Consider the following 72,089-nt stretch of genomic DNA (forward strand, 5'->3'; position numbering starts at 1 on the left):
GAATTTCGAACGAAGAAAGTACAGAGAGAGATGGGCACAGCCGAAATCGTTCCCTCGAATCCTGTGCACTGTCGCCCCTAGATATTTTGGCATTAAATGTGCGCGCGCTGGAGTCTTTTCGGATCGGGGCGACCTGAAGAGTCTTTTCGAAACTCCCGCCGGGATGTGATCCCAAGCGTTGCGCTACAGAAATTTACGAACAGTCAATCCTCGATAGCGGCGAGTGGGACACGTGGCACGCACCAGTTGGCCTAGGGACACCCGCCGCCATAACTGTGCTAAGATCCGCTGGCTATTTAAACCCCCTACTCTTCCTTTGGGGCTCCATCCTACCGAAAGGACAGCATCTTTCTTTCGTCTGAGAGCCTAACTACTCAACCACTTCCTCCGCACCAGCCCTCGCTGTCTTCAGCCCCTCGATTCTTCTCTAAGGGGTTCCCACGTCATGCCCTCCACTCCGGAGGCCATCCTCGAAGGGATGTATAGGGCCTGGAGGAAGGCGAGGAGGAGAACAGCGGCCGGTGAGTTCGTCGGTCATCAAGTGGCCGCTGAGAATCTCCGTCGTTTCAAAGGGGGCTCAAGGAAGAATTCCTTCAACAACAGGGGTTTAACAACGGGGGCCGCCGATAAAGGTATTCTGTCCGAGAATTTCGGAGTAGCAAGGCGGGATGATATCGGTCAAGAGGGCAGAGCTGTCGTCACAAGCTGTGGCGGGATCCTTGATGTCGTCGTGGCCGTGGGACCAGAAGCGGTCGACGTCGACGGTGGGGCAGTAGAACCTGTTGCGGGGACGGTGGAAGTAGCGCATGCCAACCTTGCCGGAGCGTTTTGGACGGCGGCTACCACGGAGTATTCGGTGATGATGCATATTTCTGGCGCCACCGTTGTCCCCAGGGTGACTCCGGTTCTTCTTGAAACAGATCTTCGTCGCCGCTGCCGTTGCCCTTACCGTCCCCGGGAATCTATCCCATCCTTTTTCCCCTGAGGTTGGGACTTCGGAGGTGGAGCGAAACAAGACGGGGCGAAAGCCGATGAGCCCATCACACGTACTGGATGAGACTTGCAATGATGTATACATTTTTTTTTTTTTGGCCCACCGGGTCTTGTAACGTACATCCTGTCAGTTGAAAAATGAAAAGGAGATTTTGTTACCTCGTCTGCATCTTGTATCGAGTAGTCGTCTGTCGAACTTCTTTATTCTTCTTTTTTCTCTCTTCCTTCTTTTCTTCTTTTCTTTTTCACGTCGTCCCAAGGTCGTCGACGGTCTCTTTCATTCGTGTTAGATTGTTATTTGCCGAGCTCCTTTTCGACTTTTACGCCGTTCGAAGATACCTGGTTGTCATTTTCCCGTCAATGGCTGCGGGCTTGCTTGGGGCCAATCGGGCCTGGGGTCCCTCCTAGGGCTTGAGTTTGGGGATCCGAGCTTCTGTCACCCTAAGTAGGTTATCCTGTTTTGTGTCGAAAACTTCCTCAAAAGCTGGAACTCCCTGTGGGAGCCCCAGTCCTTGCGGTGACAGAGTTTTCTGTACCTCGATCGCTGTCCGTTTTCCAATCGTAGCTGTCATAGTCCGTTGCCTTCCTTTTTCCTTTTCGCTCGGAGTTTCTCTTCGCTGAAGTCGAGGCGAAGTTTGGCTCCCGTGGGAGTCCGGATGGAACCTTCCTGTGATTGGAGTCACGGGCGGAGCCCGACTCCCGTAGGAGTCCGGGCGGAGTTCCTTGCAATCAAAATCAGATGCGAAGTTCGGCTCCCGTAGGAGTCCGGACGAAGTCTGTCTGCAGCCGTTGGGGTCGAAGACGAAGCCCGACTCCCGTAGGAGTCCGGGCGGAGTCTTTCTGCAATTAAAGTTAAGGCGAAGTCCGGCTCCCGTAGGAGTCCGGACAAGGCTTACCGGCAGCTGATGTTGAGGACGGAGCCCGGCTCCCGTAGGAGTCCGGGCGGAGTCTACTTGTGGTTGAAATTGTTGGCGGAGTCCGGCTCCCATAGGAGTCCGGACGAAGTCTGTCTGCAGCCGTTGGAGTCAAGGACGAAGCCCGGCTCCCGTAGGAGTCCGGGCGGAGTCTTTCTGTAATTAAAGTTAAGGCGAAGTCCGGCTCCCGTAGGAGTCCGGACAAGGCTTACCGGCAGCTGATGTTGAGGACGGAGCCCGGCTCCCGTAGGAGTCCGGGCGGAGTCTACTTGCGGTTGAAATTGTTGGCGGAGTCCGACTCCTGTAGGAGTTCGGACGAAGTCTGTCTGCAGCCGTTGGCGTTGGCGACGAAGCCCGGCTCCCGTAGGAGTCCGGGCGGACCTCCTGGAGCTGATCCTGCTGAGGACTTCGGTTGTGGATATTTTATACCCAACACCAGTCTCCCTACTTTCGAGTTTGAATAGAACCGGACCTTCGACTTTGCTCAAGTTAGGGCGAGGTTCTCCTCCTGTCCCTAACAGGGCTATGGGGGCTCATATGGGCATTGTAAGGCCTCTCCCTCCATCCGGTCTAAATGGAACTAGGCCTTCGACTTTGCTCAAGTTAGGGCGAGGTTCTCCTCCTGTCCCTAACAGGGCTGTGGGGGCTCATATGGGCGTTGTAAGGCCTCTCCCCCCATCCGGTCTAAATGGAATCGGACCTTCGACTTTGTCGGGACGATGTTTCTCTTTCGCTTCTGACACGGTTTGTGCGAATTGTTTAAAGACGTGCAGGTATGCAACTTTCAATTAAAATGAAGTTATTGGTAGTACACCCATAAGTTTTTCGAGTTCCACGGTCGCGGGAGGTTGGCTCCTCCGAGTTTCTTAAGATAATAAGTTCCTGGCCGGACTACTTCTTTGACTTCATACGGTCCTTCCCAGTTTGGGGCGAGTTTCCCCCGGTCCTGAGGTTGCGAGACAGCAGCTCGTCGAAGTCCTAGATCTCCTGCTTTAAAGATTTTGTTCTTGACTCGGGCATTGTAATATTGAGCAACTTTCTGTCTATAGGCTGCCATTCGAACCTGAGCGATCTCCCGTCTTTCTTCCAGCAGGTCGAGGTTGGCTCTAAGACTTTGTGAATTTTGATGCTCGTCGAATGCCACGACTCGTGCCGATGGGAGTTTAAGCTCGATTGGGATGACGGCTTCCGTACCAAAGGCTAAAGCAAAGGAGATCTCTCCGGACCTCTCCGATCCTCTGGTTGGTGGGGAACTTCAACTTCAAATGGTAGGTCGAAACGACAGCTCGGAGGGCATTGAGGCCGGATCGGCCAAGGATTGCATTGTAGGCGGATGGCGCCTTCACCACCAAGAAATTCACTAGGGCCTTGGATTGCTTTGGATATTGACCCGCGGTCACAATCAAAGCTATCATTCCTTCCGTCGGAACGGCGTCACCGGTAAACCCCACCAGGGGGGAGCAAATCGGCCTCAGATGACCGCTAAGAGCAGACATTCTTGAAAAGGCGTCGTAGAACAAGATGTCGGCCGAACTTTCGTTGTCGATAAGAATGCGACGGACGTCGTAATTTGCTATATTCAAGGAAACTACGACCGCATCGTTATGAGGGAATTGGACTCCCTAGGTGTCTTATTCGGTAAAGGTTATGGGTTCTTCAATTTTTTGCCGCTTGAGGGATACAGATGGTATGTTGGTTGCCTCCCGCTGGGATCCCCCGGAAATGGTGTTGATGGAATCCGAAAGAGGCCGATCGTCCGGCCACTCCTTGTCGGTGACCATGGCCGGAGGTAGTTGTGCGAAGGCCTCGCGAGAAGACATCAGATGAGGAAAGGAGGAGTGGGTGCCGAATAAGATGACCGGAGGTGGATCCGCTGAGCGCTCCTTTAAGAACAAGGGTACTGCGAAGGCACGACCCTTCCTTTAGCGCCAATCCTGTTGGTGCAAAAATCCGCTTGCGCCGGAGAAGCTGGAGTCGGAGAAGTCGCGGTTGCCGTCGGGACCTGCAAAGGAAGTCTAAACCGGAGGTGGGGTTGCTCCGGCAAGACCCTCCGACGCTCAAGTCAGTTCTCTGCCTCAACAAGAATGGAATGCTCGAACGGAGAATTTAGCAGAGTTTTTAGATGAAAGATTAGAGCTTATAGAATAACGTATCTGGGGTCCCCTTTTATAGGCGGAGGGGGCAGTAGTCTGATAGCGACATCCGTAACCGTCTGGCAGTGAGCTGCCCAGGGTCAGACGGAGTTTGCTGCGAAGAGTAGTGGAGTGGACCCGTGGCTATCACCGGGGTGTGCCATGTGGAGTCAGTTACGGAGAGTGGAGCGACGTTCGCTGTCGTGACTCGTCATGGAGTGGTACGATCACACAGGATCTGCCGCGGGGAGTGGAGCAGAATTGCGGCCGTTAATACGGCCTGTCGGGAAGTAATGGAGTTGCGTAGGGTCCGCCGCAGGGAGTGGAGCAGTGTTGTCCGTTACTGTGGTCTGCCAGGGAGTAATGGAGCCGCGTAGGGCCCGCCGCAGGGAGTAGGGCAGAATAGTGGCCGTTACTGTGGCCTGCCAGGGGGTCCAGACTTGTCGGCCGAAGTTCGGTTGGAGTCGGTAGTGAGGTCCGGTATCCGTAGGAGTTTGGGCGAGGTCTACCTGCAGTTGAAGTTAAAGGCAAAGCCCGGCTCCCGTAGGGGGCCGGGCGGAGTCTTCCTGCAATTAAAGTTAAAGGCGAAGTCCGACTCCCGTAGGAGTCCGGACAAGGCTTACCGGCAGCTGATGTTGAGGATGGAGCCCGGCTCCCGTAGGAGTCCGGGCGGAGTCTACTTGTGATTGAAATTGTTGGCGGAGTCCGGCTCCCGTAGGAGTCCGGACGAAGTCTGTCTGCAGCCGTTGGAGTCGAGGACGAAGCCCGGCTCCCGTAGGAGTTCGGGCGGAGTCTTTCTACAATTAAAGTTAAGGCGAAGTCCGGCTCCTATAGGAGTCCGGACGGAGTCTACTTGCGGTTGAAATTGTTGGCAGAGTCCGGCTCCCATAGGAGTCCGGACGAAGTCTGTCTGCAGCCGTTGGAGTCGAGGACGAGGCCCGGCTCCCATAGGAGTCCGGGCGGAGTCTTTCTGCAATTAAAGTTAAGGCGAAGTCCGGCTCCCGTAGGAGTCCGGACAAGGCTTACCGACAGCTGATGTTGAGGACGGAGCCCGGCTCCCGTAGGAGTCCGGGCGGAGTCTACTTGCGGTTGAAATTGTTGGCGGAGTCCGGCTCCCGTAGGAGTCCGGGCGAAGTCTGTCTGTAGCCGTTGGAGTCGAGGACGAAGCCCGACTCCCGTAGGAGTCCGGGCGGAGTCTTTCTGCAATTAAAGTTAAGGCGAAGTCCGACTCCCGTAGGAGTCCGGACAAGGCTTACCGGCAGCTGATGTTGAGGACGGAGCCCGGCTCCTGTAGGAGTCCGGGTGGAGTCTACTTGCGGTTGAAATTGTTGGCGGAGTCTGGCTCCTGTAGGAGTCCGGACGAAGTCTGTCTGCAGCCGTTGGAGTCGAGGACGAAGCCCTGCTCCCGTAGGAGTCCAGGCGGAGTCTTTCTGCAATTAAAGTTAAGGCGAAGTCCGGCTCCCGTAGGAGTCCGGACAAGGCTTACCGGCAGCTGATGTTAAGGACGGAGCCCGGCTCCCGTAGGAGTCCGGACGGAGTCTACTTGCGATTGAAATTGTTGGCGGAGTCCGGCTCCCGTAGGAGTCCGGACGAAGTCTGTCTGCAGCCGTTGGCGTTGGCAACGAAGCCCGGCTCCCGTAGGAGTCCGGGCGGACCTCCTGGAGCTGATCCTGCTGAGGACTTCGGCTATGGATATTTTATATCCAACATGATTCATACTCATTCATGACTAAGTTATGTACGAAATATTCTGGATATGGTGGATTGTGTATAAAGGTTGTGAGTAGGTCAACATGAAATCGATCACTCCTAGTAAGAAGAGATCACATCGTACTTGCTCTTATCATATGATGATTCAAGGAGACTTTGATCAAAACAGAACAAAAATTAAATTTTTTTAAATATTTTATTAATTAAATCATCATTATTAGATTAAGAGAAATATAAATATAAAATTGAATTTGACATAATTCTATATCCATAGTCATATTCGAGATGCAGTATGATCGTTGGATTGAATTATACGGTAACTTATCTCTGAAGGATATTTTTGATATTTTTATCAAAATTTTATATCTTTCGGATAGACATAATATATTGCTAAACGTCAATTTTATCTTGTAGGTTTGATCAAATTAAAACAATTAATTCGATCACTAATTAGAAAATATTCTAATTATTGAATTCAGGTTAGCACGATTTGACCTAAATTGATTAGAAAGGATTCTAATCAATCAGATCAATTAGCATCTGGACTTACTGCTGACTAGATGTGAAATCCAATGAATCATACACATAGAAAATTAATCAAGGATCTAATTGGATTAGATCGACTTTACAGGATGAACATGCTAGTATGTGTTGCAAACTCTAGCTCCTATATTCGAATCGAATTCGATTTTTGTTCCAATTTGGACTAATTAAATCCAATTGGACTCAAGTTTCTTTTGGATTTGGATTGGGTTGACCCTTGGCTAGGTGTGCCAAGTGGTTTAACGCCAGCAAACTTCCTCTCCACTTGTTAGAGAATCTCTCTTGGCACGTGGGTTATCTCTCTTGCGTGCAAATTTAAATTAGCATCCTTTGGGATAAGGCACCCCTTCCTTTCATCTTTATTTATTTGTTTTCATGAAGAATTGTTTTGAGGCGTGGACTTTAGATGACTAAGAGGCATAGAAGAGTCCTTTTACCTCTTAATCACTTTTAGTCATCGGAATAAAAGGATAAAGATGAACCCTTGCCGCCCCCTCTTGAATGGTGCCTCTTGGATTTGGATAAGGATGGGTAACGCCTCCTTATTCAAATTTGAAACCCTTTTGGCATGGGTTTTTGCTGAGGGGTGTGAGTATTTCTGAGAAGGCATGAGAAACTTTGGATGGGTGTGAGATGGTTTGAATATGCATCTCTATGATGCCTATAAATAGGTGGCACTCCCGAGGTTTCAAGGCAATCAAATCTCAATCCTTTCTTTTTTACAACCTCTCCACTATTGTCCCAATAGTTCTCTTTCTTCCCTTGTTAAGACAAGATTCTCTTTAGGACAAAAAGTCTGCTGTAGGACAAGGGCTTAGGAAGAGAATGAGGCAAAATAAGGAGAAAACAAAGAAGGAGAGGGAAGCTTAGAGAGAAAGGAAGAAAGGCAATACACTTGAGAAGTAAAGGTGCTGCCAAGAAAGCCTAGAAATTCTTTTTGAAAGAATTCAGTAAGGAGGAACCATCTTAGGGAGCTTAAGTCTTGAACTCAGTTCCTGTGTGGATCAACGTTAGAGGGCTAACACTTGAATGCTTACTAAAAATTCTATCGAAATTTGGATTTAGCGTTATAGGTATTCTTTTATACCTGCTATAACAATGTGCAAATATTGTATATAATTGTTAATCATCAAAGTGATCCTGGATTAAAATTTGATGGTTAAGATTTCATAATGAAAAATTTTTGAAATCCGTACTTCTGCTGTGCCATCAGAACTAGGGCTAGCAAAATATGACCCGACCCGTCAATCCGACCCGTATTCGATTCGTCATAAACAGGTTTGGATTTAAGTTAAATAGATTTGGATCATAAATGGATCAACCCGTTTAATCTGTTTGATAAGTGGATCGGATTTGAATTTTAGATATCTGACACGTTTAACCTATTTAATATTCAGGTTGGGTTGAGTCAGATAACTTATTTAACCTATTTAACCTATTTTTGATCTATTTAATCCGATCTGTTTAATCTGTTTAACGCATTTAAGATCTGTTTAACCTGTTTAACCTGTTTCTGACCCATTTAATCCGACCTATTTAATCTGTTTAATTCGTTTAATCCAATTTGACTTATTTAATAAACGGATTAAATGGATCAGGTCGGATAACTTGTTTAATAAATAGGTCAGATTCAGATTTGAATTTTTAACCCATTTAATAAACAGGTCGGGTTTGAATTGACGATTTTCTGATCCGACCCGCTTATGATCCGATCCGATTGCCACCCCTAATCAAAATCCTACAAGATGCATGTTGGATAGATAAAAGGGATTGGATTGGATCAAGTTAGATAGAAAACTTATCATATAAATATTATAAATATTATGATTTTAAAAGGAGGATTTAGACTAAGATTATATAGGGTCGGATTTGGAGAAGGGCATATCATTATCTATATCCGATTCGAGCCTACTTTGGATATTTTTTTTTAGAATCCATGTTCATCTTAGATTCTAATTAAATCGGATAAAACTAGCTCCATTCAAATTGGATACCAGAGGTGTTGGCCAAAATTGCCATCTTCGAGGAGGGAATGATGCAAAAAATGACATCACATAATAGCTCCACCATGATAGCTCGATAAATTCCATGGTTGGAACATGAAATGAATGAATTTAAAAATTAGATGATTTGATTATATTAAATTAAAGTTTAGGAGATAATTAAAAATTTTTAAACAGTTAAGGATATTTTGTATAATTAATTTTTATTCATAAAATAAATATTCTCGGGAAAATCCGATGGCTCCCGCACCACTTGGCCCTTGGTTTGACTCCAACCCCACTTCCTTCCAAACCCTAACCCGAGCCCCCGGTTTATGTTTTATCCATGCACGAAGCCAATTCCCCCAATTCCCCTTCCCAACCCTCGTGACTGTCGTTCTCTCGCCGCCTCTCCTCCACCGTTCTCCGCCGCCCTCCGCTGCCGACGTCACCCGATCCATGGACCTCCGCCGTGCCCCGCGGACGGTCATCGACCCCAAGGTCCGGCAGGTGGGCTTCGTCACGCCGGGCGCCGCCCCGCCCCCCGCCCGCTCCCATTCCGTCGCCACCGACGCCTGCTCCACCTCCCCCCCGCCCCCGACCTCTCCCTTCCGGGGAGCTCCATTTCCCCCGTCATGATCCCCCCGCCCCGCCACGCTTCTGCCGACGGCCTCTCCTCTCTCACCCGCCCCGCTGCCGCCGTCCACGTCCCAGCTTCCCCTCTCCGCCACGACACCGTCCAGATCCCTATCGGGAGCTACAACCCCTCCGAGATCCTCCTCGGCTCGTCCCCGATGATCTCGCCCTCCAGCCGGCTCGACGCCGGTTCCGAGTTCTCCGACGAGGTGCCCACTTCCGCCTGGCTTAGCAGGAGAGGCTCGGGCAAGTTCGCTTCGTCCTTCCCGGCGAGCAGCGGGGAGATGATGGCTATGAAAACCACTGGCGGCGGCGGCGGTGGGAACACTCCCAAGAGCAGCTTGACGACTGCCTCAGTGGTGAAGACACTGCCCGGCGTGTCAGGTATGCCATATGCCCTGTTCTGTCCAAGTCTTTGTTTACTATGATTTCAGACTACAATGTGCTTGTCTAGGGTTATGTTTACGTAGCACAGATTAAAAATTTGAAATTATTGATGATCGCTACACTAGAATTGTTCACATCTTAGAGATCCGTAAAAAGTTCGAGCAGATCATTATATTTATTAATTTTATTATTTTGTTTTGTACAAGGAGGCGAGGAACTATTAATTCAATAGTAAAAGCATGTATTTTTTGTACTATTGCTATTTTGGATTCAAATTACTATGCAGCCCTTCCTATGTTTGATGGTTTGGTATTTGAAGGAGATCAGGAGTATCCCCTGATCGAAAAGGGTAAGCTTGTAGATTGAGTCATTCTGTTTGGGGATATCTATCAGGAAGGGGGGTGTATCTTTAGAAATCCATAAGGAAGTTTTTCACAATGTTAAAGTAGTTATTAAAGGTTGTATAGTAAAAGGAATGTGAGGAGGAAGAGTTGAGGGCAATGATATTTGGCATGAAAATGGAGTATGCTTAATGATTAGAGTGATTCCTTTGATTTGTTCACATGGTTTTGAATGCTTAACATTTGGAAAGGCTCCTTTGATATCGTTCACATGGTTTTGAATGCTTGATGTTTGGAAGGGTTCCTTTAATTTCTTTTATATGGTTTTGAGCAAGGATTGCCGACTCGAAATCTGATCTTGTGCCAGCCAGCTGATGGTGCGAATCGGTATGCCCTCATAGTGGATCGTATTGGGCTCGAACCAATACAGAAATGGAGGATGAAACGGGGAGGAAAAGAGAGAAAGAGAAGGGGAGGGAGGCCGATGGAGATGCCAGTGATAGACACTGGAGGGCTGCAGAGATTGCCAGAGTGCCACCGAGGCCTCCTAGACTATGCGGTCCTTTGCGAAAGAAAATGAAAAGAGAGAGAGATAGAGAGAAGGGAAGGAACGAGAGAGGAGGGAGGAGAAGGCAGTGGGGAGGCTGTCGGAGGACTGTCGTGGCTATTTGACGGCCCAAAACACCCCCATTGCCGGCTTCACTGTGTATCGAGTTTTTGAAAAAACTCGATACACAATGAAGCCAGCAATGTGGGTATTTTGGATTGTTTAATGGCCACCTGATGGTCCTCTGATGGCCTCCCCGCTACCTTCCCATCCCTTCCCCTCTCTCTATCAATCTCTCTCCTTTCTCGTATCTCGTGGATGACCATGCAGATCCTGAGGCTTGGCAGTCTTCTGACAGCCTCGGCAGGCCACTGCTTGTCTTTCCTTTTTCTTTTCTCTATTTTTCTCTCTCTTCCTCTCTTTCCTTCTTCCTCGCTCCTTCACCGGCGTTCCGAATTGGACATCCGAACCGCACTGGTGAGCCATTGGTATGGTTCAGCATGTCCCAAATCGTCTAGTTTGGTGTGGTTCGGCGAACCATGGTACTTTTGAGTATTTTAAGGATTGGGGTTTTGAATCTCTCCAATATACTGATGAAGTATATTTTTCAATGAAAGGTCCGATTTTCTGTTGTTACTTTTAGTTCATTGAATGTCATGCCTCTTATGTTACAACTTGCAGGAAATTTTTTCAAATAAATTTTATAAGATAATTACTAATATGTGACATAATGGCCAGAATCAAACATGGTTTTCTATCTCTTTCTAAAGTGTTGTAGAAAATAATAACCTATAATGAACATCAATCTATTGTTATAGGATTGTATATTGTATGTAGCGGGCAAGGTGAGGACCGATGCTTGTTCAACGAGTGTGGGTGGCATTGGTGATGGAATGTTGGTCAATTAGTAGTGGTGATAGATGATTGGTAAGTGTAGTGTTGATAATGAGAAATAAGTTTAGAAAAATTGTATGATATCTGCTTTGAAGGCTTTTTTTTTGACATATTTAGAAAATTCTCTTACTTCTCATCACTGGGACATTATCAAAATACCACCTTTGTTTTGGTAGGTGTTGGTGCCTAACCGACCTCTAGCCATGTGGCAGCATCAAAAGAGATCAATTTTTTATCAATCTGCACAGGAAACACTACATCACATCAGTTAACTCGGGGCTCGTCGCTACTATTTCAAACTAGATCGAGTTGTTATCGACCTTGTGTTAGGTCAACCAATTTGCTACTCAACACACATCAAGGGGACATCGGTTTTGTACCGACCTCTCTTTTTCAGGGCCACATATACTTCAAGCTAGCTACTCTGTTAGGTCAACCAATTTGCTACTTAACACACATCAAGGGGACATCGGTTTTGTACCGACCTCTCTTTTTCAGGGCCACATATACTTCAAGCTAGCTACTCTTCAGTTATGTTACAGCTATTTTTCATGTGAGACAACTAACGATCTCTCTATAACTGGCTATTTTGTTATAACAAACTCCTAACAAATTAGGTGGTTATCTGTAATTGTCTAACAAACAAGATACTCCGAATCAGATGGTTACTAATGGCCTAACAAACTTTATATAAAGAGATAAAGGGAACTCTTCAAAGATAAGCCATAACTGGACTTTAAGAGTTGAAACTCTACTGAACTTTCTTTGATTCTCCTATTGAAGAGAATCTGAAGTTCTCATTCTTTCTGCTCTCCTTGCTCTCTACTTTTTCTTTTTCATTATTTGTTCTCAGACTCCGACTGACTTAAGCATCGAAGGATCTTAAATCAGAGGGTCCCTTATTGATTTTAGGATTTCTTTTGCAAGATCGTCAGCAGACTTTGCCAACTTGATCCCTTATAGAACTCTAGTTTGGTTTTTGACAGACCTCGCCTTCTTTCCTCCGGAGCCTTATAGTAATAGATTGGCGCTAGAGGAAGGGTCTTGCCCAGAAAGTTGAAGAAAAAATGGTGAATCGGAGAGCACAGAACAATTCTCTTCCTTTGCCGTCTTCTTTAAGAGGCATGTTAGAAGCCATTCAACCTCCAATCATGGTTGATCCACAACAGTTCAATCTTTTAGTTCTGCAAGTTCAAGCTCTTACTACTGTTGTACAATAACTCCAATGCACTACAATGCATCAGCAAGAGGCAATTCCTCAAGAAGCTCTGTCCCAGCACAATCAGCAACCAATCCATTAAGATCTCCATCGTGATCATCATCTCGCTCAGACCAATCAATCCTTTGAAGGGGAGTCTATTCTTGATAGTGGGAAGTCATGCTGAAGGTCTTGAGCAAAAGATTCAAGATCTCAAAAAGAAATTGATGGAAGTACAACTTGGGAGTCATTTCCAAAGTAAGAGAGGTTTTGATTTACGATCTCCTTTTTCTTAAGAAATTTTGGATGAACCAGTTTCTTTTCAATTCAAGATGCCAACGGTGGAATTATTTGACGATTCCATTGACCCATTGGATCATCTTGAGGGATGTAGAGCCCTTATGAGGCTTCAAGGGGCATCTGATGTCCTGCTTTGCATTGCTTTTCCTATTACCCTCAAAAGATTTGCAAGAATATGGTTCTTTGGGCTTCAACCTAGATCTATCTCTTCCTTTGAACAATTGGCAAGGCTATTTGTCATCTATTTCGGTAATAACCGACTTCATTTAAAGAATACAAATAGTTTTTTCTCCATTAACCAGCAGGAGGATGAATCCCTGTGTGAGTACATGGCGTGCTTCAATGCAGCCACACTTGAAGTTAAAAATTTTAATGAGTCCATTCCTTGAAGTAAGGACTCTGGAGTAATTGCCTGATCTTCTCCCTTAACAAGAACTTTTCGAACATCTATGATCAAATGCTAACTCGGGTTCGGAAGTATGCTTAGGCTGAGGAAGAAAGTATAACTCGATAGGTGAAAAAAGAAAAGAATAGAAAAAATGGCCTTGAGAAGAGGATCGTGGAGATCGGTAAGAGAATAACTCCAGCCGACCTTAGAAGAATCCGAGGCCAAGAAGCCCATCTCGATGTTTTGACACTTACACTCCTTTGTCTGCCCCTCGTGCCCATGATCGAGGGACAGGGATATCTTTGTTGGCTAAATCCCATAAAAGCTTCACCAGCGAAGAGAGATAAAAGGAAATAAAGGCGACATCGGAAAAATTCTTGGATTTTCTTGTAATCCAAAGAGGAATAGAGACGAATCCTGAAAAGATCTAAGTATTATTGGACATGAAACATCCAAGTACAATAAAAGAGATACAATGACTCATTAGACGGATAGCATCACTCAGTTGATTCATTTTCAGATTGGTTGAGAAGTGTCTCCCCTTCTTCAAAATCTTGAGGTAGATCAAGAACTTTAGTTGGTAAGACGAATGCTGAACTGCCTTCGATAACCTCAAGAAATACCTCGGCTCACCTCCATTATTGTCAAAATCAGTTGAAGGTGAGGAGTTATATCTGTATATATCCGTTTCATCTAGTGTTGTTAGCTCGATCTAGTCTGATATGATGCAGGAATACAAAGGCCGATCTATTATATTAGCAAACTACTGCGAGATGCTGAAATCCAATACACTAAAGTAGAGAAAATGATTTATGCTCTTATAACATTGGTTCGATGACTTCGACTGTATTTTCAAGCTCAGTTGATTGCTGTCTTAACCGATCAACCTTTGAAATTAGTCCTGTAATGATTTGATACTTCATGTCGGATAGCGAAATGGGCTATTGAACTCAATGAATTCGATATCCATTATCGACCTCGATCTTCGTTAAAGGCTCAACTATTAGTTGTTTTTATCATGGAGTGTATCATCCCTGACGAAGAGCCAATCTCAGAAAATCCAAAGGAGATTGTTAAAGATTCTTATTAGGTGTTACATGTTGATGGAGCCTCAAATTTAAAAGGAAGTGGAGCTGATTTGATTCTAGCTAGTCTAGAAGGTGTTGTAACTGAATATGTCTTAAGATTCAACTTCAATACCTCAAATAATAGTGCTGAGTACGAAGCATCGATTGTTGGACTCAAGATGGCAAAAGAATTTGGAATCAAAAGGCTCAAAGTCTTCATAGATTCTCAACTTATCATCGGACAGATACGAAGTCAATTCGAAGCTAAAGATTTTATAATGACTAAATATTTGCAGAATATAAAAGATTTAGCCAAAAGTTTCGAAGACCTAGAAGTCATACAAATTCTGAGATCGAAGAATGTCCGAGCTGATGCACTATATCATCTTGCTACATTGGATTTTTTCGGACTCAGAGAAAAGATTCTTATTGATTATCTTGAAAAGCCTAGCATCGAACTCTACCAATTATGCAAATCAGCCATGAGTCTAGTTGGATTGATACGCTGGTTGACTACATTATCAGAAGAGTTTTGCCAACAGATCCTATTGAAGCAAGGAGAATTAAAGGGCAAGTTCCATGATATGTTCTTCAGAGAGATCAATTATATAAGAGGTTATATTCATTTCCTCTATTTCGATGCTTACGATCATCTGAAGCTGACTATGCTCTTCGAGAAGTCCAGGAAGAAATTTATGATAACCATTTGGGGGGCAGGTCGCTAGCATGCAAGGTCATTTGACAAGGTTATTATAGGCTAGCTATTCAAAAAGATATAGCTGATCTTGTTAATAAATGTGGTCAATGTCAAAGATATGCTAATATTCAACATTAGCCTACAGTCGAATTCATTTCGATCACAGCATCATGGCTCTTGGCTATATGTGGAATGGATATCCTTGGATCTTTCTTAATGGTGATAGGACAAAAAAATTCTTAATGATAGCCATTGATTACTTTATCAAATGGATAGAAGCAGAACCTTTGGCACAAATCACTGAGAGAAAGATGCAAGATTTCGTTTGGAAGTCAATTATTTGCCATTTTGGATTATGTCAGGTCATTATTGCTGATAATGGATGACAATTTGACAATTTAAAATTCAAAGAATTCTGTTCTAAGCTTCATATAGACCATGGGCTTACCTTGGTGGGACATCTACGATCAAATGGGAAAGTTGAAGTCACCAATCGGATTATTCTTTAAGATCTAAAAACAAAGCTAACCAAAGCAAAAGGACTCTGGGCATATGAACTCTATAGTGTTCTTTGGGCTTATAGAATTACATCTCGGAGGTCAACCACAGAAATATCTTTCAAACTCACTTTTGGAGCCAAAGCTGTAATTCCAGTAGAGATCGACTTCCAACGACTAGAGTGAAAGATTTTTATGAAGAAAGCAATTCAAATCGGCTTAGAATCGATCTGGATTTACTTGAGAAAATCAGAGAAAGAGTTCGGATCTGCATGGCAATTTATAAGCAAAAGATGGCCGGATACTATAATGCTGGGATAAAACCAAAGCTTTTTCACAAAGGAGACCTCGTCCTCCGTCAAATTGAAGTCTCAAAGCCTTCAGAATAGGGGAAGCTTGCTCCTAATTGGGAAGGATCCTATTGGCTCACTGAAGTAATCCAACCAGGAGCATATAGAATGAAAAATTTGGATGGCTCAACTATTCCACATGTTTGGAATGCTGAAAATTTCAGAGTGTATTATCAATGAGCCTTCAATAAAACTTTCCTCAATATCTCCATTTTTATCTGATGAGGTTGGATTTCTACAACCAAACCAAGGCATCATGAAGAATAATTTCTCATCCAAATGAGATCGATAAATCCCGATCAAACGAGGATGATATGAAAATTTCATCCCAACGAGATCAATAAATCCCGATCAAATGACGATGATATGAAAATTTTGTCCAAACGAGGTCAGGTCATTCGACCAAATAATGATGTTAAACAAATCAAACTCTCATCCAAATGAGGTTGGATCATCCGACCAAATGAGGACAGTACAAATAATTTTGTCCAAATGAGGTCATGTTATTCGACCAAACAAGGACAAGATGAAGATGAAGTGTGTCCAAACGAGATTGGGAAAAATCGAGCGTGGATTATAGAAATTCCAACCAAACTAGGATGACTCAATATAAGACATTCGATCTCCGGATTGGATCTTACAAATATTTAATGTGAGACATCCGATCTCCAGATTGGATTTCACGGACATCCGATGTGAGACACCTAATCTACAGATTGAACCTCACAAATATCAACTTGGGAAGGCTTAAGTTCTAACTTAAATTCTCAGATAGCATGCTCTTGAAAGGGAAGAAGATGGGACATTACAAGTTGGAACCCCATCTGATATATGGGAGACCTAATTTATCCATTTTGACACCAAGCAAAGGTACCTCTTAGATTTCTATTATAAATGTTTGATTCATTAAAATTGGTCTGCTTTCGACTAATCGATCTAATTCTCGAGATCAGATCATTTTAACATTTTGATGTTTACTTATTATGCTAAGCCACATCGGCTTTATGGTCGATCCAACCGAGGTCTGATGATGTTCATTATGAACATAATTTGAAAATTCTTCAAGACCCGTAGGGGATAGTGAAATCCAGATCGGGTTAGGTGAGGTCGGATAGACTAATTAAAAAAGAGAAAAAGAAAACATGCACACTTGAAAAATTTTATTCTTTCATTGATAAAAGGTATATTCACAAAAAGCCTACACAGGGCTAGTATAAAAATTTAAAAAGAGAAGAAGATACAAATAACTTCAAGCTTTAGCCTGAGGATTATCGGAGGATGGAGATGGATCTTTGGAGGCTTCGGCTGTAGGAGACTCAACCGATATGACTTCAACTGCTGGGGCCTCAGCAACTATTTGGGGAGCCACTTCGGTTTGCGGTTGAGAAGCCACCTTGGTGATAGATTGAGGAGCTACCTCAGCAACAGTAACTTCTTCGACTATGGGCTAAGTTGTCTCAATAGCAGGTTCAGGAGCCACCTCAGCGGCCGCATTGATGGCTGCTTCGCGAGTTAATTGGCTGATATCAAGGTCAGGAAAGAGCTTCTTGACTAGATTTTTATAGCTCTGAAATCCGAAGTCAAATGTCCCCTCAGAAGCCTTTCAAAGCCTTTAATTTTCAACCGCTTTAGCAACAACTCTCTTTTGATCTTGGTCGGCCCGTCGTTGAAGCATTTCTGTTGCCTTTTCATGGGCCTGAGCTGCTTTTTTAGCTTCTTGCAACTTAGTTTCCTGCTTGGGGATCCGCTCCACTTTAGCATGCAGATCTTCAAGTTTTTTTTCGTAATCATTGATCATGCATTGATCGTCTAGCAACTTTTGGTTTTTCTCTTTTATTGAGGTCATTTTTTTCTAAAGTTGCTTTTTCAGTCCTTTGGCAGTCTTGGCCTCCTTGGCTGCCTTCTCTTTGGCTACTTTCTTACATTTCTGCTCAGCCTTAAGTCCTTCCTTCAAGGACCTCTTATTTTCGTGAAACCAAATCAAGTGCTCGTGGAGCAACTTGTAGTTTAAGGCCACCAGAAGAGAGAAACAGTACGAGATCAGTAAAAATCGATATAAATGAAAGAATAAATAGAGAAGCTTACATCAATGAGGCTAGCATAGTTATGATTCAGTAACTGCTCAATTGAGCTGTCTCGCCTTCGAGCATCCAAATCTCTTTGAGGCATAACCGTTCACAGCAGATCTCGGTTGAGTCGCGGTGTCTCAAATAGGGATATTTGAGAGACGTCAACCCTCTCAGTTGATGAGGAAGGTGTAGTCTCTGGAAGTCTCGGTCGTTGTTCAGTTGATCAAGCTGGTCTTGCCGATGTCGGAGGCACAGGAGAAGAATTTGGTCTTGGACGTGTAGCCTTCTTTGTAGGTGGATGAGCCACCTCGATTCCTTGCCAATGTGAAGCTTTTGACACCGGCTCAGTAGTAGGGATGGGAGGTGAAGGAATTATTATTGAAGTGGGTGCTGAAAAAGTTCGAGGAGCTGAAGGAGCCGATCTCCAACTTGCTGCATTCTTGCTTTTCTTCATAGCAGGTTTATTACCTGACTCCTACTCTCTTCTTCACGTCAACCAATCTCTTTGGATCAAACCTCATTTTGCTGTAACAAGAAAAAATTTTGTTAAAAAAAGAAAAAGGGAAGGAAAGAAAAAGAGAAAAGAGGAATATGACATCGGACTTACCCCAAGGAGAGATTTGGCAGATACTTGCATCATACAAAGACTGGTCGTTCGCCAATTGACTAAGCTTGGATACCTTCATACCAAGCAGCTCCGCAAAAGCCTTCTTATCCTTGGTAAGGACTTCATTATTGGAATTCCATTTAAGCTCAGGCTTACGTCAGCTACAATTGAATCCGCAAGGTATACTGGAAAAAACAAAAAAAAATGATTTTTCTAGTTGTGGATAGATGAAGGAAGGCTTGGACCGAATTTATATTATGGTCGAGGTGAAAAGTGTACATCAGCTTTTTTCATATGGATGTTTCTTTGGGATGAACAACGTCGTGAAGAAAGAAATCCTAAGTTCTATACCGGCAAAGTTACAAACGATGATGAACATTATTGTCATCCTAATAGCATTTGGAGTTATTTTAGTTGGATGAAGCCTATAAAAATCTAAGACATTGCTAATGAAGGGATGAAGAGGAAATCGAAGTCCAGATCAGAGTGGTTTATCGTAAAATGCAACATTTTGTTTTGGAGGTTTGGTAATTTGACCATCCCGATCTAGTACTATCAGCTGAAAATCTTCAGAAGTTTGATATTTTTCTTTAAGTTCGTGAAGGTCAGATTTTGTTATAACAGATTGCTTCGTACTAGGATCGAAGTAATCCAAAAATTCTCGAATTGGAGATTTCGGATCGTCTTGACCTAAGATACCGATGACCTAAGGTACCGATCTCAGTTGTTGCTCGAGGTGAAGTTGTCACCTCTAGCTCATTTTGGGGCTGGGTTGACTGAGGTATTCGATCATCCTGACTCTTCTTCCCCCTCATCTTGCCACTACGAGAAGACATTTTTTATAAAAAAGAAGGGTAAAATGGAGAAATAAAAAAAAGAAAGGAAAAAACGAGCAAAAGCAGGAGAAAAAAACCTGGAAGACATGAAGGAAAGAAGGGAGAGACTGAAAACCTACTTAAGAAGTGGGGATGAGGACTTTTTTCTATGGTTTTGCTGGTACTGAAGGCTGTCTTCTCCGATTTCGACGACCCTAATAGAGTTCTCTTCTCTGGTTCCAGCGGCACTAGCAATTGCAAGGGCGAAAGAGCTCTCTGGAGACAAGCTGGCAGCACTTTCATGCAGTAAAGTAGTAAAGTAACCAGCAAGGCGATGAGCTTGTCTATTTATAAAAATAGCCAACGGCCCGGATTAACTTTAGCCACCGATAGATCAATGACATTTGGCAATAATCCAGCAACTTTGAGGAAAAACTATTCGGCACACCTCTCCCAGATTAAGCCATGCAGGTCTAATCCATGTGATAGATATGGCAGCAATAGCATGTTTATAAGTGGCGAGCAAGCATTTAATTATTCTGGGTGCTACCTCCTAGATAATAATGACCTCCCAATTTTTGGAGCTCTTATAATTGCCAACGGTTTCGATGAATCATTTCTGAAAAGCAGCGTGTCACTTTGTATCATTAAATAATTAATACTGCTGTAACTACTATATGGTGCATTTATTTCTAGCAGCAGAGGTCGGATACCGTCACTTGATCTACTTCCCACACCCGATGTGACAAATGCCATTTCAGATTTGGAAAGTGGGGGGTAATATGTTGGTGCATCTAATCGACTTCTAACCACATGGCAGCGTCAAAAGAGATCAATTTTTTATCGATCTATAGAGGAAATACTACATCACATCAGTCAACTTGAGGACTCATCACTACTATTCCAAACCAGATCGGGTTGTTACCAACTTGGTGTTAGGTTAACCAATTTGCTACTCAACACACATCAAGGAGACATTGGTTTTGTACCAACCTTTCTTTTCCAGGGCCACATATACTTCAAGCTAGTTACTCTTCAGCTATGTTATAGCTATTTTCCATGTGAGACAACTCATGCTCTCTCTACAGTTGGCTATTCTGTTATAACAAACTTCTAACAAATTAGGTGGTTATCTGTAACCGTCTAACAAATAAGATACTCTGAATTAGGTGGTTACTAACGGTCTAACAAACTCCTCTATATAAAGAGATAAAGGAAACTCTCCTAAGGTAAGCCATAATTGGACTTCAAGAGTTGAAACTTTGCTGAACTTTCTCTGATTCCCCCACTAAATGGAATTTGAAGTTCTCATTCTTTCTGCTCAAGTCCACTCTCTTTATTCTCTACTTTTTCTTTTTTCACTATCTATTCTGAGGCTCCGGCTGGCTTAAGTATCGAAGGGTCCTAAATAAGAGGGTCCCCCATTGGTTTTAAGACTTCTTTGTAGGATCGTCAGCAGACTTCACCAACTTGATCCCTCACAAAACTTCAGCTCAGTTCTTGACCGACCTTGCCTTTTTTCCTCCGGAGCCTCGCAGCAACAGTAGGCATTTTTCATTTTAGGCTCTTAAAAATAATTAGAACTTTATCAAATATCAGTTTAACAAATACTTAAATAGTAATAACTATTAGAAAAAAAATGCCCTTTCTACATGCAAAACTCTGGTTACCCATAGCCAATCTACTAATTTAATTTGAGGAATAACCTTTGTCAACCATGATGAGTGCCTTTATGTTGATCGTTAAGTGATTCGAATTTTGATCATCGGTCCTATATCAAATCATCAAACCACTGTGAATTGGAGCCATCGGCATGTGGTGGATATCCTTCTTAACTCAAGATTCAAGAGTTTGTAATCTTCTCGAGCAAGGTTTGAAGTAGCACATATGGGGGCATATTGGTCTTGAACTGGCATGATATATACCATTGGTATGCCTTTGTATCTATTAATAGTTTACAAATGCAATATAGTATGGTACATGATACATGCCAAAATACTCAGTTATAGTTGGTTTTTATAACTTTGCTCATATGTTTACATTTCCCATTGTTTTGTAAATTAAAAACTAGAATGCTGATGGATTTGTGAGTTTAGATTCAATTCAAAGCTTCTCAATGATTCCATTCAATCGTATATTTACCACTAAAGATTTAAAATGCTTATTTTTTATTCAACCATTTAATTACATACATATAAGTTGGCAATGACACGTGTGACAATATGAAAAATTTGTGATATTTAACGAGTTGGGCATTCATATTATGTGATATATTAATGACAAACAATGATATAAAAATAATTTAAAATAGTTTCTACTAAGGTCCGCAATCTCTTTACCGGATATCTTATTGATACCTTATGGGTTCGGTATGATATATTCAATATGGTATGGATATGCATCCTGTATTAAAATAGCTCTCTAATCATTTTTCTCAATTTTTATCTTGGTATGCCTTGCTATAGGTCGGTACGTCTCAGAATGGGTTGGTATACACTTTGGTACATCTCGATATGCCTTGGTAAGGGATGGTACGGAGTTTGTACTGACTCGAAAAGTTGAGTTTAATATCGGTTTTCTTCTAGTAAGGTATGTCCCATATGGGACGATATGACAGACCATAGTTTCTACTTTATGAGTTTCCTTGGCCTTTAGTATGTAATTATTTCAAAGTGATCCATGATGGATTAATTTGTGGTGTAATAGTACCTAAAACATCAAATAGCGAGGCTAGGAAAGGAAAATTGTGAAACAGATGCTTAAGGGTAGGTTGGTGTATAGAGGGGATAGGAGCAGTGCTAAAAGTTGGTGTTGGGTATAAAATACCTCCAGCCGAAGTTCGTAAAAGACCGACCCTCTCAGAGCTCTTCCGGCTTCCGATCTTGTGCGGCGTCTTTCTGAACTCTGACTGTCCGAGCTTCCATAATACCATCCGGACTTCTTCAATAATGAGCTCCTCCATTCATCTACCGGACTGCTCCAAACGCTCTCTGAGCTTCACTATCAGCCGATTTTCTACAGTGATCGATTATTCTTCGAATCTCTTCCAGACTTCTTCCAGTCATGATCGACCCTACTCCGAACTTCCATTGCAAGCGGATTTCATCCGAGCTCCTACAAGAGCTGGACTCCGTCCGAACTTCTACAGTGGATGGATCCCAGACGAACTTCTGACGGGCTCCACCAGTCGGATCTCTACTCCGAACTTCTTCCGGACTTCGTCAATGATCGAGCTTCTACAATAAGAAGTCTCCATCCGAGCTTCCACGACAATCGATCTTCGTCCGGGCTTCTACGATAAACGGATTTCATCCAGACTCCTACAAGAGTCGGACTCCGTCCGAACTTCTACAACAGAATTGAATCCCGGACTCTTCTAACGTTCGACCTTCCACAGTGTCCTCAAGACTCCTCCAGCGGACGAATCTCCACAACGCCATCCGAACTCCACTGTCGGTCAACTCTCTATCGTATTTCTTATGAAACCGGATCTCTCCGATGGACAGTCCTTAGACAAGCTTCTACATTAGGCAAATTTCAGACGGATTTCTCTAGCAATCGGACTCCTGTCGGACTTTTCCAACAAAAAGTCCCCGTCCGAGCTTCTACAGCAGATGACTTCCGCCTGCAGCGTCAGCGCCCAAGGCACCTGTTGGGTGGATATCTGGCCAGGACACCACCTCCCAAGATCCTTTCAGTACCACGCGATGCAGCAGGAAGAAAGAAGAAACAAAACAAAAGGAAAAACAATCAAAATACGTGGATCAGCCACAAAAGGGTTCGCCTCCACGGGGCATGCAAACTTCACTATGAAAAGAAAATTTTACAAGAGGAGACCTCACCCTCAACCCTTGTACACCCAATTCTCTCTCACATAAAGTTTCCCTCACAAAAGCTCTCTCTCTTGGAGACCCCCCTGAACCCCTGAAGAGCCTGGCGACCGCTGTCCAGGAGCCTCCTGCTCCTTTCTCACAGCGCCTCACGCCTCTCTCTCTCCTCTGGTTCGTACGGCGGCGAGAAAACCCGAATCCCCCCTCTTCTGTTCGTTCTCAGGGGTTTTAAAGGCATAAACTGACTTTAATCCTTGATTTATGACTTTAATCCTTGATTAGAGAGGGATTAGTAATCCTAAACATAGCCAAAAAACCCTCCTGGACCGTCGGATCAAGATCGGGAATCACCTGGGCCCTCCGATTGCGCTCCGGTCCACGGAATAGTGCCGTGGACCGCGAGAAACGCGTGGGAAACGCCCACGCGGTCCACAGACCGCGCCGTGGACCACCCGGTCCACGGTGGACCGGGGCAAGGGGCCAGCAGGCCGCTGGCCTGGGCCGGCCCGCGCCTGCGCGCGCCTGGGCCGCGAGCCCGCTTGGTCCCCGGGCCCCCACCGCGCGGGCCTGGGTCGCGCGTCCCGTGCGCCACCGCCTGCGGCCGCGCCACTGCCGCCCGCCGCCGGTCGCCGGCGGTCCTCCGTCGCCTCGATTATCGTGCCGACTTCAAAAGCTCGTATCTCCTCCATCCGAGCTCCGATTCAGGTGATCTTGGTCTCGTTGGACTCCGTTTTTCGTCGCGAACCTCGCTGTGGGCTCAATGTGGGCTGAATCTCGAGGCGTCAAATCCTAACAGCACCCGACAACAGTGGACTCGTCAGCAACCTCGGAGACATTTGAGCCTCTCTTAGATTGCTGAGACAGAGAGCCTGTCCGCTCCATCAGACGTCCCAACCGAGCTTCAGCCGTCCGGTCCGAACTCTCCTGCAAGTCGCGACAACGGACACCACTCCGTTCTCTGTAACAGATTCCACATGGCCCCACCACTCTCTGGCAAGTCGCGACAACGGACACCACTTCGTTCTCTGTAACAGATTCCACATGGTCCCACCACTCTCTGGCAAGTCGCGACAACAGACACCACTCCACTCTCTATAACAAACTCCACGTGGTCCTGAACGGTCCACTGACACCACTCCACTCTCCGTAACAAACTCCGCGTGGCCCCGAACGGTCCACTACCAGGCAGTTACAGACGTCGCTGTCAATTAGTTACACTCTCCGTCTATAAAAGGGACCCCCAGATACGTTCTTCTCTAAGCTAAAAACTCTATCTCGAAACTCTGCTAAAATCCCATTCGAGTACTCCATTTCTGTTGAGGCAGAGTACTGACTTGAGCGTCGCAGGGTCTTGCCGGAGCACCCCCAACTCCGGTTTAGACTTTCCTTGCGGGTTCCGGCGACGGCGGCGATCTCTTCGACTCCAGCTTCTCCAGCATCGGCGGAATTCTACACCAACAGAATTGGCGCTAGAGGAAAGGGTTGTGTTTTCGCAGGACCCTTATTTTTAAAGTACTCAACGGGATTGTCTTCGGTCATCTTCGACATTTTCTTCTTTTCCTACAAGATCCTCATCTGATGCCTCCCCGAAAGGCATCCACCAGGCAATCTACGGCCTCCGTGGCCAGATCTCAGCGATATCCGCAAGCTCTGACCTCGTCTCCAGTTTCTCAGGCTCCTCCGGCAACGGCAGTTGGCATGGAGCAGTTCGACCTGCTGGTTCAGCAGGTCAGGGGCCTCACCGAAGCAGTGCAGGTCATGCAGCAGCAGCAGCCGCAGGCATCTGTGCGGTTGGAAAGAGTATCGCTGGAGTTTCAGAATCCGGTGATCGGGCGGGCCACTTGGGCTAGTCGCCCTGTCTTCCCTGGAAAAGGGAAGCAGAAGGCGGAGAGCCCTCCGTCTGATCACGATTCCACCCCCTGAGGGTCCCTACCTCCGTTCTATCAGAAGACCCTCGAGACTCGCAGTCGAGAGGACCTCCTGGATCAAAGATTCCAGGAGATGAACCGGCGGATCGAAAAGCTCCGCCATGCACCCCCTGCTTACGGTGAGGATATCTGTACTGATCCTCCTTTCTCTCAAATGATTATGCAGGAACCGATCCCGCCGAACTTCAAGCTCCAATTCGAGAGCTACGACGGGACCTCGGATCCGGTTGATCACCTGGAGGCCTTTAGGACAATGATGTTGCTCCATGAAGCACCAGACGCCATCCTGTGCCGAGCTTTCCCGTCTATCTTGAAGGGAGCAGCAAAAAATTGGTACTCGGCACTGAAGCCGGATACTATCTTCTCCTTTGATCAAATGAGCCATTAGTTCGCTGCTCATTTCGTCAGCAGCCGACGTCCCTGGAGAGGTTCGAAGTCCCTCATCAACATCAAGCAGAAGGAGGGAGAATCTATCCGAACTTATGTCAACCGTTTTAACGCCGCCGCATTGGAGGTCCGGAACTTGGACCAATCAGTTGCAATGGCGGCCCTGAAGAGCGGTCTTTAAAAGAACGATCTTCTGTTTTCTCTGGAAAAGAAGTATCCAAGGGACTTTGCTGATTTGCTGGCTTGGGCCGAAGGATATGCCCGAGCAGAGGAAGCCTTCAAGCTGAAGAATGAGGAGGCCGCGAAGGAGCGGCAGGTGGGTGACTCCAGCAAGCCCGCAACTGAAAAAGGGCCGAGTGAAGCTCGGCTACGTTCTCGAACTCCCCCCGGACACAAGCGTGTCCGAACTCCCCTCCGAACTCGTAGGCAGAGGAGCCCGGACTGCAAGGTTCGACGGAGCTCTCCCCCAGAAAGATTCCACAGCTACGCCCCTCTCAATGCTCCAAAAGCTCAAGTGCTGATGGAGGTCAGGGAGCAGCTGCCAAGGTCGGAAAGGATGCACACACACCCCGAGAAGCGCAACCCTAACAAGTTTTGCCTCTATCATCGTGACCACAGCCACGACACGAAGGAGTGTATTCAGCTCCGAGACGAGATCGAAGAGCTCATCAGACGAGGTCGGTTCGACAGATTCATCCGACGCTGACCTGAAGGTAGGGAGGATCGGCCGAGGGCTCTACCACAGCCAGAGCCGCCAAGGAGGGAAGAATAGCCTGAAGATCGGTCTCCAATCGGAATCATCAACACCATCTCTGGAGGACCCCGGCGGGGAGCAGCCAGTGGATCGGTCGGACCGCCCAAGCGGCAGAGGACTGAAGAATTCAAACCTTTACTGAAGAAGATGCCAAGGAGATTCAATTTTCCCATAATGATGCGGTTGTAGTTTCTTTAAATATTGCTGACTATGATGTACGTCGCATTCTTGTTGATAGTGGAAGTTCTGTCGATATTTTGTTTTACGATGCATTTTTAAAAATGTCCATTCTGAATGGTCGATTAGGGCCGATAAGCTTCCGTTGGTGGGGTTCACTGGCGATGCTGTGCCGGTGGAAGGAGTAATAACTTTAACCGTAGTAGCAGGTCGGTACCCGAAGCAATCAAGAGCGCAAGTGGATTTTTTGGTAGTAAGGGCGCCGTTTGCTTACAATGCAATACTCGGCCGACCCGACCTTAACGCCCTCCGAGCTGTGGTATCGACCTACCATTTGAAGCTGAAATTTCCTACTAGCCAAGGGGTCGGAGAGGTCAGAGGAGATCAAGTCCTGGCAAGACACTGCTATAACATAGCCCTACAAAGAAATGGTCAGTCTGACCCCTGTCCGGTTGATGGATTGGACACCCGCGACGACCTTGCTAAAAAACGGGGTGAGCCAATTGAAGATCTTGTCTCAATTCTTTTGAACGATGGAAACAAGGAGCATGGGTGAAGATCGGCTCCAACTTGGGAGAAGAGGTACGGACACAGCTCGTCAATTTCCTACAAAAGAATGCGGATGTTTTTGCTTGGGTTCCGGCGGACATGCCAGAGATTGATGCGGAAGTCATGGAACACCGTCTAGCTGTTGATCCCAAACATCGGCCAATGAAGGAAAAAGTCAGAGGTCATGCACCGGAAATGCAGAAAGCAATAGCTGAGGAAGTTGATAAACTCCTGAAAGTCGGGTTCATCAGAGAAATCAACTATCCGAACTGGGTCTCCAATGTGGTTCTCGTCAAGAAGGCGAACGGCAAGTGGAGGATGTGTATAGATTTCAAAAAGCTGAACAAAGCCTGTCCGAAGGACAGTTATCCTCTGTCCAGAATTGACCAATTAGTGGATGCAACCTCGGGCCATAAGCTTCTCACTTTCATGGATGTATTTTCTGGCTACAATCAAATCAGGATGGCACCGGAGGATAAAGAAAAAACTGCTTTTATTACTAATCGTGGTCTTTATTGTTATAGGGTCATGCCTTTTGGCCTAAAAAATGCAGGGGCGATCTATCAACGACTGGTGAACAAGATCTTCAAGGAGTAGATCGGCCGCAACATGGAGATCTACGTGGACGACATGCTTGTGAAAAGCAAATCTTCGACGAGCCACATCGCCGATCTTGAAGAGACCTTCAGCGTCCTCCGAAAATACAAGATGAAGCTGAACCCAGCCAAGTGCGCTTTTGGAGTGACCTTAGGAAAATTCTTGGGCTTTATGGTATCGGGGCGCGGGATCGAAGCAAATCCGAAAAAGATTCGTGCTATCCGGGAAATGACCGTCCCGAAGTCAATAAAGGGAGTTCAGCGCCTTACTGGGAGAGAAGCGGCTCTGAATCGCTTCGTCTCAAGGTCGGTCGAACGATGTCTGCCTTTCTTTCAGACTCTCAAGCAGCCGAAGAACTTCTGTTGGACCATTGAATGTCAGTAAGCATTCGAAGAATTAAAGAGCTACCTCGGCTCACCTCCGTTATTGGTAAAGCCCGAACTCGGAGAGTTATTCCTGTACCTGGTGGTCTTCCCTGTGGCTCTCGCAGCAGTCTTGGTTAAGGAAGAAGCAAAAATTCAACGGTCGATCTACTACATAAGTCGAGTATTGAGAGATGCCGAAATCAGATATACTAAGTTAGAGAACTGACTTACGCTTTGTTGATTGTAGTTCGAAGGCTCCGATCTTACTTTCAAGGGCACACCATAACACTGCTCACCGACCAGCCGATTAAGGTAGTTCTGCATCGAGCGGATGCTTCCGGAAGGATAGCGAAATGGGCAGTCGAGCTCACGAAATTTGACATCAACTATCAACCTCGGTCGGTGATTAAAGCCCAGATATTAGCAGACTTCATAGTGGAGTGCACTATTCCGGAAAAAGCCGAACTTGAACGAGGTGAAGCTGACAACTCAGGGCTTCAGTCGAACTCCCCTGAAGAAAGAACAGATCTCCCTGATGGTTTTTGGGCCCTCTACGTGGACGGTTCCTCCAATATGTCAAGCGCAGATGCGGGCTTGATCTTGGTCAATCCAGAAGGAATTATTGCGGAGTACGCACTGCGCTTCGAATTTCCTGCAACAAATAACGCAGCAGAATATGAAGCTCTGGTTGCAGGACTGAGGATCGCCAAAGAGTTAGAAGTAGATCGGCTCCAAGTCTACAGTGACTCTCAATTGGTGGTGGGACAAGTCAGCAGAAACTATGAAGCTCGGGAGGACAGTATGACCAAGTATCTCGAAAAGGTAAAAGAGATCATCCCTGTCTTCGGCAGCTTTGACATCAAGCAGATTCCAAGAGCAGAAAATACCAAGGCCGACCTTCTCTCCAAGTTGGCTACACTGGCTCCGACTGAACTACCCAAGGAGGTCTTCTTCGAAGTTTTGAAGTGTCCAAGTACGGAAGAACCGTAGCTTATGATGGAGATCAACCATGAGCCTAGCTGGATTGACCCACTGGTTGCATACCTCAAGGATGGGGTTCTTCCTCCTGATGCAAAAGAAGCTCGGAAGCTTAGGAATCAGGCCTCCCGATATATTTTTTATGAAGGCAAGCTGTACAAGAGGTCGTACTCTTTGCCCCTCCTGAAATGTCTCCGGCCTTCTGAAGCCAACTTCGCCTTGTGGGAGGTACATAAGAGAGTCTGCGAAAGTCATCTGGGGGCAGATCTTTATCCCATAAACTGCTCCGACAAGGCTATTACTGGCCTACCATGTACCACGACTCCATTGAATATGTCAGAAGGTGTGATCGGTGTCAAAGATATGCAAATATCCAAAGGCAATCCGCCTCCGAACTTACATCCTTGAGTGCCCCATGGCCGTTTGCACAATGGGGGATGGATATCTTCGGACCTTTTCCCATGGCATCTGGGCAACGGAAGTTCCTCTTGGTGGCCATTGACTATTTTACCAAGTGGGTCGAAGCTGAACCTTTGACGAAAATCACAGAAGCTAAAGTGCAGGACTTCGTCTGGAAGTCAATTGTCTGTAGGTTCGGCTTATCCAGAACTCATTACTGACAATGGGCGACAATTTGCTGGAGTAAGGTTTGCTGAATTTTGTGAGGACTTAAACATCTCCCATAACTTCACGTCAGTAACCCATCCGCAAGCAAACGGCGAAGCCGAGGTTACTAACAGGACTTTGTTGCAAGGAATTAAGGCGAGACTTGAAAAAGCAAAGGAAACTTGGGTAGATGAGCTTTATCATGTGTTGTGGGCATACCGAATTACCTAAAGACTGTCCACAGGGGAGACCCCCTTTGTCTTAGCCTTCGAAACAGAAGCCGTGATCTCGATCGAACTCAAGCTTCCGTCGGCGCGAGTTGTGGCATTCGACGAGCAGCGTAACTCACAGGATCTCAAGGCCAACCTCGACTTGTTAGAAGAAAAGCGGGAGGCAGCTCAAGTTCGGATGGCCGTCTATAAGCAGAAAGTGGCCCGCTACTGCAACTCCCAGGTCAAGAGCAAGGCCTTCAGAGCAGGGGACTTAGTACTTCGGTGAGTCACTATTTCATAACCTCAGAATCAAAGAAAACTTGCCCCTAACTGGGAAGGTCCGTATGAAGTCAGGGAGGTGGTTCGGCTTGGAACATACTATCTGAAAGAGCTCGGAGGAGCAGACCTTCCGTGATCATGGAATTCGAAAAATCTACGAATGTATTACCGATAACTTTGCCTTAAATAAAAGTTTCATATTCGTATATCTTTTCTTTTGGTATGAGCTTATAACGACAGGGAGTAGCTCTTTCAGACAATCGAAATTAAGCGTGTCAGGAACAAGAAGAAAACCTCATCCTGACACAAACGAAGGCCCTGTTATTTAGAGACCGAATTGGGGGAGAGGCCCTTGCAACGGCCCTAATGCGTCTCCACAGCCATGTTAGGAACAGGAGGAGAACCTCATCCTAATATGAGTAAAGTCGAAGGTCCGATTATTTAAAGACCGGATGGGGGGAGAGGCTCTTGCAACGGTCCTTATGCGCCCCCACAGTCATGTTAGGAACAGGAGGAGAACCTCGTCCTAACATGAGCAAAGTCGAAGGTCCGATTATTTAGAGACCGGATGGGGGGAGAGGTCCTTGCAACGGCCCTAATGCATCCCCACAGTCATGTTAGGAACAGGAGGAGAACCTCGTCCTAACATGAGCAAGGTCGAAGGCTCGATTATTCAGAGACCGGATGGGAGGAGAGGCCTTTGCAATAGTCCTTATGTGCCCCCGCAGTCCTGTTAGGAACAGGAGGAAGACCTCGTCCTAACATGAGCTGAAATTGATTGTGTCGGGAATAGGAGGAGAATTTCGTCCTGATACAAACGAAGATCTGGCCGTTTGAGACCGGATGAGGGGAAAAGTCCCTCAGCAACTCCTCTACACCCCTACAATCCCGTTAGGAGCAGAAAGAAAATCCTCGCCCTAACATAAAGAAAAAAAAAAAAAAATGACGAGCTACGTCAGAGTTAAGGAAAAAAAATGAACTACATCCAAAACTCAAGGGATCTCGTCTCAACGAGGAAGAAAATCTTTGTCAAAAATTTTCAATCCCTAAGGGCGAATCAACACGGCGATGATCCGGAATCTTCAAACAACATCGACATCGAATAAGACAGAAGACAAAAGAAGCTCGGTAAACGACAACTTAATGCAAGAATGGATAAGGTAATGAAAAAATTCTTTTTCATTTCATTAGTAAAGTGTGCGTTACAAAGCCTTTGAAGGCCAAAAAAAAAAACAACAAGAAAAGAAAGGAATACATAGAATAAAAGGTAAAAAAGCTCTAAGAAAGCTCGGTTTCTTCAGACTTCGGACTCTCGGTTTCAGCCATTGTCAGGGATTGCTTCAAGTATTTGACTTCTTCTTCCAGTTTCTTCTTTCTTAAAAGCATCTCCCGGTACATCTGGTGGAACCGCCGGCTTTCACCCTCCGACTTCCGAAGCCTCCTCAGAACCTCGGACTCTGTCTCGGCATCCTTGATCGCCTGCTGCTCGTAGGCAAGCTGAATCTTCAGCCGCTGCAGTTCGGCCTTCTCCTGCCCAAGGGTCATGGACAGTTCTTTCATAGTCCCCCTCAAGGAGCGGAGCTCGTCGGAGCCTTGTACTGAAGCGGCATGGACTCTCTCAGACAACCGCCTCTGAAGGCGGGCAACCTCGTCGGTCGCCGTCTTGAGCCTCCTTCGGTAGTCGTTTACTTGCCTGCACCAGCCGACACGGTAGGTGTTGTAGTTTGCCTCGGCGTCCTGCAGCTGCTTCTGGAGGTCGGAGAATTTCTTCGACCAGTCCCGGTCGTGATTGGCCTGAGTCGTGAGCCAAGACGAGCTCCCTTCCAACTGACCGATCTTCTTCCGTGCAGTCGCCAGCTCGACCTCGAGGGAGCTGATTTTGGAAGCCTGAGTCCAAGATCGGTCTCTGGTGCATTTTCAGAGTTCTTCAAGCTCCTTCACGAATTCAGCCTTCCTTCGGGTGTAGTCCATGAAGTCTTTTTTGTGGAGGTTCCGAAAGCGAGTCGCCTCCGCAGTGACTTCCGAATTGGCTTTTCCTTAGCTGGTGAAGTTCGTCATTCAACTTTGATTTCTTCGTTAGATGACAGACTTCCCTTCTCAGATCCCGGATCATCGACTTCAGAGGAATCTCCTGTAGTAGGGGAAGAGCTTCGGCAGGACACTGTCGTTGGGAGACAAGAGCGTCACAACACAAATCAGTGTAAGAAAACAAAAGAGAAGAAAAAGAATGCAGAGTAAGAAAAAGGAGCTCTGTAAAGAAGAATCCGATTTCATTGATTAAATAATTCTTAAGTACAAGAGAATAAAGAAAAGTTGCAACAAAGAAAAAAAAGAAAAGAATACAAAATTAGAGGTTTCGGACCTCTGGGGCAGAAGTGGGGGAGCTCGGCGCCCCCGGAAGGTCGGTCGCGGTAGCCGCGGCAGTTGAGAAAGTTTCGGCTGGAGGAAGACCAGCAGCAGCTTCAGAAGGTCCGGCTTCATCGTCGGACGCCTCATCCAGGAAGCCGAGGTCCAGCTCGGGAGGTTTCGGACCTCTGGGGCAGAAGTGGGGGAGCTCGGCGCCCCCGGAAGGTCGGCCGCGGCAGCTGCGGCAGTTGAGAAAGTTCCGGCTGGAGGAAGACCAGCAGCAGCTTCAGAAGGTCCGGCTTCATCGTCGGACGCCTCATCCAGGAAGTCGAGGTCCAGCTCGGGAAACTTCCCGACCACCTTCTCCTGGCAGAGCTCGAAGCCATTGATGAAAGCGGCTTGGCCGAATTGGACCTTCAGATCCCTCATCTCGGAGGAGGTTTTGAACTCCACTGTCCGAACCATTGCCTCCGAGATCAGGGTCGGGATCTGCACCTTCAACTCGGAGACCTCGGCCTCGGCCTTCTTTCTTTCCTCTTCCAAGGTGGCCCTCAGGTCTGCCGAGGTTTGCCCCTCCTTCTGCAGCACCTCTTGGAGACTCGCGACTTAGGCGATCTTCTTCTTGAGGCGGGCGGCCTCGGCCAGACGATCTTCCTCCGTCTGGGCGGCCTCTTTCTTGGCGTTATTCATCGCCTCGATGTTGGCGATGAGTTGATGTCCAATCTGCAAGAGCGGCCAGGGAGTCAATACAACAGCTGAGGAATAAGCTAAGTGAAGAGGCGAGAAAAAGAAAGAAGTAAATTGACCTACCTCGAGAAAGGATTCCAGAGAGTCCCAGACCCGCTGCTCAGGATCGGCGTGGACGATCCTGTGGATGACCTCGGGCAGGACGCATCCGTCGACCAATCTCTTTATTAAATCCCTATTGTTGAAGGAATTCTCCCCTAGGTCCTCTTCGGAGCCGTTGGCCCCCTCGGTAGCAACCCTGCTACTGCGGCTCTTGCGGGCCAATGTCTTCTTTCTCCTCCGTTCGGCCTCCGATGCCTCCTCGGGCCTAGCCTCTGGAACGGGAACCTCGGCCGGGGGGCTTCTTGAAGAGGCCCGGGGGACTGCGAGCTCGACGTCGGAGGGGGCGTCGATGGCAATGGCCGCCTGGGTAGGCACGGCCGAGCTAGTCTCTTCTGCCCTTGCCCTCTTTGCCGCCCCTGAGGATGCGGCGTCTTTCCTTTTGTGGGTCTTGAGACCCTGGGCTAGTATTCGAGCTGCGTCAGCGTCTATATCTGCAATGAAAGAGGATCGACACAGCTTAGCAAAAGAACAAGAAGAAAGGGGAAGCAGCGAATGACAAAAAAAAAAAAAATAAAAATATCGGCAGGGTTGAGAGGGCTTAGGCCGACGTTAAACAAGAGTTGTTCCTTCAGGAGGTTGGAGAGAAGAGGAGCTGGATAAGCCTCGAGTTTATTGGAGGCTTCAAGGTCGTCCCGTCCCAGGCTAGAAGCCCAGCGGACGGAATCCCTCAGAGAGCCCTAGGGGGGCAACCCCAGCTCCAAGTCGGGCATCGAACGTAGAAGTACCTCTCCTTCCAGTTGTGGATAAAAGAGGAGGCGCCTTTCAGCAATCTCTTTCTACCGAACTGGGGGGAGAAGTACCACCAGTCCTTTGCCGAGGGATGACGCTTGAAGGTATAGAAATTCCTAAACAAAGAAAGGGTTGGCCGAACTTCCGCTAAACTACAGAGGGAAAGAAATCCTATCAGAAATCTAAAGGAGTTCGGCGCTACAGAAACTAAAGAAATATTTAAGAAGCGAAAAAGAACAATAACAAAAGGTGGAAGCGAAAGTCGAAGCCCGGCGTGGAAAGCTTCTTGGTATAAACAGAAGCAGCCGAGGGGAGGGGCACTAGTCTGGCCAGTCGGCTCGGGAAGCTCCAGCTTGTACTCCGGAGGAACCCCGTACTGAATCCTAATCAGTGAGAGTTCCTCCAGAGTCAGAGAGCTGGGGATGGTGTCTGGTACAAAGACCGGACGAGGTTCATCTACAGAACTAAGATTTTGGAGAGCTGGAACGGACGAACTCCTAGAACTGCTAGAGGAGGAAGTGTTGGAGGACATTTTGAATCAAGAAAAAACCCCAAAAATCTCGAAAAAATCAGGAAAAATAAGAAACAGGATGCTCGCGAAAAACCGAACGGGCGGAACACGAAGGATAAAAAACGGAAGAAGAACAAGAAAGAGGGGTACCAGAACTAACCTAAACTGGTCCGAAAGATGCAGGAAGGCAGCAAGAGTGATGGGGATCGACCCGAAGAGCGCTTAAAACTGAGAGGGACATGCTGGAGAAGAACGGAACTCTCGGGAAGGAGGGACCGAAGAAAACCTCAGGCAAAGTGAAATCTCTGAAGGAGGAGAGCGGGTTTAAGTAGGCGACGGGGTCCGACGCAATAATGATTGCAGATCTCCTCTGGTCGATCTACAACCGTCACGTGTCCCACTCATCATGGTAGGCGGCTGAAGGCGGCTGACAACTGACAGAATCATTATTGCGCCGTACCTAGAGCAACGCTCCAGCAGAAATTTTGAAAAAATCTTTTCGGATCGCTTCGATTTGAAAAGACTCTAGCACTAGCGCACCAAACGCCAAAATATCTGGAAATAATCGAGTACGAAAATCGAGGGAGGCAACTTTGACTGTGAAAATTTTTCTGTACTTCATTCGGAACCCAAACTCAGAAGTAGGGGGATTGGTGTTGGGTATAAAATACCCCCAGCCGAAGTTCGTAAAAGGCCGACCCTCCCGGGATTTTTCCGGCTTCCAACCTTGTGCGGCGTCTTTCTGAACTCCCCCGACTGTCCGAGCTTTCATAATACCATCCGGACTTCTCCAATAATAAGCTCCTCCATTTATCTATCGAACTGCTCCAAACGCTCTCTGAGCTTCACTATCAGCCGATTTTCTACAGTGATCGACTATTCTTCGAATCTCTTTCAGACTTCTTCCAGCCACGATCGACCCTACTCCGAACTTCCATTGCAAGCGGACTTCATCCGAGCTCCTACAAGAGCTGGACTCCGTCCGAACTTCTATAGTGGATGGATCCCAGACGAACTTCTACAACGGACGGGCTCCACCAACCGGATCTCTACTCCGAACTTCTTCCGGACTTCGTTAATATCTGAGCTTCTCCAACAGCGAGCTTCTACAATAAGAAGTCTCCATCCGAGCTTCCACGACAACCGATCTTCGTCCGAGCTTCTACGATAAGCGGACTCCATCCAGACTCCTACAAGAGCCGGACTCCATCCGAACTTCTACAACAGAATTGAATCCCGAACTCCTCCAACGTTCGACCTTCCACGGTGTCCTCAAGACTCCAGCGGACGAACCTCCACAACGCCATCCGAACTCCACTGTTGGTCAATCCTCTGTCGGATTCCTCATGAAATCGGATCTCTCCGACGGACAGTCCTCAGACGAACTTTTACATTAGGCAAATTTCAGACGGATTTCTCTAGCAATCGGACTCCTGCCGGACTTCTCCAACAGAAAGTTCCCGTCCGAGCTTCTACAGCAGATGACTTCCGTCTGCAGCGTCAGCGCCCAAGGCACCCGACAACAGTGGACTCGTCAGCAACCTCGGAGACATCCGAGCCTCTCTTAGATTGCTGAGATAGAGAGCCAGTTCGCTCCATCAGACGTCCCAGCCGAGCTTCAGCCGTCCGACCCGAACTCTCCGGCAAGTCATGACAACGGACACAACTCCATTCTCTGTAACAGATTCCACATGGTCCCACCACTTTGGCAAGTCACGACAACGGACACCACTCCGTTCTCTGTAACAGATTCCATATGGCCCCACCACTCTCTGACAAGTCGCGATAACGGACACCACTCCACTCTCCATAACAAACTCCACATGGTCCTGAATGGCCCACTGACGTCACTACTCTCCATAACAAACTCCGCGTGGCTCCGAACGGCCTACTACCAGACAGTTACAGACGTCGCTGTCAATCAGTTACGCTCTCCGTCTATAAAAGGGACCCCCAGATACGTTCTTCTCTAAGCTAAAAACTCTATCTCGAAACTCTGCTAAAATCCCATTCGAGTACTCCATTTCTGTTAAGGCAGAGTACTGACTTGAGCGTTGGAGGGTCTTGTCGGAGCACCCCCAACTCCGGTTTAGACTTCCCTTGCAGGTCCCGACGGCGGCCGCAATCCCTTCGACTCCAGCTTCTCCGGCGTCGACGGAATTCTACACCAACAGTTGGCTATAGTGAAGGGTAAGGTTTTAAACCGAGTTTCAGTTTCATTGCTGTAGATAAAGTTGTGGTTTTGTAGAATTTCAGTTTTAGTTGTTTAATACTGAATATCAGAATTGAGGTCAAAAAGTTAGCCAAAGTGATAAAAAAAGGAAATAAAAAGAAATCAAGGTGAGTTATTTCCTGTTATTTTATTGTGTTTTAAGTTATCCAAGATCATTAACTTATAAAGTTTGGACTTTTGGTAGTTTTAAATTATGCTTAAAGTGTGTCAATTCTTATTGCATTCAATGTAACGACATTGTGCAAACCTACTGAGTAAAATACTTATGCAGGACACACCTAGTGGGAACTCTACATGCTCACCTAGAATCTATATATATATATATATATATATATTAAAATGGAGGCATCAGCCTCCGTTTGCCATGTATGTATTTTTTCTAATCCACTATACGCCACGTGTCCAAGGTTTTTTTTTTTTTTGGCTTCGGCAAGCCAGAGAGCCATGGAGATGGACCGGAAGAATCCGTGCCGCCCCGCTGCTCGGAAATCTTATGAAGGCTTGCCGCGCCCGCCGTCGTCGCTGCGACCCCTCTGTCACCTACGAGGAGCTCCGGTAGCACCTCCACCATCGGATCAAGGAGCTTCGGTCAAATCGGAACACCCAGGGAGCGAGAGGAGTCGGAAGAGCAGAAAGGAAAGAAAAAGAAGGCAAAGCCCGAGGAGGGGAGGTGGTGGACGGCAGATGGCTTGTTTGCCCGTAGCATCCCTGTTCACTCGAACAGCGCTCCACTGACGATGCTCGAACAGGTCTTTAGAAACATTTATTCCGGCGACGCCTGAATAGTTTCCTTGTTTCCTGTTCGCATGAACAAGGCCTTTCTCCAGCTCGCTTGAACTGTCTGCCGACGATGGAGATGTGGGAAAGGAGAGAGATAAAGAGAGAGCACGCGCGTGAGATGCGGCCGAAGTCAAATCGGGAAACTGACGGAGGTATCGCGGTCGGTGGCCAGCAGAGATCAGAATACGGATGGTACTTCCCATCGTCGGAGGTGGCGGCTGTTGGTAGAGAAGGTGGCGATCGCGGCTGCCGTGGAGGCGGACGAAGGGTGATAAGGGGTTGGAGGGGACGGTCAGTGGAGGTGTTGGGGACGAGGACGATGGGGAAAGATGAGGGGGAAGGGTAGGTGTCGTTGAATGTTGGGTTGGTCGCGTCTACCGTTTGATCGGCAGGAGCGATCATGGCGGCCTCGATCGTCGTGCCTGTCGAGGAGAAGGACGGATGCGCTGGCTAGGGCCATCCGACTACGGGATGGGCCGCTACGACGCTCGCGACGATGGAGGAGAGCTTGTCCTCCTTGACGTCAGTAGCCGAGATCTAGACGCCGGCATTGTTGAGGGCGTGCTCCACGGCAGAGGCGGGTTGGATGTTGGCAATGATGTCACAGAGAAGGTGGATCTTTGAGTCTTCCAGCTCCGGCGAGGGTTGGCGGCGGCGGCCCCGGTGGTTGCAGGGGGAGAGCGGGCATTGGGCATTTGTTGGGATCGGAGAGAGGGTGGTCATCGTCGGCGGGTTGCATCCCATGCATCGCATGGGGGTTAGAAACTAGTGTATGAAATAAAATGTAATGCAATGTAATAAATATGAAAGAAAATGTGACTACTTAGGGAAAATATGATTTGAGTTCTATTAAGGCAATCAAAACACTAAACTACCTGCAAATTCTAGCAAGAAACAAAATTCAGACAGAGTTCAAGCTTGGCGATTTTCAACCTGGGAGGTTCCTTTAGATGCACGAAGATCCTCCCAACAACTCTTGTGAAGCCACACCCAGAGAGAGAGAGAGAGAGAGAGCTTCAGCATACAGCATCAGGTATTTGCAATCTGTCTGCTTAAATGGTGATCTAAAAAACTAAAAAGTGGCTGTTGTAAGCTGATTAGGTGGAGGCATAATGGCTAGTTGTAATGGGCCTTGGGAAAAATGGTCATCTTGGGAAGACTGCAGAGGCTGATTGGGGTTTCAGCTGTAGATATATTGAAGAAGGGTTCACTGAGGATCAAAGAAAAGCCTAAACTCCAAGGGAAACAGCCCAGATTTGCAGAGCGGCTGGTTCTGGCTGTTTCGGAAACAAATCAGGCCCGTTTTCAGGTCGGCAGGTAGGCTGGCAGCAACCTGGTGAAGAGCATCTGCTATTGACAATGTAGCTGGTGGCTGTTTGAGCAAGAGATGTCAACAACCTCAGGATTGTGGCTTTGGACATCCAGGTGAATAGGGAGGAAAGGGGTATCAGCAAGAGGCTTAAAGAATGAGAAGGGAAGAAAGAAAGAAGAGAGGAGGTTAGAGAGGTAAAAAAGGTTTTCCCAGACAAGCACTAGAGGCCATGTGCCGACTGTCTCACATGAAGGAAGAGGAAACAATGAAGAAGACAGCAGCATTCTTTTACTCATTGGAATGTCCATCTCCATATGGCAGCCGTTTTATATGAGTGCCAAATTTGTAAAAGGCCCCTACTTACAATTATGTTTGAATATCAGTCGCTAGGAAATTACAATGAAGTCCCTAGCCCCCCATATGTCATGTTGTTAAAAGACACCCATGCCCACCGAGTATGAGTGTATCTTCTATAACTAAAATGGCATTCATAAGTTTAAAAAATGGGTTAGCAAATGACATATGGCCAGAACATCTAACATATCACCAGTTTACATGATTTCTACGTTTTATGTACAGATGAATGTTGAAATTTTGGCCACTTCAATTACAATGCAGATCTATGTAACCAAAGATAAGTTCAGTTTAATCTAAAATTGTGTCTTTGGATGCAACACTTTGGATTTTGTTCAACATGATCAGAGCAATATCATATTTGTTAACTTAAAGAAAAAATTACATCTGTATATGGTATTTAATTATAATTCAGCGGCAACTTTGATTTATTTTCTGCAGATATACTTATTCATACCCTTTTTTGGCAAATTATGTATATGAAGTGTGTGTTATATGCATTTATGTGCTTTTTGACATTTTTCTCCGAAACATACTTTGACTACAAAATGTTGCTATGGAGCTTTTGTGTTGTAGACTGCAATATTTTAGTGAATACAATTGGTTCCTACTTCCAGCAAGTGACTTTTTGCAGAAAAAGATGGAGGAGCTTTAATTGAAATGCAGAATGAAGGGACCTCAAAGCCACAAAAGCAGAAAACATCAAAAGCTGAGAGGCGTGCCATTCAAGAGGCTCAGCGTGCAGCAAAGGCTGCTGCAAAGGAGGCCGGTGAGCAGTTTATTTTTTATATTTATTTATTTATTTATTTGTTTATTTGTTATTTTTGCTCAATAACTTTATGTGCATTAGATTCTCATGTGATTTGATATCGATTTATCATTTTCAAGCTGCCGAATAGTTTTAGATTTCTCAAATAAATTGATCTGTTAATCTGCTTATATGGACTGTTCTTTTAAGAAATTTTCTTTAATGCACATTAAACATGTTCTGTGTTATGAGTGCAGATGCTTTAGAGACCTGCTGTTTCTTATCGACTTTCTCCTTTGTGTGTGTGTGTGTGTTATGTATATCATTGCATATGTTTGTGTGGGTTGCTTCAAACAAGCAGAGAGGCAGCTATGAGAATGCTAAAATGGATTCTTTGTCAAATAAGTGAACGAAATATTTAGGAAACTGAATTAGATTTTGTAGGCATGTAGAAAGAACTTGTGTCCAAGGAGGCCTTGAAACGGAGAGAGACTTGAAATTGTGTCAAAGTAGTTGGAAGAGGAGAGGAATCCCTCATATAGCATTGATGAAAATTGCTAAGAAGAAAAGCTCGTAGCGGTGTCATACCATGATTAATAGGACTGGTTAAAGTTTGTGAAGCATACTGTAAACTTGTGAATTCCTGTTGGTTGGGTACCAAAACTTAGATAACTTGTGGGCAACTTAGGCAGTGCATTATTTGGCAGTATGTAAGATGTTATTTAGCTCTGTTTTCTAATGATATTTGCTCCCGTTGGTAAGAGGTGCTGATGATCTTGGAGCTCATGTTCTAACCAATATACGTATTCTATGAAATGATTGAGACAACTCAGACAAGGGAGTTGAGAATTTATGATATTAATGGATAATTGAAACCAGAGTTTCATAGCACAATTGGATTGTCAAGCACCTATAAAATGTTGATGCTATATTACCTTGAACTTTGATGTTGTATATACATATATATATATGTGTGGGTGTGTGTGTGTGTGTAGCTACACTTGGCTACACTTGAGCGGAGCCCATTTAGATCCGGTTAGGTTTATTGGATGATGGAGGTCCCACATTGATGATCTTAGTTGTTGGATTTGATTTACTATGTAGAAACTATTTACACATCAAAAATCATATAATTTGGACATCCCTAACCAATGCATCAAGTGGTCAAAAAATTAGACAGTCTAAGTATCATCAAATTACATATGGTTCTTTGATTACTTGATGTATAAACTAGGGATCTTCAAATCATATTATTTTTGGTGTGTAAGCAACTTAGAGATAGTAGATCAGATCCAATGGCTCCAATCATTGATATGGGACTCTTATTGTTCTATCTAAATCTAATCGGATCTTTGAACGAAGATCAACTCCAGTGGAGCCAAGTCCATCCTCATTGTTATGTACACACGCGTGCGCACACATGCACACTCTCATCACAATGTTCCACATTCACACTTAAAATGGAAAGTACATGCCCAAATTAGTGAGTACTTGAATTAGCTGCCACAAAGAAATTATTATATGCATGCCTATTTCCATACAATTAATGAGCATCTCTTAAATTTCGATTATGATCCTACTTTGTGAAGCATGAAGTTGATTCTCATCTCATAAAGGTGCTTCAATTTGGCTGGATTAATCAGATTTTAGTTCTAAGATAAGTTCAGCATCATGAGAGGGGATAATGAGTCAAATAAATTTTTTTATGAGACATTTATTCTAATAAGTTAATTATTTTGAATTGATGCTGCAAATGTTTTGAGGGAAAAGAAGCTTCTGGAGATGCTCGAGATAATACTATTGCCTTCTGACACTTAAGAAGATGTAGGAAGACAAAGTACACACTACCATCCATACATTCTCCGAGAGAATATCAAGAGATGGGTCCTCTAGATCCACTCTAAAAGTGCACCTTATGCATTGCATGGTTTTGATTTTGGAGCATGAATCATGTTGCACTTCATTTTCAAATGATTTTTAAATGACTGACAAGAAATTGTGGAGGGCGGTCACATTAAGGGGGTGTTTGGTTCGTAACCAAAATTAAAATGGGAATGAGAATCGGAATGGCTTGGAATCGAAATCGGAATGACCAAATCCCCTAAAGCATTTGGTTCGTGATTGGAATCGGAATCGGAATGGATGATTCCCATTGTTGTTGTTTGGTTCATCTAAATATAAGAATCGGAATCAACTCAAATTTTCATTTTTATCCTTAAATTAAAAATCTTCAAAAATTAAATTTTTTAAAATAAGAAATAGATAACAAATCAACTATTATTGGAGCTTTGACAAATAGATAACAAAAACGTGTTTACATATGTTTATCCAGAGCTTAGTGGAAAAAAAGGAAAAAATTGGCCTTCCTCAGCCCTGAATACATAAAGGGGGTGTTTGGTTCGCGATCGAAATCGGCATCGGAATGGAAATCAGAATGGATAGGTATCGGAATCAGAATGGCCTAATCCTCCGAAATGTTTGGTTCGTGATCGGAATCAAAATTAGAATGGATGATTTTCATTGTTGTTGTTTGATTCGTATAATTCTAGATATACAGATGCAGTTTATTGAGAAATGTTATTTTTTATTATAAAACTAAGTAAAAATCCCAACTTTATAAAGCAACCCAAACAACCGGCTATTAATATGCTTTTCTTTATTTCTGAGAAATTACCTCAAACACATCCTTGGCATCCAGAACCTTCTCTTTCGGTGTCGCACGCACATACCACAAGCAAATCTTGAAATCATACGAACCGCTCAATAGGTACCCCTTCTTGAGAGAACTCCACGAAATCCCATACCCTTCAGTAGCATGTCCTCTCAGCACGAGGCCCGGGCCGCCAGTCTCCCCTTTCGGTGGCTTGGGTGGGCGGGGGGCGCAGTCAAAGACATGCACTTCTGACTCGCATGTCCTGATAGCCACGAGGGCGGGGTTCTGCGGTATGTAGCGCGCACGGTTAACCTCACCCTTGTGGTGGATCATCAGTGGCACGCGGAGGGAAGCCCTTACCGGGGGGGGTGGACGTTGGCGAGCATGAGGAAGTTGGGGGCTTCGTCGGAGGTGTGGGTACTGAGGATGAGGTGGCGGACGGGGGCGGCAGCGGAGGAGGAAGAGGAAGAGAGGGAGGAAGGGGTAAAGGAAGAGGAAAGCCACTAGACTATGAGGGAGGGCCATTCGGGGGTGTGGGAGATGACAAGGTTGTAGAGGAAGGGGGTGTTCTTCTTCCAGACTCTGCTGCCATGGTCCGAGCTTCCTCTGCTTTCGCCATTTTGCCTCTTCTTTTTCCTTCGCCCGGGAGCCGGTACACACCCATGGAGAATTTTATCTCATTGCGATGGAATGAGATCTTGACTCTGCTGGGGATGGTCTGGATTGAGTTACAAGGGAATTGGATCATTTTCATTTCTCTCTGGAATGGGAATTGGAATGAAACTCCCCCCAACTAAACGGCTGGAATGGGAATCCTCCATTTTGATTCCCATTCCAGACCTCAATTGTTCTAACCAAACACCTCCTAATTTTTCTGATCTTTTTTACATGTAGCTGGCTTATGATGAAGGCCACGTTATTATGAAGAGTTTGTTTTAACTCATCATGAGTATTTAAGTGGAAGAAGGCAATAGTTTCTTAATATCATGCTTAAATTTCAGGGAAAGTGTCTGTAGTTGCTAAGCAGAGATGTAACTTTATCAAGGAAGCTGAGAAACAGGATGACAACTGATGATATTCATTTCTTTTGGACCATGAGAACTATATCATTCAAAACAATGATGAATAAGTGACAAAGCTTCTCTCATGCATGTAAATTCTGCTCTACAGGCCCAACCATGCTGTTCCTTCCTCTTGATGGGAAAATCCCCAGTGAAGTGAAAAAGTATCTCACTGTCTGCAAATTCCTCTAGACTTTTTTTATTTTTTGTTCCATTGTCTTGTCTCTCTGTTCTGTATTGTGACTCTTCAAAGCTTAAGCTTGTTAAGAGTCTCTGATTTTGGATTTGCACATGTAGAAAGCATCTCTCCCACTTTATTAATTTGCAATCATGATTCTTGCTGCTGCATCTCCACTTTTCTGGTTGGATTCTTATTATTGCCTTAGGATCCATGAATGTTCGACCTTCTTGACAATTTTATCTGTTGATGTTTTTCTGTGGATTTAAAGCACCTATAGAATCATTTCTTCCTTTTGATATCATTGTCAATTCAATTATTTTCTGTTGGTTGTTCTTTTCCTATACTTCTTGCTTTGCATGAAGCAGACAAATGGTCAGAGGTAGTGCCCCCCTAATATGATAATTTCGGTTAGATTGATTACAAACTCAAGATATCTTCATTTATCCAGCCATTCATGGATTTGTTACACTTCAAGTATCAACTGTTCTTTTCTTTTCTTCTTGTGGATGATGGAAAAATGATGTAATTTGAACTTCGCAATGTTTCTTTATACAAATTTGTGCAAGAAACTTCTGATTTTCTTGGCTTTTCAACATTAAAGTTGGAAGTCTAGGAGGAACACCTCTCCCAAGCAGCCCATGTAGGAGGGTGGCCCCTATATAATGCCATCATATATTCGTTATATTTGCTTTAGAGGATCTAGAACCTCAAAGACTTCCATCAGAGGACACAAAACTTTGTTAAATAGCTTTGATGAGCGAACAAGGAAAACATATTGCTCCAGTCTAATTGCTTCATTCGATTTAAAATTCAATTTTGCAAACTCATAACACCTATCTTTTGACACTTGACCCAAATGACCACAATGATGCATTTTGGTTTGGTTCGATCTACAAAACTGAATCAGCCTGTGATCATCATCGAATGATTGTGGCCTTCCTATATTCGATGCCATCAATGCCACCATTGATATATGCTGCCCTTTTGCCCAAATAGGTGTGGTCCTATCTCCGACATTTGACTACATCTCCTGATGCTCTTTCACGGCATCGCCCTTCCATGGCTGATGCCACTACGACCGCTCTGCTGCTTTTTGGCTCGGCATGGAAATCACAGCTCTCAACTTGACCCCTCCCACCTCAACGCTGTGCTTCACTATCATGGCCTCAACCCTCAATCAGTGGCCTGTTCTTGTTGCAACTTACTCCATATGACATCCTTGGCCTGCTTATTGTTGTGGCCTCCACATGCCGTCGCCTTGCTGGTGCCACACCACTATGACCTTGCTTCAATGCCACCATGGCCTCGCTTCAGTGCCACCATGGCTTCACCTTGATGTCACAACACCACCGCAGTATCCATGCAATGCCTTGCCTTGTCAGCATGCTCAACCATCATGGTCTCAACTTGTAGATTGCGGCCTGAGCTCACTATCGCTGGGCATCGTGGTCTCTGCACATTGTCCTGAGCTTATCACCATGGCCTTTCCTAGATTGCACAACATTATTGCTGGCTTACCTCGGCGCCACAACACTAACATGGTCACTGTACCCTGCCCTACTGGTGTGTAGTGATGTCAAAGGCGCCAAAAGGCACGCTTCAGGCGCTCAGGCGAGGTGCCAAAAGGGGTCATCGCCCCTTGATACTTCAGGTGATGCCCCTTCACTCAGGTGCACGCCTTTGGCACCTTTTAGGGCCTTTTTTAGTGAGGTGAGGTGCTTGCCTTTGGCGCCTTAGTGAGCTCTACGATTTTTTTTAATAGCTGAAAAGTGTAAAAAATCTAAAAGACCATCCATTTAACTTCTCAGCTCTATTACTAACAAGGGGTAAAGTGGTCAATTAGTATGGTAAAGTTAGTTTTGAAGAGATAAAGGCTGATTCAGATGAGACAAAAGAAGACGTTGAAGGATATAAATCCAATAAAGGAGAAGAAGAAGAAAGTGATGATTACTTCGCAAATGGTACTGAATCTGATGATTCCATTGATGAACTTTAGGCTTTAGGACTGTTTATCTTTTTTGTTTCATTTATATGATTTTACTTTAGGACTGTTTATGTTTTCTATTTGATTTATGAGACTTCATTGATGAATATTAGGGCTTGTTATGTTTTTTGTTTCATTCATGAATTTAGAGCTGTTTATAGCTTGTTATCATATATTTTAGCTTGAACTAATTAAGCATTTTACCGTTATATATATATATTTTATGCTTAAATTATTATTATATGGTAATTAATGTTACAATAGTTATCTCTAGCTGTTATTTATTTGTATATCATATTTTCTACTTTTTCTTCAATTTTAGCATCTTCACTCAGGCGAGCGCTTTTCTGGCGCCTCTTGCCTCAAGGCGCTAGACCCCTCAAGTGCCTTAACGGTGCCTTTCGCCTTTGACTACCTTGCTGGTGCGGCCATAAAAATCAAGGGGATTAGGGCTTCCACATCATGGAAAAAAGAGGAAGAATAAGGGGGAGGGTCAAGAGATAGGGTGGAGAGAGGTGGGGGAAGGAGGACTGGTTCCCTAGTCAGAGGGCCAAGTAGCTCTAAGGGGGAATACTTGGTCTTTCTCTAGAAAGTAGAGAAAGTCCTCCAAATAATAATCATCATTTATAATTCAATCCATATTTACTATAGTTTCTTTGGTTGGTTTGTAATCTTATTCATGTTTCACAAAGATACATGCGAGGGAGGTTGTTTGTCTCTTTTTTTTTTTTTGGGCCGGGGGGGTGAGGGGAGGTGGTTCATTGTAGGCAAGGTTTCAGGGGTACTGGTTCTTGATCGGTATGGTATGATATCGGGTATTGTACCATATCAAGTGTTGGTACGGTGTGGCGTATCGGTTCTGTAGTGGCACGTAATTTTTTTAATTTTTTCAATCTTTTTGATTTCAATTTATTTTTTATTAATTTTTAAACTATCTTGGATCCAAATTAATGTTTATTTATGTTACATAATAGGTCTATCATCTTCAAATAAAATAAAAGAAGTCTAAAATAGTGCATTAAATGTATTGAGAATATAAAATTAAAAAAATAGTATACTAATCTCAAGATCTCTACTGCTCTAATATCTCGTTGAGTGTCTGTAACACTCGTAGTTACTGGATCATCCACATACTCTGAAGGAATATCAGTCCATCCCTCTAATCAAGCAGCATTATAGTCCTAAATATTCATCCCATAAAGTATCCTTTTTGGATTGTAAGACACCTCAGATCTTTCGCTCAAGACTCTGGCTCTGAGAGATATTATCGGGATGATGGTGTGTCTGTGGAGGGGTCTATCCAAATACATCGGCAGCAAAATTCGATCGGTAATATGCTTCTGATTGTATAGGGTAGTAGTCATTAGAAGATGTCTTGGATGCATCATATCCATATCTATATGGATCATAAGTTGTCTGTAGGTGATATGATCCGTAATGCGAGGATGATCTAGATGCATTCATTGATCCTACTCCACGTGCAAGGTCATCTACAACTACGTTATGTGAAATCGTATGCTCGTGGGTTCCATCAACTTATGCATCGTGATCTCTATCATGTGTGGTATGTGTAAACTGAGACTCACCAATGAATCAAACACCATCTTGCGGCTGTATCTTATGAACAATAATCTTGTATTTTCTAGTCCCTCTCTGATCATCAGATCCACGACTACTATCATCACTCATTAATCTCTGAATCTGAGTCAGCTGACTCCTGCACTCTCGAGGATGCTGCAACTATCTTTTCTTTTTGTCTTTTTGAGCTCTCCTGGTGCCCCTCTGTGACTGACTTTGTTGTGTCTAGGAAGATGGATGTCTTCTTTCTATTTGAGATGACTGATCTCATCTCAATATTTCTTGCTCAAATATCTGAGAGGATGTCTCGGATATGGCGTCATGTGATGAATGACTTCCCTGTGGCCCTTCACATTGTAGCTGATCAACTAAAACCTTATATGAAATATTTGTATTTGCCCATTGCCTTGGATCCATCCTGATCTCCTTAGCTACCACACTAGCTGATTGTGGAGGAGATCTCGGCTCATCAAGCTACAGCTTTTGCTGCTGGCCTGCAAGCCATCCAATTATCGGATCCTCATCATTAATGGCATAATCATCTATCATTGGATCCATGTTATTTCAGCTGTACTTCATTCTGGATGTATTTTAGTCTCAACCTCAGATTATAGTGAACATATAAAAGATTATTGAGGCATTTCTGTGTCAGATAGTTTCTTTGTTTGCTATAGATAAAGGTGAAAGTCGATCAATTGCACTCACACTCATTAGAGAACCATTTGGAAAAGAATGCGGATAGCTACATCTTTCAATTTTTCTACGGACTGTCCAAAATGAATCCACCATTCAGCGGCAAAAATATTAAGTAAAATTATGTATCAGATTTCATGATATTAGTAGGCATGTAATGTCAATAAAGTCTTCTCATTATTGATATGTAATTTTTCTGGATTCGTCTTTTTGCTTACGATAGCCGATGAGACTTAAAAACTGTCTGTTCCCTTTTTAAATTATTTTATTTGTGATAAATATATTTATTAAATTAATAAATATATTATTGATTATAGACCAAATTAAGTTAAATACTTACACTTTAATTAACATACCTTTTGCGGACAGACGCGATTTCTGGATCGGGTGCCATCTTATATATCACATTACGGAGAGCAGTGGTAAGCTGTAAATAAATTTCACAAATAATTAAAGATTTATGCAAGTATAGAGAAGAAAAATTTTTAGAGGATTCTTGAATTCATGCTTACCAGCTAGATATAAATCTCTATCCATTTGGTAATTCTAGCGGTGCTCAATGATGTATTCTTGGATATGTTTTGGATTTATCTCATTGTTCTATTTCTTTGTCATCTCTATCATATGATAGAAGTTCATCTGGGGGTATATTTCGCTGTCCACGATGCGAAGCACCTCATATAATGGCTTGATAACCTTCATTATCTTATCAGTCTATTGTCAGAATGATTGACTCGTCACTAAGTTCTTTCCATGACTTTTCTCAGTGTCGGCCCTTGTATTTCTGTTCTCTTGCCACTCGGCACTAACAAACATCTGATGTAAGGCTGCTTTCTTCGGTAGAAGATTATCAAGTGCTATGTAGTTTGTAGCAAATCGTGTGACATCTGATCTCAAGATCTTCTTTCCACTATATTTTCACATCAATGACAGGATCTATGTATGATTGTAGATGAATCTAGTAATAGTCTGGGTTGAGTCCACTACCTGCTGTACCTTATGAAGCTTCTTAATATCTATCAACATGAGGTCAATGCAATGTGCAGCACATGAGGTCCAATAAATATGGGATCGTCACTCCATGAGCAACTCTTCGACGACTTTATATTATGGTCTATTATTTGTGATGATCTGCATGATATTTTGCTCTCCTACTGAATCAATCACCTTCGTCAGTTTAAGGATGTATGCGGTGTCGTACACCTTATTTGAAGTATCAATTGACTTACGAAAAAATATTTTTTCATCATAATATATTAAAAAATTGATGATACTCCGTTTAATAGAATCGGTCCGACCATCACATATCACTGTCAGTCCATATATGGATCATTTATTTTTGTAAGAAATCTATCTTTGCAAATCCTTCTTATTACTGTCAAAAAGTTGACCATAGATGTCTCTAGGTGCTGGGGGATCTACATTTAGGCTGGCAGCCTATATGGCTGAAATGGCAGATTGATAGTAAACATTATCTGCTGTATTCGCTGGAATATGACTGAAATGAAACTATGATCTAATAGCTTGCCACATATCTTTCTTATCATTTTTTAACCTATTGTTAATCCTTTGTTGCTTTGAATCTTTACTGAAAAAAATCTGTGGATCCAAATCATGGATAGTGGCTCTTACTGAAATGTCTCTGAAGGATCTTCTACTATCAAAAATCTCCAGTATTGATGAAATACTGTGCCTGCCTTTACTGACAGGCTGTCCGACTGAGGTGGTTCTCTTGAACTTGAACTCTCTCCAGCGCTCGCAGAGTCAGATCCCGCTTCATATAATGATGGTCCAAATCGCTCTCTACATCTGACCATCTTCTCCTACCGATACTGATCATTCAGACTCGTCTGAATGGCAGTCTCAATTTGTGCCTTCTCATCATCTGGAGCGGAGGCCTCTAACTCTCTGAAATGATGGAAAGATGGCTCTGTGACTCGATGGTCCAACTCCGTCTTCTTCTGCTTTACCTTTTTCTTCATTGTTTTAGAATCAGTGAAGTACTTCTTCATCAGCTGTCGGACCTCCTATGGATATTTTCGACATATGGTCAAATCGGAATAACCACTAGCCAAGTGCTGCTTTGACCAAGTCATCTTTTTTCTTTGAATTCTGTACTGTACCATTTACGTCTTCAATGGTGTTGAGTCGAAAATATCTCGTTATGCTATCAACCAATGTCACGCTCTCTGTCTTTATTTATTGCAAGTTTAACAAAACACATTAGTTTAATAATTATATAAAAGTATTATAATTTTTCATCATAAAAGATAAATTTGATTAATATATTTTGTATTTCTAATTTCTCATAATTTTTATTTATATATATTTTTAAATTTTTAATAATAATTTTAAATCTCATTAGTTCAGAAAAATATGTTATGTGCTTCAAATAATACTTCTGAATTAGGTGAAATATATTACTAATTTTATATATTTTTTTAAATTGATTACATATTTTTATTATTTAAGTAATAAAAAATATTTTTTAATTTTAAAATTTAAAAAAAATATTTGAGTTTAGATCCAAGTAGAAACATGTCACGGATGCTATATATATTTTTCTAAGCCATTAACATGCGTTAGATGCTATTTATTTTTTTTATTTTATTCGAAATTAAGCCTAGGCTACTATGCACATCATGCATCAAAATCTTCACAATCGGATATAAAATTTATACTAAAAGTAGCTTAAATCGTGCTAAACAATTTCTGATTTTATAGGTTTTTTTGAATTTTATTTTTTTAAAATTTTTATTTCGAAAAATATATATATTTTTAAAAAATATATAATTAATGAAAATTAATGATTTTAGCATCATCGTATAGATCATCGAAATATCTACAATATATAATGAAATCATATCAAAATAATAAATTTTGGCATAATTTTTTTTTTAATTTTCTAGTTGCCGTTTTTGGGCCAAAAAAAGGTGAAAAAATTATTTAACTAGAGAATGGTGGATTATCTTGCTTCCGATCGAAATATGTCTGAGTTACGGTTTATCATCATCGTAGAGCCATAGAATGGGATGTTTTTTTCACACACCTTCGTCATTGGAGTCACAGAGAAGAAAACTTCTTTGTGACTCGTGAGGCTCTGCCTTTCAAGGTAGAGCCACAGATTCCCCTGCCCCATAGCCCCCACCCATGAAAGGCAGAGCCACATATTTTCCTACCCCATAGCCCCCACCCATCCACCCACATGATCCATATGGTACGGCTTGGTTCGGACCCGAGGCCAAACCGATGCATACTGCCCGGTTTCGGGCGGTTCGGTCTTGAACCATATCGAACCGACTGAACTAATGCATACCGCCTGATTTCGGACAGTTTGGCCCTGAACCATATCGAACCGACCGGTTTGGTGCGGTTCTAGCCATTTTCGAAAAATCTGGTCTGAACCGGATTGGCTTTCCACTGGTATGGTTTGGTATGGATATATCAGTCGGTTCGGGCTGATATGGAATATCATGACTATAGGGCATTTTACTTACACTCCTAGAGCTCGTAGAATCCTGTGTTACTTAGAATTGATGTCTACAAGCATTAAGCTTTCTTTCTTTCATTTTTCAAATAATAAATGATGCATGAGAGTACTGGGATCTTCAATATGAAAACCTTTTCTATGGTCATCATATGTCTATCTTCCACATGAGCTGAGGAGTGCTGGATCAAGTATCTGAAAAAAAATCTAGAAAAATAGTTGCTTACAAATGCTTTTTAGATATTTTTCTGGGGAATGTGTTTATAAACTGTTTTCCACCATTTACAAGGGGGAATCAATTTTATTTCTTCATAATTGACCTTCTTAAGTGAGAGGGTTTTTTCATGAAGTAGCTTTTCTCACAACTTTGATCATCTTGATCAACGTATCTTTATTTTTTTTCAAAACGTGAAACAGAAAGTAATACTGTTTCCAAAAAAATGGAAAGTAATACATATCAAACGCTATTTCATGGTGTTGCTTCTTTTTGTACATTCAGGGCTTCTGAAACTCTTACCATGAGCATATATGCTATTGTACCCTCATATCAATTACATTTCAAGAACTCTTGGTGGGTTTTGTTCAAAGTGATATAGCTTTGGCACTAACGAAGGGGCTGTTTGTATGTCCATTAATCTTATTGAAACAGATAATCACAAACCTGATTTTATGCTGAAGAAATTTGATAAATAAAGGGGGGTGAGTTATTAATCAGAAAATTCATTTTTCAGGTTTAGTGGCATACAAGTTTTTGCAAAACATGTTTTAGGGGTAGCTAACAAACATGCACTTTTGTAAAATTCATTTATTTTATATTTGTGTAAACACATTTTGATGAGACTTGAAAACCAAAATGCCCCTTAATGTCAGCTTAGTTCTTCATCTGCATTCACTTTTTTTCTTTAAAATTTTTTGGCATCTATATGCATGGTTTTCATCTGAATATTTATACCATCATCTCGTAAATCTCCTTATGGAAAATTCATTGTATTTTGCATGTCTTTCAATGCTGATGATGATAGGTGGAGTCAAGCCTTCAGCTTCTTCTGGAGGTGCAATTCCTGCTTTGAAACAGGGTAAGGTAGTTAAACATTCTCCACAAAAGAAAGATGGGCCTCAGGTTACAGCTCCAGTTACGACATCTGAAAAGAAGGTCGTTGACCGCCTTCCTGAAAAGGACAGAAAGAAAGATGTTCCTCACCCTCGTATGCAATTTGATGATAAACATAGGGTTGAAAAGGCTAAAAGACGTGCAGTAGTAAATCAATCTGAAGCAAGAAACAGAGTTGAATTATTCCGGCATTTGCCTCAGTATATCCATGGAACTCAGCTTCCAGATCTCGAGTCAAAGTTTTTTCAACTTGATCCAATGCATCCTTCTGTTTGCAAGGTAATTATTCAGCCATATCACTTATCTGTCGTTCAGAAAGTTGGGTATTTCTTAGACTGTAGCAATGCAAGCAGGAAATCTGTTGAACTCGTTGGCAGAGACGCCTTGCATCACTCAGATTTAATGCACCTTTGGTAGCTTATAATTTGTTTCTTGGGGTGTTTGGATGAATGTAACATTGAAGACCTGATATACTGGCTGCCATTTATCAAGGTTTTTCTTTGATCTCTCATTTTTTTTTTTTTTTTTTTTTTTTTTTTTTTTAAACAAAAGGTGTTGTGAGTTGCATTTCTGTAAGAGCTCAGAACAAGTCAGTTTTTGAATTGCTGTGGGTTACATATACTTAGATAGATTTGGTATGATCAGTTTTTGACTTCTCACATCTTCAAATGGAATTCCAGCTGAATATTCTCTTGTAAAAGGGCTGTCTAATGCATACCCATGGCTAAGCATGCATGTATGCAAAGATTTGAAAATGTGTAAGAGATAGAGGGACTGAATGTTTACTCCTATCATTGAAACGAACAACAAATTTCTCTATTAGAAGTTTTTGAAAGAATGCATTTTGTTTCTCTGAAATAAGTTAAATATTGGCATTTTAATTTGTATCATTGTGACAGCTGTTCTGCATATAATGCCTCATGGAATAAATATTGCTGTGCATCTTATGCTAGGTTTCTCAAGTATTGGGCAGGGGCCTTACTGCCATTAGCAAGTTATTTTGGTATCTATGTACTTATCAAGCAATTATGCTAAGAGTAACAAATTTTCAAAAAGCTATGTTGCTGTAAGTCTTGCTTTCCTTGAAATGTACTGATCATGCTTTTTTTCTTCATGCTCATCTTCTTTAGTATGTGTCTTTCCATGATTATAGATGTATATATCTTCAATTAGGTTAAAATTCTTTTTCTATAATGATTTTTAGTTTCTGATGCATGGTGTTATATATATCCTAATGACATGAAATACTTTGTTTCTTGCATGCAAGAGCGATATGCATGCTGCTCTGAGCAACAATATTTAACATCATCTTATCTAACTGTTTGCTTGCAAATGTCATCAGGTTGGACTTCAGTATTTATCAGGGGATATCTCAGGTGGCAATGCTCGTTGCATTGCAATGCTTTTAGCTTTCAAGGAGGCAATTGGAGACTACACTACACCCCCGGAAAAAGCTCTTGTTCGAGATTTGACTGCAAAAATCAGTAGTTATGTGTCATTTCTTATTGAGTGTAGGCCCCTTTCTATTAGCATGGGAAATGCCATTAGATTTTTGAAGAATAGGATTGCCAAATTACCACATACACTGTCAGAATCGGAAGCAAAATCTAGTCTTCAATCTGATATTGATCGTTTCATAAATGAGAAAATTGTAATCGCAGATAAGGTTATAGTTAGGCATGCTGTTACAAAGATTAGAGATGGTGATGTTCTTCTCACTTATGGATCATCTTCTGTTGTTGAAATGATATTCTTATATGCTCATGAGCTTGGAAAGCACTTCCGTGTGGTGGTCGTTGATTCCCGTCCAAATCTTGAAGGGCAGGCGTTGCTCCGCAGATTGGTGGCAAAAGGCCTTAACTGTACATATACACATATAAATGCCATCTCGTATATCATGCATGAAGTCACACGAGTTTTTCTAGGAGCTTCATCAGTGTTATCCAATGGAACAGTTTACTCAAGAGTTGGAACGGCATGTGTAGCTATGGCTGCACATGCCTTCCAGGTTCCTGTTCTAATATGTTGCGAGGCATATAAATTTCATGAAAGGGTGCAGCTTGATTCTATATGCTCTAATGAACTTGGTATGCCCATAATGCTTCATATGTATTATTTGATTTCTTGGCTTGCTTCTTGTTGGTGATAGTGATTTGGAATACTATTTTATAGATGTACTATTGTACTTCCAGGTGATCCAGATGTCATTTCAATGGTTCCTGGACGGAAATATTTGAATCATCTTGACAACTGGGCTGACAATGAGAATCTGCAACTTCTAAATCTCACGTATGATCCTTTATATTTTATACTGTTCAATATTATTCTTATATTTCTTGAAAAAAAAAAACTTGTTTTCATATGCTGCGCTAACAGTTATGATGCATCCTTAATTCATATTTTATACTGTTCAATATTATTCTTATATTTCTTGAACAAAAAACTTATTTCATATGCGGTGTTAACAGTTATGATGCAACCCCTTCTGACTATGTATCGATGATCATCACAGATTATGGGATGGTAAGTAAGTTGACTCTTCAAGTTTTCAGGTCGAGTCTCTAAATTTATATGTGCTATGGCAAAATGAATTAAAAAAAAAAAAATCACTGTTTGGTTTCAACTTCTTTTTCTTTGTCAAATGGTTGTATTTGATCAAAATCTCTCGCCAGTATATGCTGAGTAAGTTTCACTGGACATGCTTTTCAAAAGCAAATCATCATTTATAACTATGCTTGAATAAGATGCATTCTCAAGGTAGAGCATGTTAGAAGTTTCTGCCTCAGTGATACCACAAGGAATAAAATCTCTCATTTTGAGTAAAATTTCACAAGTAAACTCTGATATTTGAGATAGATAAGCTATACAAGTGCAATTTCCTGTTATTACACCATTCTAGACTTGCTCTGAGCTGTATTTCATTTATTAATTTTTCTAGCTTAGAATTTCACATGGTTGTGGTACTTATAATCTTGCTTCCATGTAAGCTCCTTTATGGAACTTCTTGACCACATTAAAAGTTATGATGTCTATAGTAAATGGTAGTTGTATTTGTTTCAGTGTAACCATCACCCACTTTAGTAAATGTGTTACATGTTCCGTGTCTATTGATATAGAATTGTTGGATGTAATGCTTCAAGTCCATGTTGCTTGTGTTAGCGAGGCATTTATCAAGGAAATTCTTAAATTTCTTAAGCTTCTAGATTTTCTAATGCCCAAGGCCTACCAAAACAAGGATGTGCTTTAGCCGATGTCCCACGAGGGCCAGCATACCATGGTTTGGCTGGACCACTTAGATCGGGCTCGAACTGGTGCCAAACTTGCTGCTATCACTCCATACTAATCATAGAGCTCTAAACCCCCTATTTTGTGGTGTTTTCAATTATTCTAAGATGAGAAAAATTAGGAAATGGACAAACTAGCTTTTGCCGAGCCATCTCGAATTGGTCGGTTCGAGACGTGCCAAACCGTACTGATGGCCCGCCGGTATGGTTTCGGAGTCAAAAAGGTACATCAGTGAGGAGGGAGAAGAAAAGAGAGGAAAAGAGAGAGGGGGAAGGAGAGGAAGGGTCCACCCTTTTTCAACCCAATGGAGGGTGGGGAGGAAGGTCCCACACTTCGGGGGCCTCAGTGGCCCTTCAACAGCTATTGTCGGCATCCCCACCCCTCCCTCTCCCTCTATTCCTCTCTCTTTATCTCTCTTTGGTTCTCCCGCTCCCCCGCTTTGTCGTGTCGGTTCAGGCCCCGGTATGGAACGGTTCTTGGGTGTGCCGAATTGTACCACCGGCCAGTCGGTTCCGGCATGGCGAATCTTCGGACAAACTACTAACAGACTGACACAACTAAATACAAAGTTCTGTGCATGAATATCATTTAAATCAAGGTTTGCCGTACCGTCCTATACCATCTGATACAGGATGTACCATACCGTATTGATATGTTGTACTGCTTCGTACCAACAATATCGTATCGTAGCAAGCCACATATCGACACTATAATAGGATGGTATCAGGATGGGATCTGATATTGAGACGGCAAATCTTGATTTAAATATACATTCTCTTAAGATATTGCAAATAATTAAAAGCACAATCCCTCTATTTGGGATCAATAAAAATACCAAAAAAAAATCAATTTTTTATTTTTACTTCAAATTCCAAAGAGTTGGCTCCAAGTTTCAACATTTAAACGACAAGTTGCTTTACAAATCTTAAAGGCTTATAAAGTTTATGTTACCTAAACATTGGCAAACTCAAAGCATCTCACCTGAAATGACACCAAACAATTTCTCAATGTACATACTTGTGTTTGAGTGTTACACATAGATATATTTAATGCATGTGATGGGTCGTTAGACATGTACGAGCCCATATGATGTGACATTGAGGTGAGGATAGGCAAGGACCTAATAAGGTGCATATTTATATACCGATTGTAAATAATGTACTAAGATATTGGTATTGGTGCATCCATTGTTATGACACCATGCCAACATACAGTATGCACCTTACTTTGGTTGTATGAGCAGCAGTAGATGCACTTATGTGCTATTTCGGTACCCTACCATATAGGTAAGGTATTGATACTAATACTTCAACCTTTCTGGGGGATTATTGTTATTATTATTGGCAGGTCCCTAGGTATGACATTGCACCAACATATGGTATGCACCTCACTTCTGTTATACCAGCACCAATAGGTGTACTATGTGTTATTATGGAACCTTAAGGTATCTGTAAGGGATTCATACTGATACTTCAATTGTTCTGAGGGACTACATTTCTATGTTAAATGCATGAATTGTTGTTTTGTTAAATGCATTTTTTTCTTTCATTTGTCAAATTAGTACTTACTAGTTTTGAATGGACTGCCATCTTCAATATCATATATTAATTCTTTGATTGCCAGTGCGCTAGCTACATTCCAGTTGCTAATGCGCATAGTTTTTTAGTGTAGTTTTGATAGCAAGTCATGTGAAGCTTTGTATTATATTAGCAATTAGAAAGTTTCAGCACACATCGAATAGGTTAACTACAATATTTAAACTAATACACTTACCATGTTGTGCAAAAATTAGCATTAAAATAATAGAGCATATGGAGAAAGGCCAAACAACAAATTTGGAGACCAAAATGGGCTTTAGCAAGGGCATACTGGCTGTACTAAAGTGGATAATTCTGTACCCTTATGGATATCCTGGTTTGAATCACTGCTGAAATGGGACAATACGACCAGTATTGTACGATTTTGGCATGAAATCAGCATTGGTATGTGTGCTGGGACAATGAAACAGCTGTACCATATGTACCTGCTGTATTGGTCGGTATTGATGATACTATACCAACTGTTGTATTGTACCAACCGAACCAGTTGGCATTGACAGTTTTTCAGTTTTGTGGAAGTTGCCAGTTTCGGTATGTACATTCAGTACCGGTACTGTAAAAAGTTACGGGCCTAGGTATTGGTATTTAAAAACTTGGTGGATGTGGCTTGTGATATTGAGTGTATTGTATTAGCCGGTTGTTTAGGCACCCTTGTAGTTGTTGGTGAACCCCTGTACATTGATATTTGAATCTTTGATAAGGATTGGTCTGAGAAAATTCCAACTTGCTTTCTTTCATGTATGTACGACAACTTTGTAGATCCGGAGCAATTCCTGCCAAGCACATCTCTTCTTGATTGTGTTTCTTTCTGCACATAAAGCAGCATAATATAGTTCTTTTTTGCACTCTTGACTATGTGTAGGCATGTATATGACCGAATTTTCATATTTATGGCTGGTAATTTTTGATGGTTCATTTCTTTCTTATTTATTTCATATACATTTATCTTATTTCTACTGTAATTTCTGCCATCTTATGTTTTCTACAATCTCCTGAGTGTTTCCCATCTTTTTCTATGTTTCAATCTGACATCATGGATTGTAGATCGCTTCAGGGGATTGTGGATCACTTCTGGCATGCATGAAATTTTTGGTGAACCCTCTCTAATTGTACTTAACCATGTTTTCAAGTTCTTGCCACACTATTGGATTAATTTGTGAAGTGAATGATGATCTTTCTGACCCAGTCTAGGGTCTTAACCTGATGTTTTTTCAAGAGAGTAGTGCAATGTCTCTGAATAGAAATGTAGACAACTAAATGTGGCAATGCTACAGGTTGATCAATGCTAACTTGAATTGTACAGCAAATAGAAAATACCTGCTTCACATAATGCTCCATTTAACCCTTCTCAGTTTTTTTTTCTTAGTTATCATTCATTAAGTTTGCTGTATGTTCATTTAGGGTCTAAGAATGGGGGAAACTATTAACTAGCCATGCCTTTCCGAGAGTTTTACCTTTTTAGTTTTATCATCATCATTTAATTTTAACCAAAGTTGCATGCTTTGTTACATTTGTGTTGTTGCAGCTCCCGCCCACAAGTGTGCCAGTCATTGTGCGTGAATACCGCAGGGAACACTTATGGATATAAAGGCATGCCTAGTTCACTGCCAACTTGTTATCTCCTCAATCTGAAGTATGATGCTTTTGATGTCATTTTTTTACCTTTTTCTCCTTTTTCCTGTGGAATGTGCGTCCAATTCAATTAGTGTCCTGTCTTTTAGGTTGTGAGGATTTTCTTTATTTTATTTTTCTGGGAATAATGATGTGTCCTCATTTGATTTGCTGGCGATCTATATTTTTCTCACATGACTCCGTGAAGAGTGCAATATTTCGCCTCTCCGGGTATTTTTGACAGTGCTGTTTCTCTATTGTAATATGAAATTCTTGGTGCTTGTGGACATTTTCATATAGAAATGTCATTCTTAAAAAATGTCCAGTATTCATCTCTCAAGTCTATAACTTGCTTCTTTTGGATTTCATTATGTGCTATAGTTCATATTAAGCCCATTGTATTTAGTCATTCATCAGCCAGTCGCATGCACTGATTATTATTCATGATGTTGTCTTGAGGTGCAGAAGCAATTTTTGACAAGTTTAATGAGCAGACCAACCTTTGCATAGGCTTAATTTTATCTGGAAAGTCAATTGTCTTGGCTCATTTACTCTTGATACTTGCTATTGTTGTTTTATTATGTGAAGTGCACGTTTCTAAATTCCCACCATAACACCTATTGTGAAGGCGACCATATATTTGTTCCCAATCAACAAAACCATACTTGTTAGTTCATTTTTCAGAATTTGTTCATATGGTTGACCTGGCAAGGAAGTAATATGCAATATTTCCCTTTAAAAGCAATTCAGTTCTCCAAGATTGTTCCATCGATCTCTAACATGACTTCATTTGCTTTTTAAAACAGTTTTACCCGGACACTCCAAATTTTGGATTCTTTTTATTGTGTTGGATGCTTGCATACTTAAGGACACATGGAACACTTGATGACACTCCTTGAAACTTAATACCATTAAATTATGATGTTGTTGTTACTACATGTCTCCTTTTGGCACTTCTATATGAAAGCAGTTAATTTTAACATAACCATTACTGATCATTTTATTGACTTTTATGAACTTAAATAAACATAGGCAAGATACAGACATGACTGCCTATCTTGATTTTAAAGGATTCCTGTATCAAATTCTTCTGGAGACTTAGAAACTTGACACCTTTTTCATGTGTCTTGGTAACACTTGTTCTAAGTGTAGTTCTGCAATTTTTGATGCAATTCATGTGTCCCTTTTTTTTATAAAGTTGCACGAATGAATAAGAAAACAAAATTAGTCAGTGTTTTATGTTCAAGATTTCCTTCATTAAGCTCTGTAATTCTCTGTTGTTGTTATTTATTGTCAGATGTGGCCATGGCTATGCCTCCCCCATTTTTTAATCAATTGGGTACCACAATACTCGCAGAGATTGGCATTTTTTTGTTCAAGATTGTGTTTATGTTTCAGTCTTGATTAATCTCTCATGGTTGTCCATGACATTTATGCTCTTTTAAGTATCCTTGTGCATCATTGCTGTTGTGGGTTTTCTGTGTCTACTCTTCTACCAAAACTTGGTAATTGTCGAAACCTTTAGAGATATCCTGAAGTCTCTTCTGTCATCTTCCTATTGCTCAAAAGGACGATGTCATCTCATTCTAGTGTACATAATCTGATCCACCTTCAACAGAACATGAAAATCATCTCCTCTCTGACTTCGGCCTTCAGCCATGTGCTTCCTTAGAGCCACGAGTCACCCTTGTTCGGTGGATTTCACCTTTGTTTTTTTCGGTTGACCTTCCTTAAGCCCAACTTAATATATGTCAAGAAAAGTGGAATACTTGCTAGCTTATTTAAAACAAAAATACGTTTGTTTACCAGCCTTTTTGTACCATTGATACTCTTCCTCTTGTTCTTCTTTATCTTCTTTTTCTTCTTCATCATTGTCTTCTTTTGCCTCTTGCTCTTCCTCCTCTTCTTCTACTTCTTCTTTTTTCAGAAGAATCTTTTTTGCATCCTTCTTTAAAGGTCATCCATGTCAGTTGTTTTTGTTCCTGTTAAATTTTTGTTAGAAGTATTTACTGTGTATCTTCTCATTTCCTTTTCTTTCTTGGGGACTCCATGCTGTGGAATAGTTCTCTTGATCAGATGAAATTTTAGTTTCTCATTGAGGGAAGTAATGAATGTAATGTAGAACAGTGGTCTGGACTACGAAAATAAAATTTAAGTGGATTCTGGTTAGGCAGGATTTTGGAGTCCCCAGCTGTCTCAAAATATGTGCACACATGTTGACACCTGGCCATTGTTTGCATTTCTTGAAGAATGAGATCACACTTTTTCAAGAAGTGGAGAGCAAATATGACAAAATGAATAGGAATGTGATTCTAGGCGTAAATTCTATCTCTAGGGGAGCCGTTTTTCTTCTGTAGATTCACCAGGTGGTTCAAAATGTACAAGACTCAACGGATGCTGAAGCCTAATAAGATTTATAGTTGAAGCTAGTTTAGAGGTCCATTTATTTGTTGCTCTGCTGTGTTTGGCAACCTGTCTCCTGGGATGCTCCAAGGACACACAAGGGGTTGTGAATGCTTTTGAGGCCTGTATGGTGTTGGAAATAGGCCTGTTTGCTTCTGGAAGTAATGCTCAATTTGCATATTGATCTAGGCCTGTAGCCATATGATGATTGATTGCTCTTACTCTATGAATGCCACATGATGGACTTTTCAAGGCAGCAAGCTGTAAAAACCTACCATTATTACATCGAAAGTGTGGTTCGTTTTCGGACAGGAGAAATTTATCATTTATTGGCCTATCATATCTCAAGGGAGCTTATTCTTGTTCTTTTCCTTTTCGGGCAAAGCTTATATGTTTCTTTAGGTCAAATTAGTTCAGTCCTTATTGTATCTTTGTATATGAGAAATATTGACTGGTACCAATGTTTCCACTGCCCCATTCGGTTGTCAAGGTTCTTCCTCCAGTGAGTAATCATCTATTTGGTATGGGTGACATATTTCATGTGCTATTGCTATCTGTTGAACGCTATACGTTCATAACTAATGACTCATGACTTTACGGACCATATAAGTTTGTGGTGCAGTGGATACCCAATGAAGCCACTGTATTCTTATTGTGTTTCCCCTAGTTGTAAGGAGTTGGAAAATCTTGATCTTTGTTTGTTTTTTCCCTAGTAGTCCAATAGACCAATACCAGCACAGAGCGGGGCCTTGCAGTACTCCGGCGTGGTGCTTGTGCCACTGAATTGCTTCTGTTTAGTAGAAGTTTTATTTTTTCAAAGATGAAAATTAGATTAAATGGCAAGTGTTCCGGGTTCAAGTCACAGTAGATGCTGGGCCTTCGATTAAATGGTAGGACGTGAATGATTGGAAGAGAGTTGATCTTGGTCCGGGCATGAGTATTGGAAGTGGTTTTTGGTCCGTCAGATCTCAGTGATGCTGGGGTGATGTACTCACTTATTGGGTTTGTCTATACGGTGAGGAAGAGGGTCTCTTCCTAAAATTATCTTTCAAATCAAACATTCTCCAACGGGATTTTATGGTCACGCTTAGATGAGGTATGGTCATGTCCAGAGGAGGTAGCCATGTTGGGCTATCCTTCTCTCAACCTTTTTTTTTTCTATCAAAAAAAAAAAAAAAAAAGGGACGAAAATTAGATCCTCTAGCATGGGTGTATGTAAAACTTGTCATCTAGTTTCCTTGCATCAAATCATTGACCAATAGTCAACGGACGCTGCATCATAAATGAAATTACCCTGTTCTTTGGACGGTCTGTTGCGATGGATCGGTCATTGGCCAGAGTCCATTTGCTTCCAGGTAGGCTTTTGTGGCATTCATCTTCCAGGTTCCTGTTTCTTATGTTTGTGGTAAACTCTTGATGGTATGGTCCCATTTTGTTACACCAAACTGCTGATTTGTAGCATAGGAACATATCACTGCTATTATGTGTAGGAACATATGAAAGGAGCAACACACAGAATTCCAACCTTAATGTTGATGGCTCAAATTTTGCCCCCATAATGTTATCTGAATCGCTATGACTTGCACACGATGCCCTGCCCTTCTTGGCCCTCCCTGATTGCATGCGGTTTTCCCCAAATTCTTAGCATGGTCTCTTAAGACCTGCAACTGCACCGCAGTGTGCTTAACTCATTGTCATTCCAACTTTCTTGCAACGTGTTCACAACTGGCGTGGAAGTCCGCAGGCCCTAAAATTTTGTTGGTTAAGCCTTTTACCTCTCTTATGAATAAGTTAAATGCCCAAGAGAACTCATCAAGTTTCCGTTACATTAATGTTTCAACCTTGGTGATTATTTCCAAGTTTTATGGAATAGAATCAAACAATGAACGCTGATGTAGAAAAAGAAAACAGAGAGATCGATCATTGAGGATGAACCATATATCCATCAAGTGGATCTTAACCCCAATAAATGCTGCAAACTTGTTTTTATGCTCTAAATGTCTCATAGTTATTCAGTCTGATGCCCTGCACCGTCTAGATGTCCGAGCAGCATTTAGTTCAGGAATAAGCAGTGTAGGAATAATTATGTTTGTTGGAATATTTTCTCAAAAGTTGTCTATTGGGATGGTTATGTCTCAGGTTGCGCCTATTTTTTGTACAATTTATGAAATAACTTCCGATTGAGGTTTCGGAGGGGGCAGGAAGGATGATAGTTTTATGCTAGAAAAAATTCATTAAAGATGTAATAGTTTTGCTAGGGATAAGCAAATTTGATTGGTATAACTATCCGTATTTTCTAAACGCTAGCACAAGAGGTTCCAAACCTTGTGCCACTTTTTTCTGGAATCAAATGCTGCCTGGAGGGGTATTAACTATCTAGTTGGCATCTGTGGTAGCAGGGTTCATCTTTACAGGTTAAACAAGAGACTTGTCACCTAAAGCCAAAAGGCCGAAAAACTCTCCATAACTGTACAAAAGCCATTATTGTTAATGGAGGCCCACCTGCGACAATAGAGGAGCATCAAGGACAAGTGGTCGGCTTTAGTTGCCACTTTGCTCTGAGGACATGAAAGTCCACTTGATTGTTGGACGTATCCAAACTTAGCGTCATGTGTATGGTGAGCTGCGACAGGCTGGTGGTAAATCGAATTAATTTTTTACCATGCACAGCCTCATTCTGTGTGCGCTGCTCAGAATCAAGAACAAGTATAAGCTCAATATTCGCTTTGTGTATTACGAATGGACCTGATAGATGGTGTCTGGATCTCCATTTCAGTTAATAATGGGTCTCGTACCAAAACATCAGAGGCGGTCATGTTTGAGTTCATAGATCATGGAGGGTGCGAATCTACCCAATGTTATTCTTTGGCCTGTGAACTATGGAAGCTAGGAATGGCCATTTATGATCCGGTTCATTAATCTGATTTGCAAATGATCCAGATCAGATTCATATTTAGACTTTAATTCATTTAATTTGTTTTCATCTATTTAATAATTAGATTATGTCATAATCTGGTCCATTTAACAAATAAATTATATGGAACGGATCGAATTATCTATCTAATAAAATAACAAGTTCGGATCTAAATTTTTGATCTGTTTAATAGATTGAGTTTAAATTCTTGATCTAATCGGTATCCAACTCAATTAGTATTTGAGCCAATTGCAACTCGTAGAGATCTACCAACATCTTATCTGTAGTTCATGTTGATGGTGTTATGGGTAAGACTACAAATGGATAGGGTTGACTCATGATCCGATCCAATCCGTATAGACTTGGCCCGAACTATTTTAGAGGGCTCGCGGATTCGGATCGGTTCTAAAATTGGATTCATTTTTTTTTTCAGGTTAGATCTGGATTTACTGGATTTTGATCCGATCTGTAAAGACTTTTGAGTTGATTTGGATCTTCAAATAAATGATCCGATCCGATTTGATCCAATCCAAATCCAATATGAGACTTAAATACTCACTTGAACGGTTGAAATTGTAGTTGGAGATGAGATTTTTCATTCTATTTCAACATCATCTTATTTAATTGCTAGGACTGGCAGAAAATAGTAACAGTTTAGTATGGTCTATGTATTTCAGTTATAGATTTCCATCATGATTTAAAGAACAGAGTTTTTAGCCGCAGTGAGTTTTGAAATTAAAGGTTGAATAACAACCACTTATTTCCTATAAACAAAGGAACAAGCTGATTTATTAACAAAAAAAATTGATTAAGCCTGATAGTAGTGTAAATAAAGTTACTTATAGATTTTCTATTTTATTCATCTTGTTATTTGTAACCCAGATCCAAATTGATTTTGATTTGGACTCGAACAGATCTGAACTTGGATTTGAATCAAATCCGTATTTTATGAATTAGGATCAGATTATATATGGATTCCATCCAACTCGAATAATTCGTTGGATTAAAAAATTTGATTATGAACTTGATCAATCTGACTCAATCTTTTATTGGATTGGGTTTGGATCTAATATTCAGATCCAATCAAAAAATTGGATTGAATCGGGATTACTTATGATCCGATTCGATCCAATCCATTTGCATCTTTAGTTACCGAGGGTGGCATAGATATCCTGCCACGTGTCATAAGTGATGGGGAAACGGTGTTTTATACGACGGTCCCACCGTAGAATCAGTACACCAGGACAATGCATTACCCCAGTTGTCTTGCGTGCCAGCGATTCAGAGCCTGTTTTTTTGTTCCTCCTCCCTCTCTATTTATTTGCAGAGGGCATTGAAACATACACATGGGATCTTTGTCATTGCACTCACCGTGACTGAGATGTCCCTGCCACATGCCGACGCGTTGTACTCCGCTCGTGTGCTCATCTAGTTGGACTGCAATCTAAAGGGCAAGGCACTCAAAAGAACGCGGAACGGAAGAGAGATGCAAACATATGGAACCCTTTGATTGGTTAATATAAGGGAGAAAATATGGGGGATGGTAATTGATTGGAACAGTTTCATCGGTTCAACCATAAAATAACATGTATAATAGTAGATAAAAAAAGTATGATGTTGTGGCTGAAATCCATCCTAAATCGAAATAGCTGGAGTCAAGGGATAACTGTGAGTCGATGGTTGCATGATCTGTAAGATAAATCTCTGCTTGGAGTAGGCTCCGGTAGAGATCTTCTGACGCTCAAATCAGATCTCCGCAACAAGAGGGAAAGAGCACTTGCTTTTTTGAAAGAAAGAGGGTGCACCTTTGGAATCTCCAGATTACCTCTTTTTATAAGTGAAATTGGAGCCGTGAGAAGAGGAGAAGCCGTAAGAGACCTTTTTGCCCTCTCATTATATCCTTGAAAATCATTGTGGGCCCTCTGACTTCCTTAGATTGGGTGGGTGTTGTTACATCATAGCACGTGGGGGCCATCTACGTTAATGGCATGGATCAACAATCAGGGGCCTTGAAAATGGTATGGCTTTACTCATCTCAGGGCTATCCGTATTTTTTTAATGAGATGATGTGATCGGACCACAAAGAGACCTCTTGGGATCATCATGACAAGCTGCTATCTTTAATGACTCGACTTGATAGTCGTATGGAGACTTCGGATGGATGCTACAGGATGTGGCAACCGAATCAAGGATCGAGAGGAATGGGCCTCGGGGGCCAGTTATACGCCGTCGGATGGCATGATTTGACGTGACCTCAGCTGGTACATAGCTAGCCGTTGGGGTGGTGTGGTCCAACATAAAGTGACATGACTTGATGGGATGGTAGGAGAGTCGATCCTTTTAAATATGGCAGCCAGCAATAGTTGATGTAGCAGAGCCTATGGCTAGTGCAAGGATCGGCAAGAGATCCTTCGACCGACAATGATGATAGGTTCAGCGACTGCCGTGGGATCGGAGATTGAGAGTGGGTTCGGAGGCTTATGCTGGGTTTAGTGGTCGAAGCTAGGATTGGAGGGTTTCCCACTAGGAAGCTTTATTTGGAAGGTAGTTAGAGAGTGAGGATTGGTGAGATCTGAAGTGAGATCCTCCATTACTTCATTATATACTGAATAATTTCTTTCAGTGTGGCTCTCCCACAGTTTTGGGATGACATATCTGCCACTGTAATTGTGCTCATTTATCTCTGATCGGTACTATTGTGGCCAACATCCAAGCCAGTGAGATCAGGCTTTGTCTCCTCAAATAAAAAGGATACGGCAAAAGGATTTTCAACAGAAGATGAAGTGGAGTCCTCAGCTCGAGATGAGGTGAAAGTATCTTCAGCTAGGGATGGGGTAGAAATATCTTTATCTGGGGAAGAGGTGAAAATATCTTCATCTGAGGATGAGGTGGAGGTACCCTCATCTAAGGATGAAGTAGAAGTATCCTCAGTTGGGGGTGAGGTGGAGCCCTTGGCTAGATATGAGGTGAAAGTATCCTCAGCTGGAGATGAGGTGAAAGGATCCTTGACTGGAGATGAAGTGAAGTCCTCAGCTGAAGATGAGGTGGAGTCCTCTTGGGTGCCAGAGCTGGACCTGCAAAACAAGTCTCTGACTGGAAGATTTTTCGGTGGAGATCCTCCAATGCTCAAGTTAGCTTGAAATTGGAGAATAACAGTAAGAGAAAGCATTTCGAGGTCTTTCAAGAGCTTATCTTGGGGGTCCCTATGTCCTTCTATTTATAGAGGGGGAGTTAGAGTCATAATACACGCCATGGAGTCTGGCCAGTTTTCAATTATTACATGTAGATTAGGCTGACGGAGAGTTATTTCCATTTGGATAATGATCCGATCATGAAGATATTCTTCTTTGTCTGGACTTTTCTGAGTTGAAGGAAGTGCGGGATCAGTCAATGAAGGATACTATTCATCATAGCTGGAGGACAGCTTGGGCCAACTTGAGAGTACCATGATTTTGGTTGATGTCCGAGCTGAGTCTTTGGTGATTTTGGTTGACTCTTGCTCTCGACCATATAGTCGACCAAGGCCGAGGTGGTGGTCCATAAGAGTAGCTCCTACTCTCGAGTTCGAGCTCAAGTTGAGATCAAATGAAGAGAGCAAAAATTTAGGACTGAGGCTGACCAGATGTTGAGATCTCCTGCCTTCTCACTTTTATCACCGTCCTTCATCACCATCAATAGAATTCCACATTGTAGAGGTCAGTACCCCTTTAGTTCATCCATTTTGTGGGATGTATATAGCTTGTGGTTCAAGGTAAAAGTTCGATCTCCATCCAGCTTGTCTTTATACGAGATGTTTTAGTCAACTCGACTGAGGGGTCCCTAGTGGGTTAGCCCCTTCATTATCATTCTTGGCCTTTACTTGACTTAGCTCGTCCGTGGACAAGGAGCATGCAGTGGAGAATCGCATGGAGATGTATTTCACTCAGCTCATTTATGGATAAGGAGTGCATGTTAGAGAACTATATGGAGATGCATTCTACTCAACTCGTCCGTAAATAAGGAGCGTGCATTGGAGAATCGTATGGAGACATGTTCTGCTCTGCTCATCCGTGGATGAAGAGCACGCATTGGAGAACCACATGGAGACGTATTTCGCTCAACTTGTTTGTGAACAAGGAGCGCGCATTGAAGAATTTTGGAAAGGCATTGAGATCTGCACATAGAAAATGAAAGAACTCATCAGATCGGCTTTGGCTGGGCCCTCCGATTCCTAAATCAGGTTGGATTTTGAAATGACAATAAAAAAAATTATAGATGATTAGAGTCATGTTACCCTATTTTAGTTAGTTTGCCTCTTAGTTGGCCCTCTTAGGTTGGAGTTCTCAAGTTAATCTTTTCACCTCAGCCTCCGAGAGCTTGGCTTCAGGATGTCAGTCAATGGAGGTTGGCTTTTGGGAGGTCGGCTTCAGAAGCTTGGCCTTTAGAGGTCAGCCTTTGGGAGCTCGACTTTTGAGAGCTCGATATTTTGAAAGCTCAACCTTTTGGAGGTCAATCTTTGGGAGCTCTAACTTTTGGAGGTCGATCTTTGGGAGCTCGACTTTGGGATGTTGGCCATTGGAGGTTGGCTTTTAGGAGGTTGGCTTCAGAAGCTTAGCTTTTGGGAGTCAACCTTTTGGGAGCTTTACCTTTTGGAAGCTCGACCTTCTGGAGGTCAGCCTTTAGGAGTTCGGCTTTTCAGAAGCTCTACCCTTCGGAAGCTCGGCCTTTTGGATGTTCAATCTTTTGGAGGTCGACCTTTTGGGAGCTTGACTTTGGAAGCTCGGCTTTTTGGAGGTCGGTCTTTTGGGAGCTTAGCCTTTGGAGGTCGGCCTTTTGCGAGCTCGACTTTGGAAGCTCGACCTTTTGGAGGTCGGCCTTTTGGAAGCTTGGCTTCGTTCTTGATCTTCACTTCGGTTTGATGAAGTGTCTTGGGTTTGATAGCTCAATCTTGATCTTCACCTCGGATCAGTCTTGATTTCATCTTGGCCTTTGGCTCGGTAGCTTGGCCTCGATCTTAATCTTCATCTCGATTTTTGCTTGATAGCTCCACTTCGATTTTGATCTTCTCCTCGATTTGGTGATGTGTTTTGGGCTTGATAGCTCAACCTCGATCTTCACCTCAGATCAATCTTGATTTTTACCTCGGCCTTTGGCTTGATAGCTGGGCCTCAGTCTTGATCTTCATCTCAACTTTTGGCTTGATAGCTCGGCCTCGATTTTGATCTTCTCCTCGACTTGGTGAAGTGCCTTGGGCTTGATAGCTCAACCTCGATCTTCATCTCAGATCAGTCTTGATTTTCACCTAGGCCTTTGGCTTGGTAGCCCGACCTCGATCTGAGGTGCTTATAGACCTGTCGACCTGTAAGGAGAAGAAACTAGAATAATAGATGAGGGCTTAAAAGCCCTTACCATGCTAGCTTTTAAGTTGTGGGAGTCTCTTCCTGATTGTAGAGTTGGTGAGCACATATGCTGTCCTCGATCGGAGTCCTCAAGTCAATTATGTCGATTGTGCCCCTGCCTCAGATTATGAGGAGGTGACTACTGGATCATCGATCTAACTTGATCTCCATGGAGAGTGGGGGATTCGCTGTAAGTTAAGCTACAGCAGCCTGCTGCATTTATTATATCGCAACGATCCAAGCCTATACTTTAAAACCGCTGGTGTAGATTGAGGAGGTGGTGATGGTGCTTGAACTAATTTAGGTACCACAGCTTCCTACTGAACATTATTAAGTTGCGCACCATTTGAGTGGCGAGATGCATTTGATGCTCCTCTTCATGGCCTCATGATGAAACACTCTTTTAAAATAAGCCCCAAGTAAGGATTGAGGATCCTTCCTCTAGTGCCAATTTGTTGTGACCAAAATCCAAACTAGTGAGATCGGACTTTGTCTCATCGAATAAAAAAGATACAGCAAAAGGATCTTCAGCAAAAGATGAAGTGGAGGAGTCCTCAGTGGGAGATGAGGTGAAAGTGTCCTCAGCTAAGGACGAGGTAAAAATATCCTCATCTAGGGATGAGGTGAAAGTATCTTTATTTAGAGATGAGGTGGAGGTGCCCTCATCTGGGGATGAAGTGGAAGTATCCTCAGTTGGGGGTGAGGTGGAGCCCTTGGCTAGATATGAGGTGGAAGTGTCCTCGACTAGAGATGAGGTGAAGGGATCCTCAACTGGAGATGAGGTGAAGTCTGCGGTTGGATATGAGATGGTGTTGAAAATTATGTTCCAAAGTCAATTATCAACCTGTTGATGGTTGTGCTCATGTATGTAAGTTGTATATAAATTATTTATTAATAAAAGTTATTTGACTTTTTCATCACAAAGTATCCATCTTCTTTTTGAACTCCTGTATTATGATGAAGTCCTTAGGATTATTTTGATCGATAAAGAAAGATTTATCATTTAGTTCTTAAATATGTTCATGATCAAATGATATGCTAATACTAGGATGATAGCTATATCAGGCGTAGATCGTTGTATGCCATATGGATTGGTTATCCTTTTAATCAAAGAGTGTGGAGATACTGGTATGACATGCAAGTAAGATGTAGAAGTACATCTCACTGAACATGATCCAACTATGGAGTACTCTGCTGTTAAGAGTAGCTCACGAAGGATATGGATATAAGTGTCCGTCCAATCTGAGATCGCCACCATGACTTGCAAGCAACTCACTATATTTTCATGCCAGACTAACTGAATTTCTAATTCAGTGATGAAAGATTTTTGAGCATAGTAAAATACTTGCGAAGTCAATGTGTGAGTCAAGATGGGATGGACCGCTCCTGATTTTAGAAGTTAGTACTATATTATATTTCAATTAAGCAAAATCTTGATCGGGATAGTTCTTGTGAGGAGTTACAGGATTTATGAGGTTGAGATATATTATGGATATACTGATTCAGAGTTGACAATTTAACTCTGAGTCATCCTGAGTATTGAGGGTCAAAGAAATGAATTATTTGATAACCATAGTCCAGGATTCTTGAATGTTGCTTTGCAATCATTCGATCTATCCGAATGTTGGGTACCATTATTAGATGGTCATTTTGATTGGTACAGAAATTTATTTCTATACTATCGGCTTAGGTTCTAACCTATGGGGTCACACTCAAAATTTTTTTTTGATTGATCAGATAGTTGATTAACGATTGAGAATTATTCAAGGGTATAACTGTCAATATGATTGATGGCTAATCTTATGCAAAAGTTATAATAAAATAATTCGCTAAGGGTTAGTAAATTATAAGAGGATTAATTAGTAATTAGTTTACTGATTAGCTTAATTTGATTGAGTAATACAGTTTGGTTCAAGTCTGATTGAATTGGATTCAATTAGGTTTGACCGAATTAGGTTATAAGATGATCTAATCGCTAAGGATGTTTGATTTCTGATTTGATCAGGATATGGGCTCGATTAAATTTTGATTTGATTAAGATTTAATTAAATTAATTTAGTACTTAATTAGATTAGATTCAGATATCTAATTGGGTCTAATCTAATTTGATTAGGATAAGAGCCTAATTGGATTGATTTAAATTCAAATCAGTTTGAATTTCAAACACCTTGCACTACTTGAACCCATGCCCTTCTGCTTTCTATGCAAATTCAAAATTTGTGTTGGGTATAAATACCCTCGGCCGAAGTTCTTGGCAGGGTCGACCCTCGCGAGTCTCTTCCGACTTTCAACAACTGTTGGTGAGCTCCCGTTGCTCCGCCCGGACTCCTACGGGAGCCGGACTCCGTCCACGATTTCTACAGCAAGGAAGACTCCATCCGGACTCCTACGGGAGCCGGGCTCCGTCCACGATTTCTACAGCAAGGAAGACTCCGCCCGGACTCCTACGGGAGCCGGGCTCCGTCCACAATTTCTATAGCAAGGAAGACTCCGCCCGGACTCCTACGAGAGCCGGGCTCCGTCCACGATTTCTACAGCAAGGAAGACTCCGCCCGGACTCC

At 42.9% G+C, this 72,089-nt stretch overlaps 1 protein-coding gene and 1 pseudogene across 1 annotated transcript; one reads left to right on the forward strand and one right to left on the reverse strand.

The window, feature by feature from the left end:
* The first annotated feature begins 8,620 nt into the window (after positions 1 to 8,620).
* LOC105059574 (uncharacterized) lies at positions 8,621 to 59,165 on the forward strand. The gene is given in 8 exon segments (XM_010942915.4): positions 8,621 to 8,857; positions 8,860 to 9,294; positions 39,478 to 39,612; positions 52,251 to 52,618; positions 53,682 to 54,426; positions 54,532 to 54,628; positions 54,808 to 54,862; positions 58,748 to 59,165. Coding segments are annotated over 8 exon segments (2,022 nt in total). The 5' UTR covers positions 8,621 to 8,733; the 3' UTR covers positions 58,811 to 59,165.
* On the reverse strand, positions 41,992 to 43,077 carry LOC140855526 (histone-binding protein MSI1-like; annotated as a pseudogene).
* Positions 59,166 to 72,089: the final 12,924 nt, after the last annotated feature.

Source organism: Elaeis guineensis, chromosome 2 (assembly GCF_000442705.2).
Source record: "Elaeis guineensis isolate ETL-2024a chromosome 2, EG11, whole genome shotgun sequence".
In the NCBI taxonomy this organism is placed as follows: Eukaryota; Viridiplantae; Streptophyta; class Magnoliopsida; order Arecales; family Arecaceae; genus Elaeis; species Elaeis guineensis.